Raw genomic sequence first — 64,928 nt, 5'->3', positions numbered from 1 at the left:
TCCCTAAAAATATTATATGTTTTTTTTTTTTTTTTTTTTTTTTTGCAGTACACGGGCCTCTCACTGTTGTGGTCTCTCCCGTTGCGGAGCACAGGCTCGGCGGCCATGGCTCATGGGCCCAGCCGCTCTGCGGCATGTGGGATCTTCCCAGACCGGGGCACGAACCCGTGTCCCCTGCATCGGCAGGCGGATTCTCAACCCCTGCGCCACCAGGGAAGCCCAGAATTCTAAACTTTTTAATGATTACTTGCTTGTCTTATTTGAGTTGAAAAGAATCTTTAGTTATACCTCTTAATTCAGCTCAGGTACAAGGTTTAAATTCTAAAATTTTCTGCATGCCTGACTCATGGCTGGGGTGGATATTTAGAGGTAACTGGCATTTGGGGTTTATGAGAGTTGGGAAAAGGTGATGAAACTGAGTCCCCCTAAAACCGAGTTCCCCTGCTGAGTTTATGATTAACCTCTCTATCCAAAACTCTCTTCCCTTTCTTGTCCCTTTCTACCTCAGTCCTGTGCTAACTGAACCCTAATCAACCAGAGTCAGATGACTAAAATTGCCGTTGTTGATAACATCGTTAATGTACAGACCGGGGTGTTTCTCCAGGGCAAGATGAGCTAACAGAACTTCCAGGTCATGGACCACCAGACCATAGACTCGTAAACAATAGGCATTCTTATTCCTGAAACTATGATTAAGAAACGTCACAAGACGACGATTAACCCCAGCTTTTTTTTCCTCCCCTCTAAAACCCCCCAACTCAAAGACCCAGTTGCAGTGGGTGTCAGACTTGTCTCCCACTGCCTTGATTGGTGCCCTGCAACAAACCCTTACTTTGCTGCAAACACCCAATGTCAGTTTGGCTTTTGCTCAGTTACAGTAGGGGGTCTGAACAAGGGAGAGAGTAGGGGGAGACGTGCTAAGGAGAGAGATCAGAAGGATAAGGGGGTGGGAGCGCTGGATGTGGGAGGCTACTGCAGGACAAGGAGAGGGTGGCTTTACAGGGGAATGAGTCTCCTTTGTTCCTGCTGAGTTTGTCGACTTGCTTATTAGTTTTTGGCAAAGAATCTTTTAGTGATGTAACTTTTATTTCAGAATTTAATTTGGAGTCCTCTGCATACTAAGAAAAAATACTATCCATTGGGCCTGAGAACTCTTATTTCCTTTATTTTCAAAGATGTCTTACAAATTAACCCTTTTGTTCAAATCAAGTGTCCCCCAGAGTGGCCACTGAAGGCTCAAATCATCTTTGGTACAGTTATGCTATTCGGAAAGGCACAAGGGACTTCCCTGGTGGTCCAGTGGCTAAGACTCGGTGCTCCTGGGCTTCCCAGGTGGTGCAGTGGTTAAGAATCTGCCTGCTAATGCAAGGGACACGGGTTTGAGCCCTGGTCCAGGAAGATCCCACATGCCACGGAGCAACTAAGTCCGTGCGCCACATCTTCTGTGCTTTTGCTCTTGACCCTGAAAGCCACAACTACTGAGCCACGTGCCACAACTACTGAAGCCTGTGCACCTAGAGCCCATGCTCTGCAACAAGAGAAGCCACCACAATGAGAAGCCCGTGCACTGCAACAAAGAGTAGCCCCCGCTCGCTGCAACTAGAGGAAACCCACGTGCAACAACGAAGACCCAACACAGCCAAAAATAAATAAATAAATAAATTTATTTTAAAAAAAGACTCCGCGCTTCCAATGCAGGGGGCCCGGTTTTGATCCTGGTGCTGCAACTAAGAGTTTGCATGCCGCAACTAAAAAGATCATGCATGCTGCAAGTAAGACCTGGCGCAGCCAAACAAAGAAAGAAAGAAAGAAAAAGAAACACAGGCACAAGAATTAGGATTGTAACAAGAATATGAAGATTTAAACTTAGACCACCCCAGGGGGCAGGCAGTGATCAGTAGGTATGGAATGCTTGTGGACCTCAAGTCCCTAACCTGATGGTTGGCTCCTCACCACACAGATCCACTGTGTTCCCCTGGCATGCGGATACCAGAGAGAATGCGCTCTCTAGCTTATAGCCCAGCTCTCAATACAACAGTTTTAAGATGGAAGGAGACCTCATTTGGTTTATTGGTAACCTGCAAGAAAGTTTGTCCATGTAGCCTCCAGTACTATGAGAACTGCAAACCCACTGGTCTGTGAGGCTGGCCTGAACAACAGGCTTATAGGGCAGTGCCTGTGTTCTACCCTGTGATTCATATTCTCATGAGAAACTACATTTTTAGACAGCACAGGAAAAACAAAAACAACCAGTAACTCAAAGGACATCAAAAAAGGTATGAAAAGGAATAGCCTGAGTCACCCAAGTATCTCAACAGGGAACTATCAACAAAGTCCACGTGTCAAACTGAGAACGAAAAGCCAAGAAAATCAACACAGAGCAGAGTTTAGACCTACTGCTGATTTACCACGTCGTCATATACTCAAGTTGCCCTTGAGCAGCAAGGCACATGGACATCTGTGGGTACTGCATCTGGTGGAAGGCTAGGGTCTGCGGTGACAGCATAAACCATATTTCAGTGGGACTTCCACAGTAAACATAATAGGTTGTAACATAGCTTCTACAGTGGATACATCCAATTTTATCTTGTTCCTTTTGTCCATTGAACGTTGATTAGTGAGACACAGGCTCAACAGTAGTGTGAGCTGGAGGACTGATTATATACAGTGTGGAAGCTCCTTACAACTTCTCCTGTTACTATTTTCCCTTCTTAATCTGAATTTCTCGTAACAATTACTTTTTCACTTGCTTTAATACTAGTTGAGGAAATCATATAACTCTCATGCTTAACTTTAGTAATGTTGATTTACATCTGTCCATCATTTTCAATATTGAATGAACAATTGTATATCATTCAGAGACCTCAAAGAGGACTTTTACCACATTTAATAAATAACCACTCTTAAGAAAATTCACAAAATTTTTTTTTCTTTTTTTTTTTGCGGTATGCGGGCCTCTCCCTGTTGTGGCCTCTCCCGCTGCGGAGCACAGGCTCCGGACGCGCAGGCCCAGCGGCCATGGCTCACGGGCCCAGCTGCTCCGCGGCATGTGGGATCTTTCTGGACTGGGGCACGAACCCGTGTCCTCTGCATCGGCAGGCGGACTCTCAACCACTGTGCCACCAGGGAAGCCCCATCACAAAATTTATATTTGCATTTTGCATTTTTATATTCAGTATATACAAAAAATAGATAATAGCAATTCAGCAAGAATAGAAAACATTGCCTTTGAAATCTCACGTGTGTGTCAATTTGTCTATTACAAGTCCAAACTCATAACTGCTAACAGGTTGAACCGTTGAAAGGTTTTCAAACTTGTGAACTAACAGTGAATTGAACTTGGTATCTGATACAAAAAAAAAAAAAGGAGGGGAAACATTCTGTTTGCCTGCCTGCTCTAATTGTCAGGCAGTCACCTCAAAAAAAGCCAGAGCGTTCTCATAGGAGCGTTTTGGGAAGTCTGGCATTCAGGAATTGGCAGACTTTCAGAAATGGGCATGTTTAATGATTGATGGACTTCCATGTGTGTTACTTTGCTCACTACTGTTGACTAGGACTTTCAGAAACAAGGTTGCTATAGTGAGGCACTTACTGATTGGTGTTACCTAGGGGCTGGGGCTGTCACTGATTGGCTGTCTTTCAGGACTGGGACCTGAACACTGATAGGCTGAATTCTAGAAGGTTGGGACTATCAATTATTTGCGAATTTTCAGAAGCTTCAGTTTACTGGGGTGAGGCTGTTGCTGACTGGCTGGCTTTCACAGGTTATCTGAAGTTATCTCTAAAAAACCATGTTTTCTCGTTCAAGATTTTGGAATTGGGCTAAAGAACAGTCTTTGCCTTCCTGTTATGAAAAATAAACACTTTAACTATTAGTCCCCTCTTTTGTTCTTCCTTAGCCAGGCCCTAAGGAGAGACCAGAAGGCATTGTCCAGAAGGTTATTTCTGGGGCTATGTTTATGAGCTAATGTTACCACTAAGTGATTTAACTGCCAATTACAGTGAGAGAAAAATAGCTCTAACTGCTGAGTTTTTGTAATATATTGTAAAAAGCTAAATACAGGATATTTAGGGCATTCTGACAGTATCAATACAGGATACAGGATGTGTGCTCTATATGCAGAACAGCTGGCAGTCCTATTCCTGATGTCTGTCATGCACCTACTCTTGGACCTGAATCCTTGTTAGTGCTCATTGAACAGTTGTAGATCAGTAAATACACAACAGCACAACTTCTTTATTCATTTTAACCTCTCTGGCAACTCTTTTTAAATATTGTCTTTACCTCTCCCTCTAAGCTGTTAATGCATCATGTTTTCAAGTATTTAAAAAAATAATCACATTTTGGAACCAAACTCTGAGTGTGGCTAAGGTTTCAGCAAGCCTTGAAGTCTCAGCTTCATTCTCTGACTTCTCAGACTCAGTGACTCTTTTTCAGACTTCATTGATTTCTTACCTTTTTTTCCTCCACTCTCACAGATAAATTTCTCTAGAACCATTTCTGCCACTTTCCTTGAAAACCTATAAAATTATTATTAATAACATTTAGTAATATCCATTTAACAACTGTTTTCCCAGAGATTATCTCAACTCCCTGTGTATACTGTTGCTGCAATTACAGTTGAAATGTCAAACCATTTTCCAGCAAGGAAATGAGATCACAGAATCCCAAACCTTTATGTCAGGCATAAGATGGCCCCTTTGCACACGTGGTCAAATTCTCAGGAGAGACATATTCTGTCCTGGCAGAAGATGGCATGTGATAAGTCCCTGTTCTTTTAGAGAGGTTTCACATTTCTTAAAAGAAATGGAGTAACCTCAGAGTTAATTAATTAATTTATTTAGGCCCTGCTGTGCAGCATGCAAGATCTTAGTTCCCCAACCAGCGATCGAACCCATGCCCCCTGCATTGGGAGCACGGAATCTTAACGACTGGACTGCCAGGGAAGTCCCAAAATGGTGTATATCTCAGACATGAAGTAATATTATCTTAAATAGCAATGTTGTTGAAACACCATCACTGACTATTCAGGCAGGAAGGATGTTTTCTGTGGGAATCAGGTGCACATCATCACCCTTTCTGGTGCCTCCAGACATCCCTTCTCCAAGTTCACCATCCTAAGCCCTGTCTGGGGGCTTTTTATATTGCGCTTGAGCGAAGCTACTGAAACTCATGAAAAGCGGGAGTGTACGTGTTTTTGACAAGCAGCAAGATAGCCGACAGCTATGAAAGGACGACAAGTAACATTATGGTATGGTGGATCCCTTTCTATGTGCAGTCTTTGGAAATTTGCTGCGATTCATGCAGTCTCAAATAATATGTCTCTAAACATTTCTGTGACTTGCCGTAGACTACACTCCAAGGAAATCTGGGTAAAACGCCTTAAAGAGGCAGAGAAGCCCTGCCGGGTTTACAGCCTAAGAACCGCATTTCCCAGAGCCCTTCACGCCCTCGCTCGGCCTTTAGCCACAATCTGGAACTACCAACATTGAGAAAGCACAGGTAACACCCGTAGTGGAAACTACTCTACCCACAAGGCTGTGCAGCGGCGACCGCGCACCGGAGAGACTTCTGGGTAATGTAGTTTCCGCTGCTAACACCACCTACTATCTCTCACAGAATGAGTTACTTCCTACCTGGCTTATTAAAAGCCAAGAGGCACCCTCAGGGACACTGGGAAAAGGAGTTCCCTGCTCCAACCATGGGACAGGCCTTGCTTACTCTTAAATCGCACCCAGATTTGGAGAGCTGTGTTGGAAAAGCCCACAAAGATTAGGGACCTGTAATTTCAGACTCTATGAACTACAGCAAGTTCCCAAATCTACACACTGAAACAGACACACTATATCATGACACTCCATGTCCACACATAGTTGTCAGCTGTCTTGTTGACTGTCAAATAGACTGAAATTTTAGAGGCTGTTTCATGATATTGAATATGAAAGAAAAGATCCCAGACAGGGCATGAGGAAGAATTGGAGACAGGTAACTTTCCTGCCTTGATAATCAGTGATCGCGTTCCAACCTAGCAAACAACACTATTATTGAAATGATATTTATTACTCTCTAAGATTTCTTTCAAAATCTGAAGCCTAGCTCTAAAGGACAGCAAAATATCACATGCCATCTCCTGCCAAGATACATCACTGAACATTTAAAGATGGTAGATAAATTTTATGTGTATTTTACAACAAAATGATTAATGATTAAAAAATGCACTAAGAACTTTTATGACACAAAGACATAGCTGAAAGACACTACAAGAAAAAAGAAGTCAAATAAGAAAAATCTAGAAAGATGTGTCAGTGGAAGCTTGTTTACGAGGCACATGGTTCAAAAATTTTAAAGATATTAATTTCCTATGAAATTGAATTTAAATTTACTTAAACTTCACTTTCCCACTTTAAACAACTTTTTCTCAAAGTGCCTGTCAGAACACACAGCTTTACTACATATCAGAGGCTTGTTTATTCTTATATGATGCCATGCTTTTGTGCACACAAAAGGGATAACACTAAATATATATTTATACACTTAGTGAAAGCAGCCATACAAGAGTAACTATAGGATTCCATTTATATAAAATTCTAGAAAACAAAAACTATATTAGGAATTCCCTGGAGGTCCAGGGGTTAGGACTCCACACTTTCCCTGCTGAGGGCCCGGGTTCAATCCCTGGTCAGGGAACAAGATCCTGCAAGATGTGTGGCACAGCCAAAAAAAAAAAGATCAAGAAAAAAAACTATAATGTCTCCCTAGAGATGGCAGGTTGGCTAGGGCTGACAGAGAGAATACAAAGGGGCCAACGTAAACTCTACGACAGATATGTTCATTATCATGACTTTGGTGATGGTCCCATTATGCACACATGTGAAAATACATCTTACATTTTTAATAAATGCCGTTTATTGTATGTCAGTACCACAATAAAGGGGTTAATAAAATCTAAATCTCTTCCTCTACAAAAATCATATCTGGTAAGGTAGTATTGACTCCATCAGCACCCTTCCCCATGTCTTGGGTGGGTCAATTCTGATTCCTTCTCAAAACAGAAGGAAGTGCTGACAAATGCTTCAACATGGGGAAGTTATGCTAAGCTAAATAAGCCAGTTACAAAGAGGTGAAAAATGTATGATTACACTTATATAAAGTATCCAGAGTAATCAAATTCATAGAGACAGGTCCAATAGAGAGGGCATAGGAAGAGATGTTGTTTAATGGGTATAGAGTTTCACTTTTGCAAGATGAAAAGAATTCTGGAGATTAGTTGCACAAATACTTGAATTTTTAAACACACTAAACTGTACAATTTAAAAGGTAGAGGGTAGGGCTTCCCTGGTGGTGCAGTGGTTGAGAGTCCGCCTGCTGATGCAGGGGACACGGGTTCGTGCCCTGGTCCGGGAAGATCCCACATGCTGCGGAGCGGCTCGGCCCGTGAGCCATGGCCGCTGAGCCTGCGCGTCCAGAGCCTGTGCTCCGCAACGGGAGAGGCCACACAGTGAGAGGCCTGTGTACCGCAAAAAAAACAAAAACAGAAACGTAGAGGGTAAACTTTGTTACATGTATTTTGCCACAATCAAAAATGTAAAATGTAAAAAAAAAAAAATACTGTATTAGGATACTATTAAGGATAGATTACAGCAGATATTTTGCTGAAGTCTTTCCCCATTTGCAACACTCTCCCTGTTGTGAAATTTTTGGTGCTGAATGAGGTAGAAATTTTGGCTGAACGTATGTATGCCCATATTCACTGTACTTGCAAGGTCTTTCTGCATTGTGAAATCTGTGATGTGCAATGGGCCTGACGTTTCACCTAAAGACTTATCCACATTCACTGCACTCAGAAGGCCTTCCTCCAATGTGAACTCTTGATGTCTAATGAGTGGGGAGCTGTACCAATTTCCCATATTTTCTGTACTCATAAAGGCCCATTCCAACATCAACTCATAAGGTGCTCCTCCAGTGTAAGGAGTTTGGAGTAGTACCTAAAGAATTTACCATATTCTCTGAACTCATAAGTTTTTGACCACTGTGAATTCTCTGCTGAATGAGGTTGGAGTTGTATCTAAAGAGTTTGCCACATTAAGGGCACTCATATCGTTTTCACTGTGGATTTTCTGGTGATGTATGAGGTAGGACTTCCTAATGAAGGCCTTCTGACATTTTCTGCACTCATAAGGCCTTTCTCCAGTATGGGTTTTCTGATGCTGAAGAAGTACATTCTTATGGCTAAAGGCTTTCCCACATTTGCTGCACTCATAAGGCCTCTCTCCACTGTGAACTCTCTTATGTCTAATGAGTCTACAGTGGTACCTGAAGCCTTTCCCACATTCACTGCACTCGTAAGACCTTTCTCCAGTGTGATTTTGCCAATGTTTAATAAGCTTGGACTTGTAGTTAAAGAATTCCCCACATTCACTGAACTCATAAGGCCTTTCTACAGTATGAATTCTTTGATGTCTAGTGAGTGTGGAGGTGTACCTAAAGAATTTCCCACATTCACTGCACCCATAACGCCTTTCTCCACTGTAGACTCTCTGATGTTTAATGAATGCAGAGTTGTACCTAAAGAATTTTCCACATTCACTGCACTTATAAATAAAGCCTTTCTCCAGTGTGAACTCTCTGATGTTTAATGAGTGTGGAGTTATACTGAAAGAATTTCCCACATTCACTGCACTTATAAGGCCTTCCTACAATGTGACCTCTCTGATGTCTAATGAATGTGGAGCTGTACATGAAAGATTTCCCACATTCACTGCACTCATATGGCCTTTCTCCGGTGTGAATTCTCTCATGTCTTACCAGTCTGTAGTTTATCTAAAGAATTTTCCATATTCTCTGCACTCATAAGGGCTTTCTCCATTGTGAATTCTCTGATGTTTTATGAAGTTAGCGTTGTACTTGAAGAATTCCCCGCATTTGCTGCACTCATAAAGCCTTACTCCAGTGTGGATTTTCTGGTGCTCAACAAGCATCTTTTCTTGGCTGAAGGCTCTCCCACACTGAGTACACCTGTAATCACTCTGTCCACTACCAAAGGCCTCCCTGCACTCAGTGTCCCTGTGTGGCTTCCCCACACTGTGAGGGGCCGGCTGCTGCAGAAGGCCTGCACTGCCTGAGAAGTCCTTTCTGTCTCTGTTGCATGTCAAGGTCCTCTCTGCCATGTGAACGCTGCTGTTGGTCAGAAATGAAGGCTGCTCCTCACCCCTTCTGGAAAGGTTGTCTCTAATCTGCTCCTTCTGGTGTGGAAAAGGTTTGCCCCACCAAAGTATAGTCTGGGATCAGAGAACATTCTGTCATGCTCAAGCAGCTGCAAAAAGTCTTTCAAGAGTGGGCCATATATCTCACAGGGCTGGGCCTTCCTGGAGGATGGATCTGGCTTTGGAGTCCTGACCAGTGACACTCCTACAGAAACATCTTGCTCAGAAGGTGTCTCCTCATCCTGGACTCCATGCCAACAACCTGTAAGCAGAGAAATGCTGGTGAAGTTCATGATTTTGGTAGGAGGGGCAGCCCCATCAGAAATGACACACCGAAGGCTAGAGCCAGAGAGGAAGGTCTGCTGTGCAGAGATGGACCTGCGTAGCTCCCATGAGAGAGCCCTGACAATAGGTAAGGACTGAAGGAAAAGTTACTGTCTCAGTCCTATTTTGCTATGACAAAATACCACAGACTGGCTGGCTTATAAAGAACAGAAATTTATTTCTCACACTTCTGGAGACTGGAACCCATAGATCAGTCTGCACTCTCCTGTGTCACAGACTTCTCATAGTGTCCTCACGTGGTGGAAGGAGCTAGGAAGCTCTGTGGGGTCCCTTTTATAAGGGCACAAATCTCATTCATGAGGGCTCTTCCCGCATGACCAAATCACCCCAAAGGCCCAATCTCCTAATACTGTCACCTTAGACATGATGTTTTCAACATACGGAACATGGTGGGGACACAAACATTCAGACCAGAGCAGGGAGGAGAGACAGGCCTCCGAGTCAACATGGCCATGCCTACTGGTGACAGGTGAGCACTGTGTCAAAGGTTGTACCCAGACCTAGAAATACTTGATACAGAAGAAATGCTAAAGTTCAAGGACTATTTAAGGATACATGCAGACCTCACAACATCTTACATATAGGTCAAATGTTGAACACTGCAAAGGGAGCAATGAAACAGAACATGTGACAAGTCACATGTGAGAGTCACAAAAGTGTGGCTGGAGTGTGACAGAAGAAATAAAAATGAAAAGTAAGAAATGAGGCGTGGCACTGGTCCAAACATCAATCAATGGTGAACACAGGACAGGTTCCCAGCTCTGACATGTGACCTTTCCCAGGACCTCACACCAAGCCCAAGTACTTCTGAGTGTCTCCTGCCATTGATGTAGTAATGGCCACACTAGCAGATACCCCGAGTCCTCCCCATTGTTCCAGGTGAGCATTGATATAGCACCTGAAAGAGGCTAGTCCTACATGAAAGACAGAAAAAGAAGGGGCCAGCACACGTAGATAGAGATCCAACGCAGGGCTTCCAGCATTCTAAAATTATAAGAACTCCACAGGGGAGACTAGTGACAATCAGTGGTTCCCCAAATTAGTAACTAGGTTGGTGCTAAAATTCTTGGCACAGGAGGCCCTAAGAAATGTCAGCAAGAGGAATGGGTTAAGCCTGGCACAACAAGAGTCCAAGCATCTAGACTGAGGACTCAACCAAGAACAGGCCAAGTCTGAAGGGGTCTCAGACAAAATCTAGATTTCTGACTCCTGAGCCCTATCTTGGAAGGACTCGGAGTATTAGGGATGGGGCTCCCTGCGAAGAAAAATGACACTGTACACACAGTCCAGCCCCGGCACCAACAACACATATGCCAGGAAACCAGGAAAGGAAGCAGTACCAGTGGTCTCAAGTGTGGGGAGTACAGAGCTGCCCCCTGGGAAAAGGGAAAGCACAGAGCACAGCTCAGGGCACTGGCTGAGCTTGTGGACCTTACCTAGGGAGGTCACAAGTGCAAAGTTCTCCGTCATCACAGCATGGTACAAGTGTCTCTGAGCTTCATCAAGGAGGCCCCACTCCTGGGAGAAATACACAGCCACATCCTCAAAGACCATACGGTCCTGCCAAAATTGGAAGAGTTTGGTTCATGGACAGCTTCTTGTTTTAACTATATTTTTGTGGATTCTGTATTTATCTATTTGCCATCCATTAATTACAGGGCTAAACTAATGGCCAAATTTGTTTACATCTCCCTTGCAATCCAGAGCCCATACTCTCAACCAACTCCTTAACTAACTCTCACGAACCAGGTCAGTATTTCCCCTGCCCTAAAGCAGCCCAGGGCCAGGTAACAGACAGCTAGGGACAGTTCCCATACCCCAGGTACACAGAATTATACAAACTAGTCACCCATAAACTTTTCATCCAATCCTCCCTGCATTTCCCTCAAAAGTCTAATAAAGGCGCTGACCTTTGGTGTCCCTTAGCTTGTGCTCACGCCTCCTGACCGAATCTGGTGCTTCTAGAGGTAGCCCTGTTACATAGTGTACCTCCTCCTCTTGGGAAATATAAGTAATAAAACTGTCTTTTAATGTCATTGGCCTCTCTGTATCACGACTCACTCGTCTCCACTAGTTAAAATCCTGTGGGTGCAATCACTGATGCACTTCCCTTTCCAGGACCTTCAGCCCTCCCCCTACACATCCATCCCTGCTCATCCATCCCTCCTCCCACACGTCCCAGCAATGGAAGATATACCAGGTCCCAGTGGCACCAGTGCCTGCTCTCTCCTTATTACCATTGATCACTGTGTCCGGCACACAGCATAAAACACATGGGGGAGGGGATCCACCATCTAAGTGGAGTCCACCATATAAGGTGTGGACCTGCATGCAGGGCCCTACCCCTCTCCTGCCACACAGTTTCCCTGGGGTTCCCCAGGTGTTGACCCTCAGACACATTCAGACTCGTCCCTGTCCTCAGGCACCCAGTGCCAGGGCCCAGGGCCAACCATTCACACTCCTTACCTGCATCTCACTCATTGGACTGCACCTTCCTCATGACTCTGACCCTTCCACAGTGACAGTTCCACAGACAGTCCCAGCCCACACCATAGGCACTTCCTTCACCTCCTTACAGGGTACTCTGCACATGGAATCCAGGCAGTGAATGGAAATGCATCCAGCATTCATCTCAGCCCAGTCCTGCCCCTGAACACCAAAGTCCCCTGGGGCCAGGGCCTGCCCCAAGCCCTTCTTAGAAGGTCTCACCACCTGGCCCTGTTTTTTCCTTCCTCCCCAGCCACCCTTTTTATGTGAGACCTCATGTCCCCTTAGCCCTCTCCCTCTCTTCCGTGTTGCACGAACTGTCCCATAAGCAGTCAGCACCTTCTCTCCTCACATGAAGCCCAGGTACACCGACCTCCCCACCCACACTGTCACTGCACCCTAAGTCTAGCGACTTTCCTAGCTGATCCCATTTCCTCCCTCAACATCCATCTCATGTCCGCTCTGGCCTCAGAAGACTCTCACACCTACATCCCGCTGTCATGCACAGACAAGGACACTCTGCTCCCTCATCTGTCTTCGTGATGTGCATCACCACCAGCCAGGTACCCAACCCACAGACTTAGTCCTGAGGCCCTTCACTCTCACTCCTTGTCCTCTAATGGCATCACCACCATAAACTAGAAATGATGCCGCCTAAATCTTACCTTCGGCTTCATCTTAGTCCACACAGCCACTCTGTTGTGGCTGTCTCCATCCTGAATCCGTCCTCTGAACTCCAGCCCTCTGTGTAAAAGTGCCCACTCAACACCTCCCCTTCGGAGTCTCTGGAACATTTGTGACGTGGACAAAAACGGACTCTCCTTATTCCACCTGCAAATTCCTCCTAAAGCTGACTTTGCCCATTTTAGTTGATGAGGCATCCATCCTTCCTAACAAGCCCAGAAACCTGAAGTCATCCCCAATTCTTCCTATCGGCCCACTTTCTTGAGTCCCTCACTCTCCATTACATAAAACATGGGCAGCTCTAGTTCAAAATGCATCCAGAAACCAACCGATCCTCCATCTCAACAACTAGCATTCTTGTGTAACACCACCAACACTCATCTGGATTGCTGCAGGAAATCCCCCCTCCAAATATTCCTGCCTTCACTCATCCATACCCCCAGCCCCATCTTTCTTCCAATTTGCAGCCAGAGGAAGCCTGTTAGGCTAGGTCATAGCACCTTTCTCCTCTGATTCAAACTTTCCCTACCACCCACCTTCCTCAGTAGAGGCTCAGGACCCCAGGCTATCATTCAAGGCCTCATACCTGTGTAATCCTCACTCCGCTCCCCATTTCCACTAGATATAACAGAGACATGCAGTTCCCTGACCTTCCCAGCTAAGTCTCACCTGCAACTGTCTGAATATTCTGCATCCTGTAGTCAGGACTCTCTGCCACACCTTACCCCATCAGTTGTCAGAAATAGAACTGTTCCATGTAACCTGGTACTAAATATAGGATCCTGGGCCTGGTGAAAGCACATGATCTATAGATGCGAGAGAGGGAGAATGGATAGAAGTCTTGGGAGCTACCATTCCCTGAGGGTATATATATCAGAGTGAAAAAAACATCAGGGTGATAATTGGGATGGATGAAAGGTAGGACCCCTCCACTCACCTGTACAGGGTCCATAACCATTTCTGCCACTGCCATGGGACCCTGAGGAAGAAAGAAGCCTTGAGAAATGGGTAGCATTGTAGGATCCTACAGCTGAGCTGGACCACCACCCCCCAGCCTTGCCCTGCCCTGATATAACGGGATCTCAGCCTGACAGTCTGTGGTCAGTTCTTCAGAAAACAGTACTGCCTCTTACTAGCTGAGTGACACTGGAGAAGGACTAAGCCTCCCTCAGCCTCAGGGAAAAGAAAATGCTTATGAAGATAAGAATGCTTCCAAACTCATAGGGATCTAATGTAAGGAGGACATACCATGTATCAGCTATGATTGTACATAGGATCAATAGTTTTGTACATATTTTCGGTGCAAGTGAAGCAGCAGAGTTTTGAAACTTAGGGTCTTCATTTTTACTGCTTTTTAAGATTTCAGAGGATGTCATATATAGAACTTTGCATTGTAAGCAAATACCTAGAGGTAAATCAATGCCAAGCCATTTAAAAAGTGTTTACATAAATTTAACTGAGTGAACAGGCTCATTTCTAATTGCCTGTATGTATTTAGAGGAATGTTGATTAATTAGTGTTTAAATTAGTTTTCATACATTCTTAAGTTAATGAGTCATGGGGAGGGGCTGGGCAGGCAAGTCAGCTATTAGTCCATTCAGTACCAGGCCTATCACTAAATAATCCTCAAAACAGAGCTTGTTGGGGACCCTTGACCGAAGCAGTGGATCATCCCTCTTGCCTTGAGAGGTGGAGGTGAGTTGGCAGTGCCCTTGTCTGGGACCCACTGGCTGCACTAGCCTGGCTGAGTGGCCCTGAGGGTTGGCAGAGCCTGCAAGTGGAGAATCCGCACCAGCACACACTGCAGGCTCTACAGAAGGAAAGCTCCTTACTCCATCCAGGCCTCCCTTTCTACAGACATATCCCAGAATCCCTCCTATGTCAGGTCTGCTCTTTTCTGGAGGGAGCATCAGGGATGCCAGCACCAGCCCTCATGCCCTGCCCTCCAACTCTCAGCCCTCCCCTCCCTCACCACAGGGCCCATCTCAAGTAACACTCTTAAGACTCCCTTCTCAATCTGATCCCCAGGCCATGCCCTGGTCCAATCCACACTCTCCATGCCTTTGATATTTCCAACCCTGTCCCCTTCCTCTGCTTCCACACTTTATGTTCACCTCCACATATGGTATCTCCATTTGGTGACATCTCCAACGTGATACATGTCAGGATCAACATGTCCAAGTACAACTCATGATCTTCCCCCGGAACCTGCTTCTCACGCTGACTTCCTCATCTCCCCACTATCAGATGTTCAGGCAAAAAACTTGGATGGTACTTCATTCCCTACTTTTGCTTACAACCGTATTTTATGCAGCAGGAAATCCCGTTTCCTCCAAGTTTGAGATTTTTCCAGAATCTCATCCCATCTCCCAATGTCGCACTACCTTCCTGGCCCAGCCCCTGCCATAATTCTCCGGGGGTCTATCGCGGTCTCATCAGCAGTCTCCCTGCCTCCATTCTCATCCCGTTCTCCCAATTTTTAACTTCTAACTCTGAACACGGTTCTCCCATCCCCATTCCCTTCACAACCTTCCATGGATTCCACCTGCTCAGGTTGCCGTTTCAGGTGAGACAACTCCTCCCCCTCTGTCCACGACACAAGAGACTCCAGGTTTCCCCAATGCTGCCGACTCCGTAGCACCTGCAAGCCGTGCACCGGGGGCCCCCCGGGGAACTCTCTCCCTCACCCCAGTCTACGGGCTGAAAGGGGACCCCTCCCAAGGCCGCCTTCTGTTCTGGGCGCTGGGGCTGACCGGCAGGGAATTGAACGGGCGCACCACCGGGTGGGGCCCTGGGAGACAGATCACCCACCTGAGCTGGGCTCATCCCTAAGCCTCTCCGCCTGCGTTTTCGCTCGGTCACCCCCATGCCCACCAAGCGGCGTTTAAGCCCGGAACTCCTAAACGTCCAGAGAGACCCCGCCAAAGACAGGAAGGAACTCCGGAAGTCCCGCCCCAGATGATGCGCACGCAACCATCCGTCCCTCCTCTAAGCTTTCATTGGCCCAGTTACCGCCGCCGCCGCCGCCGGTCACCGAGCTAATGAAGGCTCAGCAGACAAACGTTTTCGTCAGCACGCATTTGGGGGCGGGACTTCCATAGGCTTCATGTAGGGTCCGGTTTCCGTGTTTTTTCACCTTTTTCAGGGCAGTGAGTCCTGAGTCGGGACCGAAGAGAATGGAACAGGCGAGGAGAGGCGTTGGCCCCGGTGCCCAGAGGCGGCTGTGAGGCCCCCCCGAGCCCGTAGTTGACGACAGTGCCCTCGTTCCCGCCCCGCCCGCCGCCTCTTCCGGCTCCGTTCTTCCCACCGACCGGTGACCCCGGTGATCGAGGCTGCGCCGATGAGGTCCGCTCAGGTGGGTGCTGCGTCTCCCGGGCCCCCACCCGGCCCGACTGCCGCCTCCGAGTCCTAAATATGGACGGAGGGGTACCCGCTCGGTTCCCTGACGGTCAGCTCCAGAGTCCAGAACAGAGGGCGGCCTTGGGAGGGTGTCCCCTTTCAGCCTGTGGACTGGGGTGAGGGAGAGAGTTCCCTTGGGGGCCGACGGTGCATGGCTTGCAGGTGCTACGGAGTCGGCAGCATTGGGGAAACCTGGGGTAGCTTTTGTCGTGGACAGAGGGGGAGGAGTTGCCTCACCTGAAACGGCAACCTGAGCAGGTGCAATCCGTGGAACGTTGTGAAGGGATTGGGGATGGGAGAACCGTATCCAGAATTAGAAGTTAAAAATTGGGAGAATGGGATGAGAATGGAGGCAGGGAGACTGCTGAGGAGACCACCGCGATAGACCCCAGGAGAATTATGGCGGGCTGGCCCAGGAAGGTAGCGCGACATGGGAGATGGGATGAGATTCTGCATAGATTTCATTAATAGAGCCTACGGGACTTTCTGATGTGCCATGTATAGCTGTGAGCAGAAGTAGGGAGTGAAGGACCATCTCAAGGTTTTTTTTGTTTTTGTTTTGTTTTTGCGTTTTTGGCAGGAAGCAACCACAAGGAGCAGGTTTCAGAAGATAATGAGTTAAATTGTGGATGTGTGACCCTAAGATACCTCAAGGTGGAGACGGCACATAGGTATGTGGACAAGAAGGTCTGGATGCGGGGGAAGAGGGCTGGACTGAAGCCGTCAAACGAGTGGAGGGTGTGGACTGAACCAGGGCATGGCCTGGGGATCAGATTGAGGAGAGAGATTTTTTTTTTTTTAAGAAGATGTTGGGGGTAGGAGTTTATTAATTAATTAATTAATTTTTGCTGTGTTGGGTCTTCGTTTCTGTGCGAGGGCTTTCTCTAGTTGTGGCAAGCGGGGGCTACTCTTAATCGCGGTGCGCGGGCCTCTCACTATCGCGGCCTCTCTTGTTGCGGATCACAGGCTTCAGACGCACAGGCTCAGTAGTTGTGGCTCACGGGCCTAGTTGCTCCACGACATGTGGGATCCTCCCAGACCAGGGCTCGAACCCGTGTCCCCTGCATTAGCAGGCGGTTTCTCAACCACTGCGCCACCAGGGAAGCCCGAGGAGGGAGATTTTTCAGGTCGTTATTTCTGATGGGCCCTGTAGTGAGTGTCCGGAGAGCTGAGACTTTGGGGCATTAGAGGGTTCATCATCCCTGATGTTCTCTCCATAAAGGAGCATATCTGGCATAGGAGCTACTCTGGCCTGTGTCTGTAGAAAAGGATACCTGGATGTGATGAATTGCCGGCCTGGATGGAGATGAAGGTGTAAGGTCGTGTAGAATGAGCCCTGCAGGTCAGCTCTTCTCCTAGAGGAGAATCCCTGTGGAACAAAGAAATAGCCAGGTTTGTGGAGCAGATTGGTTCCAGACAAGCACACTTCTGACACACCTCTTCCACCACTCAGGGCAAGAGGAATGAGAGCACTATAGTCAAGGGACTCCTGCAGTGCACTTGAGCGGATCCTTTGCAAACAGGAAACAGTCTTGTTTGCAAAAAGGAAAAGTACCCGACCTGTCTGTTCAGACTCTCCCTACAACTCATTAAATTTAAAATGTATGAAACATACTTACTGATCAAAACATCTGTTAACCAGTATCCTTCTAAATATGTACACGTAGAGGGGCAGTTAGAAATGAAGACATTCAATAGATTAAACATAGGAACACTTTATAAAAAATTGCTTGAAATTTAATTTACCTGTAGTATTGGTAATACTTTAGGTGTTAGCAAATTTAGTGGAATGTTATATATCTCATTTTCTGAAAACCTTAAAAAGCAGAAACAGGAGGGGTGGGTTGAGTTGGGAGATTGGGATTGACATATATATACTCTATGTATAAAATAGATAACTGATGAGAACTTACTGTATAGCACAGGGAGCTCTACTCAATGCTCTGTGTGACCTAAATGGGAAGGAAATCTAAAAAAGAGAGGATATATGTATACGTATAACTGACTCACTTTGCTGTACATCAGAAACTAACACAACACTGTAAAGCAACTATACTCCAATAAAACTACTTTTTTAAAAAAAGCAGAAACAATGCAAACCCACATTTTGAAAACCCAGTCCCTTCATTTGAACTGAAAACATGAAAAATTGTGAATCTTATGTATAGTTACAGCTGATAGGTAGTGTGTCCTCTTATGTTTAATACTACTGTCAGCCTTATGAGGTAGAAACCATTGTTATCCCTATTTTACAGTAAAGGAATTGAGGCTCAGGGAGGTTCAGTCATTAAAGAAGAGTCACACAGCTGATAATAGTGACACTGAGGTCAGAGAAACAGCATAGACCATCAGGCTGAGACCATTTTGCTCCAGGGCAGGCCAGAGGTGATAGTCTAGCCCAGCCTGTAGAATTCTAACGTGGTTGCCCATTTCTCATGGCCTCCCTCTTCCCACAGGTTCCCATGGCATTTGCAGAAATGCTTATGGACCTGTACAGGTGAATGGAGGATGTGCCAGACCTTCATCCACCCCAGTTATCACCCTGATGGTTCTGCCACTCCCATATAAAGAATTCTGGTGGCCTGAGATTGTTCACCCATCCTCCCTTCCTTGGGTCTGAAGTCCCTGTGGTTTCACCAAGGCCTAGGGTCTTGAACTCAGTCCCAGATTATATGGAGCTGTTCCCATTTCCAACAACTGATGGAGTAAGATGTGGAAGGATGTTGTGGGCACAGGATCCAGAATGTCCAGATGACTGGAAGTGAGACTGAGCTGGAATATTCAGGGAACTGCAAGTCTGTTACATGTGATAGGATTATGGTTGGGGGGAGTGAGTGGAGGGTAGGGGCACACAGTTATCAGGTCTCAATTACAGCCTGAGGTTTTGGGCCTCTAATCCGAGGGAAGTAGGAGCTAGGGAAGGTTTGAAGTAGAGGAGCCAGGTATTTGACCCAGGTTGTAACTGGCTGTGTCTAGCCACAGGAGATGCTGTGTGAGAGGGAAGGTAGAGGTAGAGTGACATGGGGGAAGTGACTGTGGTGGACGTTGGTGGTCGCTGGACAAGAGTCACTGCCGTGGAGGTAGCGAACTGGTTGCCTTCTGTTTGTGTTCTGAACAGACCTGGCCACATTGAGTGATGTGGAGAGCGTGGGACTGGGAGATGAGATGGAAGGGCGAGTCAGAGGTGACCCCAAGTTTCTAGCTTTCTCTGGAAAGATGTGTTCTGGACACAGTGATCAGTAGAAATAAGGAGAGAGGGGCACTGGTGTCACTGGACCTTGTATCTCTTCCACATTTGGGAAGTGGGGGTGGAGGTTGAGGAGGGAATGGACTTGTCGGGGGAAAGAGTAAAGATCCTGGAGAAATGAGCTGCGCGTTGATTGAACCCTCCCCATTTTGGCGGGGACTTGTGGTTTTTACAGACGTGGCCATACATTTCTCTCAAGAGGAGTGGGGGCTCCTTGATGAGGCTCAGAGACAGCTGTACCACCATGTGATGCTGGAGAACTTTGCACTTCTCTCATGACTAGGTAAGGCCCTCATGACCCCTCCCCCACCCCAGTGTCCTGGGCTGGGCTGTTATTTCCGACCAAACCATGAGTAATCCTTCCTTCCTTGGTTTCCTAGCGTATGTGTGTGGGAGCCATTCCCAGGCGGTGTGCACCGTACTGCCTGCCTCTCCCCAAGCAGCCCCATCCCATGTTGCTCTGAAACCTTGCCTGGCCCTGGTCAAGTTACTCTGTTCAGATGCATGGCGGCCTTCCCCCTTCTTGCTGACGTTTTGGGGGGCCTGCCTGTGGCAGAAACACATGCTTACTACTTGTAGAGACCACTGACTCTGTGAGACCCTCCACTGTAGTTCTTGCGATTTTTGAATGGGGGCCGTCATGTGTTGGCTCGCTCTGGGGGCATGCTGTCCACTCCCTTTTCTTGTGTTTCACGTGGGTTGGTCTGTGACAGGTCCCATAGAAGTGCTCACCGTGAGGCAGAGAGAGGGGCCTGAGTGTCTTGAAAGGATGGACATTACTCCATCAGTGCCAACAAGAGGTGGCTCTGGAGCTTAGGAGCTGGGAGAGGGTGTGTTGTCAAAGCTGGCTTCAAATCACACTGGAAGCCAGGCCTTTGTCCACCACTGGGTGATGCCAGGAACAATGGTCAAACTTCATTTCTACATTTTCTTTCCTATTGTCATTTCTAATCTTCCAGTCCTCGGCTTCCCTGACTTTTGTAGTCTCCACTTCCTATTTGTTCCTTTGCCGTGCTGTCAACATTTGACCCACACTTAAGCTATTGTGACATTTGCACATATCTTTTTTATCTAAGTTACAAGTTCCTATATTTTTTTTAATTGAAGTATAATTGATTTACAATGTTGTGTTAATCTCTACTGTACAGCAAAGTGATTCAGTTATACATAGATACACATCCTTTTATTTTTTAATATTCTTTTCCATTATGGTTTATCACAGGATATTGAATATAGTCCCCTGTACTATACAGTAGGACCTTGTTGTTTATCCATCCTATGTATAGTAGCTTACATCTGTTAACCCCAACCTCTCACTCCATCCCTCCTCCAACACCCTCCCCTTGGCAACCACCAGTCTGTTTTCTATGTCCATGAGTCTGTTTCATAGATATGTTCATTTGTGTCATATTTTGGATTCCACATATAAGTGAAATCATATGGTATTTGTCTTTCTCTTTCTGACTTAATTCACTTAGCATGATAATCTATGGCTGCATCCATGTTGCTGCAAATGGTATTATTTCGTTCTTTTTTATGGTTGAGCAGTATTCTATTGTATATATGTAGCACATCTTCTTTATGCATTTGTCTGGCGATGGACATTTAGGTTGCTTCTATGTCCTGGCTATTGTGAATAGTGCTGCTGTGGACATACGGGTGCATTTAGCTTTTTGAATTAGAGCTTTATCTGGATATATGCCCAGGAGTGGGATTGCAGGATCATATGGTACTTCTCTTCTTAGTTTTCTGAGGAAGCTCCATAGTATTTTCCAGTGACAGCACCAACTAACATTCCCACCAACAGTGTAGGAGGGTTCCCTTTTCTCCACACTCTCTCCAGCATTTGTTATTTGTAGAGTTTTTAATGAATGGCCATTCTATTTGCACATATCTTTAAACAGTCCTTGGATACCAACTACTGGGTCACAATCAGACATCTCTGGCTCTGGATACAGCCTTCTACCCAGTACTCACTTCTCACCAGCAGCCATGGCCTTGTGGAAACCCATTTTCAGAGGAGTGAGCTGGGGACCCTTCTCCTCCCTGCATTGTACCCCTTTCTTTTGTCCTTACCTACTGTCAGGGCTCTCCCACCATCTGAGCTTCCCAGGCGCAGCTCTGCACAGCAGGCCTTCTCACTGGCTCTGGCCCCTGTTGTTATCATCAGTCCTATGTATTTATTCGTAGGTGTGGGTGACACACATTTGTGGTGGGACTGCTCCTCCCACCAGTGTCAATATGCTTCACCAGCATTTCTCTGGTTGCAGGTTGTTGGCATGGAGCCCAGGATGAGGAGCCAGCCTCAGAGCAAGGTGTTTCTATAGAAGTGTCACTGGCCAGGACGCCAGAGCCAGGTCCCTCCATCGGGAACACCCAGCCCTGTGGGACATGCAGCTCACTCTTGAAAGACATTCTGTCCCTGGCTGAGCAGGGTGGAACGCACCCTGGGCAAGGACTATACACTTGTGAGGCAAAGCTTTGCCAGCACCAAAAACGTCACATTAGAGAGAAACTTTCCTGAAAGGACAAGGGGAGGCCTTCATTTGTGAAAAACTGTACTGTCCACATGACACAGAGGACCTTCACATGCAGGGAAGGTGGGAAGGACTTCCCAGCCAGCACAGGCCCTCTCCAGCACCAGCCTCTTCATGGTGTGGGAAAGCCACATGGGGACATTGCAGATAGAGAGGACTTTCAAAATGGGCAAAGTGCTTACAAGTGCACTCAGTGTGGGAAAGCCTTCAGCCATAACCATACACTTGTTGACCAAGAGAAGATCCACACTGGAGAATAGTTTTATGAGCATAGGGAATGTGGGAAGGCCTTTCTTTAGAAAGTCCCACCACGAGCAGCATCAGAAAGTCCACACTGAGCCTGGGCTTTATGAGCACTCAGAATGTGGGGTATTCGTTACAGAAATATCTGGCCTCAGTGACCACCAGAGAATTCACACAAGGCCAAGGCCTTTTGAGTGCAGCCTTCTTTAGACCGTCGCAACTGGTTGGTCACCAGAAAATCCATACTGAAGAAAGAACTTACGGTTGTAGTGAGTGTGGAAAATTCTTTAGAAACTGTTCCACACTCATTAGACACCAGAGAGTTCACACTGGAGAAAGGCCTTTTGAGTGCACTGAATGCGGGAGAGCCTTCACCTGCAAACATAGGCTTGTTGAGTACCAGAAAATCCACAGTGGTGAAAAGACTTTTGAGTGTAGAGCATGTGGGAAAGCTTTCAGCCACAAAGGCACAGTTGTTGAGCACCAGAAAATCCACACTGGAGAAAGGCCTTACAAGTGCAGCAAATGTGGGAAATTCCTTATGGACAGCTCCTCACTCATTATTCATTAGAAAGTTCACACTGGACAAAGACCTTATGAGTACGGCAAATGTGGAAAAAAATTTTTTTTAATTTATTTTAATTTATTTATTTTTGGCTGCGTTGGGTCTTTTTTGATGCACGCAGGCCTTCTCTAGTTGTGGGGAACGGGGGCTACTCTTTGTTGTGGTGCACGGTCTCGTCTTCTCGTTGTTGAACACGGGCTCTAGGGCACGTGGGCTTCAATAGTTGCAGCGCATGGGCTCAGTAGTTGTGGCTCGTGGGCTCTAGAGCTCAGGCTCAGTAGCTGTGGCACACAGGCTTAGTTGCTCCACGGCATGTGGGATCTTCCTGGACCAGGGCTCGAACCCGTGTCCCCTGCATTGGCAGGAGGATTCTTAACCACTGCGCCACCAGGGAAGCCCCAAATGTGGAAAATTCTTTAGGTACCGCTACACCCTTATTAGACATCAGAGAAATCATACTGGAGAAAGGCCTTATGAGTGCATCGATGTACGAAATCCTTTTGTTGCAGCTCCACACTCGTTAGACATTGGACAAATCCCACTGGAGAAAGGCCTTATTAGTGCAGCTAATGTGGGAAATTTTTGTAGTAAAACTCCAGAGTCAGTACACACTAGCGAGTTCACATTGATGTGAGGCCTTATAAGAACAGCAAATAAGGGAACATCTTTACATACAACTCTGGTCTTGTTAAACACTGTTGAATTTACACCGGAGAAATGCCTTCTGAGTGCAGTGAGTGCTGGAAAGTCTGTAGCCAAAACTTCCATTCATTTGGCTCCAAAAAGTTCGCACCAGAGAAAGAACTTATGAAGGAAGCAAATGGGGAAAGGACTTCAGCCGAAAGTCTGCTCTGACTGGCACGGTGAAGTACATATTATGTACTTTTGGGGTTTTTTTTTCCCCTTCTTATTGTGTTAAAATACACACACATAAAACTTGCCATCTTTTAAGTATTTTAGTGTGCCGTTCAGTACCGTGACGTACATTCACACTGTGGTGAAACCTAATCTCCAGAGCTCCTCTTGTTTTGCAAAAATGAAACCCTGTACTCATTAAGTAACAACTCGTACTCCGCTCCTTCTCCAGCCGCTGGAAACCACTATTCTCTGTCTCCTTGATTTGAGTGCCCCAGCTGCCTCATGTAAGAAGAATCATACAGTTTTTGTGAAGACTTTATTTACCAGAATCTCACATTTCACGTATCACGTGTTCTGTTTCAGAAGTCCTTTCCTTTTTAAGCCTGAATTATACTCCATTGTATGCATATACACATCTTTATCCATTCATCTGGTGATGAAGACTTCCCTTGTTTCCATATTTTAGCTGTGGTAAAGAGTGCAGCTGTGAGAACGACTGCACAAATATCTCCTTGAGATCCTGTTTTCAGTTATTTTCAGTGTATAGCCAGAAGTGGAATTCCTGGATCATATGGTCAATTTTTAAAAAAAATTTATTTTTGGCTGCATTGGGTCTTCATTGCTGCACGCGGCCTTTCTCTAGTTGTGGAGTGCGGGCTTCTCATTGCAGTGGCTTCTCGTTGTGGAACACCAGCTCTAGGCGCGTGGGCTTCAGTAGCTGTGGCGCACGGGCTTATTTGCTCCGTGGCATGTGGGATCTTCCCAGACCAGGGCTCGAACCCGTGTCCCCTGCATTGGCAGGCAGATTCTTAACCACTGCACCACCAGGGAAGTCCCCAATCTATTTTTAACATTTTGAACTGTTTCTTTTATTGGCTGCTCCCATCCTTTATTTTATGCTCCCATCAAACGTCCACAGAGTTCCAGTATCTCCACATCCTCATTGACATAATTCTATTTTCCGTTTCATGTTTAATAGTAGCTATCCTAATGGATGTGAGATAATATCTCACTGTAGTTTTGTTTATTTTATTTTATATTATTTTTTCTTTTTCATGGCTGCGTCGGGTCTTAGTTGCAGCATGCGGGCTCTTTGTTGTGGCGCACGGGCTTCTCTAGTGTGGCACGCAGATTTTCTCTTCTCTAATTGTGGCCCGTGGGCTTCTCTCTAGGTGTGGTGTGCAGGTTTTCTGTTCTTTAGTTGTGGCGCGTGGGCTCCAGAGCATGTGGGCTGTATAGTTGTGGCATGCAGGCTCCAGAGCGTGTGGGCTCTGTAGTTTGCAGCATGCGGGCTCTCTAGTTGAGGAGCGCAAGCTCAGTAGTTGTGATGCGTGGGCTTAGTTGCCCTGTGGCATTTGGGATCTTAGTTCCCCAACTAGGGATCGAACCCACATCCCCTGCATTGCAAGGTGGATTCTTTACCACTGGACCACCAGGGAAGTCCCCTCACTGTAGTTTTGTTTAGTATTTCCCTAATGATTAATGATCATGTCTTCTTGGCCAGTTGTGTATATTCTTTGTAAAAATCTCTATGTTTACCCCTTTAAAATTTTTCTTATTGGTGAGTTTTAGCAGTTCTTTATATAATCTGGATACTGACCACTTATCAAATATATGATTTGCAAATGCTTTTCTTCCATTCAGTAGCTTGCCATTTCACTCTGTTGATTGTGTCCTTTGCACAGAAGTTTGTACCCTTATTTTTGCTTTTGTTTCCTATGCTTTTCATGTCAATGCCAAGAAGTTATAAATCCAATGTCATGAAGCTTTTCCCCTATGTCTTCATCTAAGAGTTTTTGAGCTTACATCATACTGTCAGGTCTTTGTTTATTTTGAGCTCATTTTTGGGTGTGGTGTAAGGTAAAGGTCCAACTTCATTCATTTGAATGCAGATATCCACTGTAATTTGTTGGAGAGACTGTCCTCCTCCCATTGAATTGCGTTGGCACTCTTGTTGATTATTTGATCAAATATACTGGCTTCCAGTTCTGGGCACTCTGTTCTGTTTCATTGGCCTAAAGTTTTGTGTTTATGGCAGTACCAGTGTTTTGTTTTTGCTTTTTTAAAATTTTTATTACAATGTAGTTAATTTACAATGTTGTGTTAGTTTCAGGTGTACAGCAAAGTGAATCAGTTATTCGTATACATATATCCACTCTTTTTTAGATTCTTTTCCCATATAGACCATTACAGAGTTTTGAGTAGAGTTCCCTGTGTTAGACAGTAGCTCCTTATTAGTTATATTTCAGTTTTGAGTCCCTGGCATGATGTTAGTCATTTCCTCTTTTAGAGCAGCAGCTGATTAAGACCACAACCAATCACTGTCTATATCAGGCACTCACACTCTGGACACCATCCCTTATGTCCCAGGGCCAGGATACCAGGCAACTGGAGACAGCCTGTATGCCCCTGACCCCATGAAATTATTCCAGCTAGGTCATCCATGGGGAGCCTGGGAAACCTAGGTAGCCCCAGACCACCTGCTATGTATAGGGTGCTCCCTACAGCCCCAGGTTACTTACTGTGTCCCTGTACAGCCTGTTGTGTGCCCTGCCTGATGCCCTTGTCTCATCCTAAGCCCTAGGTAACAGAATTCTTTTTATCTACCCAAGTGTCATCAAGAACATTTAAATCTTACAAAACAACTACAAACCCAGAAGAGTGTTAGGAATGCAGTGAATGTTGAAAGTTATTCAGCTATTAGTCTAAACTCAAACAGCACTGGTAAATTTAAATCGGAGAAACATCTTCGGAGTGCAGGCAACATGCTGTTTCCTTGTTCTACGTAATTACAGAGCGACATTTGGAGATTAGTCTTTGTGAAAGAGAACTCAGCCATAAATTGAACTTCATGCCTCCAGACATGCCAGGAAGATTCTCTTAAGTACCAAGTATATTGGAAGCTTTCATGATAACACCTTGCACTTCCGGACCTGCCTGGAGTCCTTGCCAGAAATAAGTTGTTACCAGTATCTGTTACGTTAGCCTTCCCTCCTCTGCCACACAGCAGGGTGCCGCGGTGTGTATGAATCATCCTTACAGTGCTCGGGAGGCAGGAAGCTATGCTTCCTCCCTTCATCTGGAGGACTCACCCGTCTCTTGACTTTTGGGGTATCTCATTCACTTCCCACTGATTGTTTTGGGTGGGATATTACCCAGTTCTGGAAAAGAGGACTCCAGCTGGCTTCTGCAGGCAGCTTGTGGAGATTGCCCTTCTTAGTGAGTATATTTGATTGACTTGTAATGGTTGGGTTGATTTTTCCACCCTCAGAGTCACCCGACCCAGGACCATCAGCAGAGCTTAGAAGGGTTTGAATTCCGCTCTATCCCCAGAATCAAAGCTCTCAGACACCAGGGAACACTACCCTGCTCACCTGTCCCATGACTCCAAGATTCAACCCTTCTCTCACTCATGAACTCAGGATACATTTCTGTCATAGCAGTAGAATTGTTTCACTGCATGCACCTGCTTTCACATGTGTGTACCATACTTAATGACGAGCTCCTTCCCTGCTCAAGGGCAGGACCCATATCTCTGTCATCCATGTCATCCCACTACTCAGAACACAGTGCTCGGTGGGTGGAGCAGCAAGGCCACAGCCAGACCCTCTGAGTGGCCACAGATATGAAGACAAGGCAGAGAAAACTGGATGGTGAGAGAATGAACCCTAGTGGGTCCTTCACCCACTGGGATGCATCTCATATGTCTTGCAGTTTGGGGCCCAGGTCCCTTTATGGGCCACCTTGTCCCAGGGAGCTCCCAGTTATGGAAAGAATAACCCTCTGCTTTGAACCAAGAATTGTTTCCTGAGAGTGGATTCTCCGACTCTCATGGATCCCAAGGCTCAGATTCATGTACAGCTACAGCTACAACCCAGACAATTATCTTGAGAGGAGATATAGGAGGGTAGTGTCTTCAAAACGCAACTTACTTTCCTACAGAATACAGGAACCACAAAGCTATTCTCAAAACATTATAAATTTAGCGGAAAAAATGATGTTTTTTCTCACTGAGAGCTGTGTGTGCAATAACAATATTGGATAAAACAAAACATAAAGGGTTCGTGTCCACCTTGGCAACACAAAAGTATGTATTTGATTATACAAAAGGCTCCAAGGAGGGCTCAACTGGACAGTACATTTTTTTAAACCAAAGGTCATATTGATTATTTCATGCAGCTTTGAAATTAGCCCCAAAGACAGTCCCAAGGGAGGAATTTCAACACAACCTGACTGATAAGAGCATCCTGAGAATAAGACCACAGTAGTAACGGTGAAACCCATGCGTGGCTACCTGTATGCATCCTGGTTTGCCTGTTAAAGTTCCAGTCACTTTACAATACTTCACAGAAACTTTTTTTCCCCTGCAAAAAGCGCTATTTTTTCCATTTGGCCCAAGGCTTGGAGAGGGCTCCAGGGTGGTTAACAATCTGCCCAGTGGCTTCAGGGAGAGGCTTCAGGGAGAAGCCCTGACCCCAGAAGGGCTCACAGGCCGCTGGGCTCCAGGGGCTCCTAGTGGTGCTTGAGGCTGAGCCTTTGGAAGAGACACTCGCCCAGCCCAGCCTGGGGGCCGAGCAGCCTGCGGAGGTTGGTCAGGCGGTCGCCCATCTTCTTGATGAGTTTCACCTGCTCATCCAGGAAGTGGCTCCAGGAAGTCCAGAGGTGGAGTCTGCGCGGGCAGAGCCCAGGGCCTGCGGACCCACAGGGCCTGGCGCAGGTTCTTCTCCGTCAGCCGGGCGGCTTCCACGGCGTCCTGGGCTTTACCCACTGCTCTTGGAACGGCTTCAGCACGTCCTGGAAGAGGGCGTGGCCACGGCGCTGCTTTTGCCTTTTCCACTGAGCTCGGGCCCTCCGGCTTCTCCTCGGCCAGTTCGCGAAACGATGTCTCTGGCCCTCGCGAGCTGCTGCGTCGGGTCGGAAGAGAAGCGCAGAGACAGGTAGGTGTGGGAGAGCGGCAGATGCACGTTACCAGGTGGGTGACTGCGGCCTCCACCTGGCGGAGTAATCGTGACGAATCTGGGAGCTCATGCTTGGTCGGCAGTAAGGAGCTAAGCTCAGAAAATGGTGTTGGCTGGTCCCGGAGGGCGAGGAGAGCTGAGTGGGTGATTCCAAGGTTGTGACTGGAAAAAAGCTTGGAGGGTGGTCAGAGTCTGGAGGAAGGGGCCCCCCTGGGTCTGTTCAGTCCAAGTGCTGTTGAAATGAGAGATCTGCCGGACAGCCAAGAAACTTTTATAAAATTAAGCAATGAGCTTTCTTTTCCATGTTCGTTTTTCTGAATTTCACTTAGCTAGTGTTTTATTGTCTTTGTTGTAGTTGCAGTTCAGCACATAGAAAATTAGAAACGCCTGTCTACTCAGGAGTAAAGACTTCAAGAAACACCAGGAAGAGGAAAGACTTAGGACTCACCTGGGATGACAACACAGCTACATGATCGTCCTCACCCCTCCGGGTAAAATACAAACTTCCCAAACAATGGCTAACAATCCAGGGAAATAATTCCTCCCTTCGCCAAACCATCCTTGATCCGCTGTCCCTGAAACTTCCTCAACGCATACTGACCCTCCAGTAGAGACCATAACCTCCCCCAACTCTATCCCCTTCAGACTGTGATTCCTGGGCCTTGTTAGCAGGCATTTCGGATATAGGTTTCTGCTACCAGAGCTTGGGCTGATTTGCTTCCATTACTTGACCTTTAGTGTTTACATTCGGTCTTCAAACGTGTGAGACTGCAGGTTGTGGCAAGATGAGCACCCGGCTCCTGTTCTGGCTGCCATCGGCACATCATCAAACCTGCAGGGATGGTGCTAGGATGGGGAAGAGCAGGGGTTATCTCCCAGCCAGGTTGAAACCACCTGTCACACTCGGTCCACGTGCATGATTGTGTGATCCTGTGTGTATATCCACACACTGGGCTTTTGGGCCTCCCTGTCCCATGCTTGTCTCACAAGTCTCCCTGGAGCATTTGTGCATTTGTGTCCTCATACCTGGTGTGGTAGTTCAGCGCCTCTCTCTATTCCCACAAGCCTCTAATGTGTGTCACATACACTGGTTGCGTGTCTCATGACTATCACGTCTTTTCTCTTGTGGACGTGGTGTAATGCATGTGTGTGCGTAGGCTTGTTGAGGGGTGTCAGCATGCAGACCTCATCACAGTGTCCCCAGGATGCCTGTGCACGGGCCTCCAAGTTGTGCTGAGGTGTATCATTATTGTTACCGGACTCAGTGGGTCCTTCCCTTGGGGTGCATAGCCAGTGAACACACCAAGTACTTTCAGTTAAAGCAGAAGCATTTATTACTTGTGACAAGTAAGGAGACAGGGAGATAGCTCTCAAAGCACTGGACTGAAATATTAAGCCTGGGGGGCATGCATATTCAAGAAAGGACCGGCTTGGAAAATGTTACTGTAGGTTGCCAAAATCTGCAAGCAAGCAGGCACTGGGTTGTTTGCTCACAGTGTGTTATCTTGTTCACTGGGATTCACCGTAACCTTTTCGGAATGTTGGGTATTTGGAGCTTTGTGCCATGAATCTCCTCCAATCTCTTTTCTTAGAGCATTAACGTTAGCAAACTTCTAATTCTGAATTCTTTCTCTGTCCCTTTGAGACATACATAAAGCTTTCGAAAAGCTAAATAATCCTCGTCAGTTTTACAACTGTGTAAAAATGTGCTCCCGGGATTTTAATTTACGGAGGTGACTGAGTGAGGACAGGAGAGGCTACTGCCATTGAAAGTTCCCCAAGGAAACGACAGGCACAGCAGGCCACGTAAGGCCACATGAAGACTGTCACATGCAGGTGTCAGGAAGCAGAGAGGAACTGGGGCTGTGCCTTTATGACCACGGTGGCGGGAAGAACTAGGTAGTGACCTCCACTAGTGGGCAGGAAGCAAAAACACACATGCTATAGCTGGGAGTTTGTAACACGTGGCCATGAGACCAGCTCGGAGGTGGGCCGGGACTTAACGAGGTCGGGCATCCGGGCGGCCGGCAGTGCGCCCTCGCCGGCCAGCGATCCAGATCCGTCCCTCTAATGTTCCCGCCGGTTGTCGGGCGCCACCTGGCGGCCACGTTTATTTTGTCCCTTCCCGGCCGGAGCTCGGGCGACGTCTGCAGGGGAAGGGATTCGGCCGCGATGCCCGAGGCAGAGTTCCGGGAGGTCGGCGGGGCTGGCGGGATCATTCCGGTCTTGCCGGGCGGGCGCGCTTAGTGCTCTCTCCGGAGGTTGTACCTGCAGACTTACAGGGAAGAGGCTGGGTCCCCTCCGGTTGCCGAAGGGAGCAGGAAGGGGGTCTCCCGGGTCCGGAGGTGGGAACCGGGCCGGGTGGGGAGGCCCGAGGAGGGCGTGAGCCGTTCGGCCGCGGGCTCGCGTGGCCCGGTCTGCAAAGGTTCCCCCGTGGGGTTTTCCTGGGTCCTGATTCAGAGGCCGGCCGGCCCTGCCGGCCCCGCACTGCCTGCGGGCGAACCAGGTAGGGCAAGCCGGGCCGCCTCTGCCCCCGGGGTCGGGGGTAGAAGGGGGGCCGTCAGCAGGTTCTGTCGTTTTCTTCACAAGGGAATTAGTGATGCAGCCCTGCTCTCCAGCTCTGAAGGCCTTCCTCTACTCCTCAAGAAGTAAAGCAAACATTTCAATCACAGCCAAGGAGTTTATTTTTTTATTTTTTTAAGGTCTGGAGCCACCTCTTTGGAAAGAAAATATCAAGGAAGATCTCAGTTGCTGCGGTAGGCGTCGGGTCCTACGTTTCCGGTTATAAAGACACGGATGGGGAAGTTCTAGGATTGCTTCGAATAAAGGTGAAGAGCTCCTGCAGAGCATCACTCGAATTCCCAGGCACATTTAGGATAAAACTAACAAATGGGGCAGTCAAGTCCTCTCACCTGAAGGCAAGTGAGTGTTTAACTTGGTGCTTGCGTTGAATGGGCTGTGTCTGCTTGGTGTATCATGAAGGGGTGCGGTTTGTCTTTATAATGTCTTCAGTGGGTTGTCTGTGAGGTGCATCACAGTTTAGTTTCGCGCTCATAGAGCGAAGTATGTTTTTTCTCTACTTTGTGGAGAAGGTCTTGTTTTATTATCTCCCCCAACATTGGTCACCGTGTCAAACAGTATCAGATCCAATACAGGTGAATTGAGAAACGTTGGGAGATCCTAAAACAACGGCTATTGCAAGACGGAAGAGTATTTTCTAGTATCAATTCTGTAGGCTCTTAAAGGGGGGATTAATTACAAATGGCTAGGACAAAACCTTTGGTTTCAGAAGTGTAACCGTGTGCCAATGTTTTTCAAACCCTGCACTTAAAATGCGTTTTATTTTTAAGTTGATTATAGGTAACGAAGCTTTTTAAAAAGCACAATTACGTTCTGGAATGTGGGAGACCACATTCAGGTTAAGCTATTATAAATTAAGGGCTAATGATCTGTTACAGTGAAAGGATACAGATGAAAACCAGGAAAGATGGCACAGAGGGACCACATTGCCAGTTTCCTGGGCCCTGTCACTTAGGCCTCACAGCATCCTGGGTGACAATATGAAGTGTACTGTTAAGGGGGGACTTCACACAAGACCAGGTATTATACAGGCTTTTTTTAGTATGTCACGCACAAGGGACACCTGTGTGGCTGAACTTTCTAGCTTCTCTGAATGTCAAACAGCTACAGAGAGACCCTAAGGCTCCCCTACCCACTGGCATGTCAAATTATTAATATAAATTAGCTAGCATGGCGCAAGGCGCTGGCTAAACACACACTCTTATTAGTCCAAATGTTTCAAGGGCTTAGAGATTATCTCCCAAGAGTCGGGCCACTCTGCCAAACGTTTCTTTCAAATGAATGAATACACATTGGACAACACAGGCCTGTGATGTAATCCTTTATGCAGGTCAAGTAAAAATACTCAAAACTCGTACCCTTGTTTTAACACATGTTGGTATTTATTATCTATGTCCTCAACCTTATTTATGGGCATCTGTATAAGGGAATAGTAGAAAGGAGTGCTATTGCATGTGTTCCCCAGTCCGCAGTGGGTGACCTTGAAACTGTGCCCCATAGGGTTAACAGAAGCTGATGACTAACAACTTCTTGAGCTAGGATTATTTTAAAAAGGGAATATCATCCTCGCTGGTGAATTGCCTTAATTGGTTAAGCTCACTTGGGTGGGGTTTTTTTTCTCCTACGTGCATGTGCTCCAAGCTTCCTCCCTAGTTGGGCCATGTAGGTTTTCTCTTCTCTAGTTGTGGAGTGGGCTCAGTTTGTGGCATGTAGGCTTAGTTGCCACTGCATGTGGGATCGTAGTTCCCTGACCAAGGATTGTATCACCCTCATCCCCTATATTGGAAGGTGGATTCTTTAGCACTGGACCAGCAGGGAACCCCCACTGTAGAAAACATCTCTGACAGGGTGGGGGCACTGTAGGGAAGGGAGCCTCAGTTGTTTTTTAGGAAATTGGAGTCAGCTCTTGTCCAGCTATGTGTGAAGAACAGAAGCCTGTAATGCAGATACAGCTGTACACACTGACTACTGCCTCACCTTTTCTCTGATTGCCGTCCCCACAGCACCTCACCTCCAGGAAGGTGGCTGTGAGACTTTTGTCTCCTGGCTTGCTGCCTTGTGATGAAATTCCTCTCCGGCAAGCTTTGACATCCCACTGTTTGGCTTCTTGCACCTCTGGTTCAGTAAAATAACCTGTTCAGTGTGAAACGCCCCACAGTTGGAGTATTCATACCAGTGAAATTGGCAAACACAAAATAGGTGCTAGATGGCAAACACAAAATAGGTGCTAGACTTACAGTAATGGAGACTATGTTAATAAGGACTACATGTGGGGCACTAAACATTTATTCCATCCAGCAAAGTCACTGAGAAAACTCAAGTTGCAACACATTTCTTTTTATTCTCTCCACAGTTACTAATAAAAAGACATTTAATCAAAGAAGACAATACACCTGGCAGATGAACACAGGAATGTTCAACATCATGAATCACTAGGGAAATGCATCAGACCACAGTGAGGTATGTATCCACACTTTAAAAACAGCTAATATTCAGGGGCTTCTCTAGTGGTGCAATGGTTGAGTGTCTGCCGATGCAGGAGACACGGGTTTGTGCCCCAGTCCGGGAAGATCTGCAGAGTGGCTGGGCCCATGAGCCATGGCAGCTGAGCCTGCACGTCCAGAGCCTGTGCTCCACAACGGGAGAGAAGCCACAACACTGAGAGGCCCCGTGTACCACAAAAAAAAAAAAAAAGGTATATTCAAAACAGTAACCATACCAACCCACTACTCGTGAGGAACACAGGGGATGGAAGGTTCCCATACTGTGTTAGAAGGCAAAAAGGATACAACCCTATTCATTCGTTTTGAAATATGAAACCAGGGGTTTCCCTGGTCCAGGGGTGTAAAGACTCTGTACTTCCACTGCAGGGGCCACAGGTTCAATCCCTGGTTGGGGTAGATGCCCCATGGTGTGTGATGTGGCAAAAAAAAAAATATGAAACATAAAAGACCCCAATGATATTAAAAGTCTAGAAAACACTAACTGAAGGGGAAAAAATAGTAGTTGCCTGGGAGTTGTGAGGGGGTGTTCAAAGGTGGGTGTGGCAGTGATGGTGGATGTTTGTAATTATGACAGTTATTGACACTGGTTCTGGGGGTTTACATGTATCAAAATTTAATCAAGCTGTTATGAGGTATGTTCAAATTCAATACATGCCCATATACAGCTCAATTAAATTTGGGCTCCACATAAAAATCTGAAATTGGGGTGTGTGTGTGCCATGTGCCTTGCAGGAGCCAAGGATCCCCCTGAATCTTACTCTGAATCTCCTTTTCAGTAGAACTCCTCTGGCAAACCACAACCCCATCCTTGAAGACTAGTGAGCAATGAAAGGTTTTTTAAATTTTATTTTATTTTCGGTTGTGTTGGGCCGTTGTTGCTGTGCCTGGGCTTTCTCTAGCTGTGGTGAGCAGAGGCTACTCTTTGTTGTGGTGTGGTGGCCTCTCGTTGCAGAGCACAGGCTCTGGTAGTTGTGGCACACAGGCCTAGTTGCTCTGAGGCATGTGGGATCTTCCCAGGCCAGGGCTTGAACCCCTGTGCCCTGCAGCAGGTGGATTCTTAACCACCGTGCCATCAGGGGAGTCCTTGAAAAGTGTTTCCACTTAAGTTATCCAAGAACTCTGCCTGGGAAATCATATGCCTGTACTACACGATTTCCACACTCATTCCCCATTGTTTTCACTATGCATCAAATGGCCTTGAGATAAGCTGAGGGAATCCTAAAACCTTATGTTACTCAGTCTGACACTGACTGAGGCTCAGGAGGTTTCTGCAAAAACCTTAATGCAAAACAGCCACAGTGGTGGGAACATACATGAATGCAATTTTATATTTTATTCCTTCTTCTTTGGTACTCTCTCCCTATAATTCCCTGTTAAATTTAGTCCCACAGAGAGCCCTGCACTCTACCCCAGAAGGCCTTGGACAACGATCAAAATGGGCCAGAACTGGAGTGAAAACTATTCTCTGCCATGATACTACCCCCAGTGAGGTATACTAAGTTTGGAACACCCACAAAACCTGTTCCTCTGTCCCTGTCCTAGCCAGTTGATGGAAGAGAATGACAAACCCACGTGCTCAGGGAATCCATGCTTTTCTACAGAGGATACGAGAGCACAAAAGGCTACCTACCCTGATCACACTTAGATGACTGAGTCCCAGTATGGGGATCTGCCACTTGGAAAAGGTAAGAAACTCACAGTGACAGTAAGTCAGAAAGTAGAGCATAGCTCCTGAAAAGCTTCCTACAAACCTCGTACTGACAGGTAATCTGCACCCTAGGGTTCAGTTATGGCATTCAACTTCTGTTGATGAGTCCCTCACAAAGCCTATTCAGTATGATGTATTAACTAAGGAGACAGCTCATTTGCTACTCTCCTCATCTCATCTCAAGGTCTTTCTCCAGTATGAACTCTGGTGGATGAGGTTATTAGACCTTTGGCCGAAAGCTTTCTTACATGTGCTGCACTCATGGTCTTTTTCTGTGGTGTGACCTGTTTGGTGTTCAGTAAGCTGGGTGTTTTGGCTGAAGAATTCTCCATATTTAGTGCATGCATGTGTTTTTTTCCTCTAGTGTGACTGTATTCTTAAGGCCTCTCTCCTGTGTGGACTCTCTCATGCTCTGCAAGCCTATACATCCACAGGTAGGCTTTCCCACACTCATGGCACTTATAGAGACTTTGACCATTGTGAAACACTGCTGTGCAGTCAGCATCCTTTTGTGGAGTGACCTGGTGCTGGAGAAGGCCAGAGGTACCAGGGAAATCCTTCCCAGCCTCCTGGCACATGAAGGAGTTCTTGGATGCATGGACTATGTGGCTCCTCATAAAGGCCTTACCCTGTCTCTTCTAAAGAGATTCCCTCCACTATGCTGGTGAAATTTTTCACACCTGACACACACAGTTTCTGGCCAGGAGTTGTTCCCAGGTCTTCACCTAGAGGCAAACTTACTGTTTAAGGCCAGGCTACACATCTTGCAGGGACAGGACTTTGGATGGACAGGTCTCTGAAGTATATTCATGGCACTTCTACAGAAACATTCTTCTCAAAAGTTATCTCCTTGTGCTCTGCTCCATACCAACAAACTGAAAGCAGAGAAATGACACAGTGTTGGGGGGAGTGCACACAGAAATGAGGTACATAGTCACTGGCTTTGGCACCAAAACACTGTGGGGCACAGGACATGATCCTGATATAATTTGAACCCCTGATGCCAAATCAATGGAGCCAAGCCCACTTTGAACCCCTCATGCTGGGGCTTGGAGTCATGTCCATTCTGTCATGTCCCAGGGTTCACCTCCCAGCTCCAGTTGGACAACAACATGGAACCTAGAAAAGCAAGTTCTAAGGGAAAGACAGGACAGGTGAACAGTCAGTACTAGCCCAGGAGAACAACCAATCCCCCAAAAAACCTGAGGAAAGAAAAACAGTGTCACAAAATGAACCAGTGACCCTGCTGGATCCCCAACAATTCCTGGTACAGTCAGGGCCCAGGAAATATCAGCTGGAAGGGGGCAGAACCTAGAGCACAGAGGTGTGTGGGTCTACAGACTCAACTTAGCAGGGAGTGGCTGAGACTAATGGAACCCACTGAACTAATTCCAAGTCTTATGACCCAGAAAAACTTCACTGAAAAAACTTCAGAGCTGCTGGTACTGGGGGATACTTCTGAAAGGAGGTCATACTCATTCAGCCTTGGCACCAACAACACAGATGAGAGGGAAGCAGTAATAGAGATGTGGTCACTGTCTAGCTGTGAAAAAACAGACTTGCCTTTGGAAAAGGGAAAGGCAGAGACCTGCCCAGGATGCTGGGATAGGGGGGAAGGCCTTACCCAATGATGCAACAAGTGCAAAGGGCTCCAGGATCACATCACGGTACAGGAATCTCTGGGCCTCATCAAGAAGCTTTCTTCCTCCTGGGAAAAGTACACAGCCACGTCCTCAAAGGTCACAGGGCCCTGTGATGATGCGACAGATTTGTACATAAGCAGCCTCTCTCCCCAGGACCCCATAAGTACTTTTAACCCCAGCCTGTACTCACTCTGGGTTCACCATCCACCCCAGCTCTGTGACTTAGAGGGCAGTGGGGCCCAATAACTCTTCATGCTTCCTTGATCAGTATGTACAACCCTGAGCAACAACAGGCAGGTGGACAGATAGATACCATGTAATCTGTGAGCCTGGTATGCAGGGCCCTTTCCCTTTCCTCCAAGACAACAGCCTGAGTGTACCCACGTGTCTCCCAAACACAAGCAAACTTAGCCCCATCTTCTCTCTTATACTTCTAGTACTAGGGCCTGGGGCAATTACTTCACACACTTTCCTCACATGTATATTATTGAACCTCCTCATACATTACATGTCTACCATCATTCTCACAACAGAAACCTAGTGCTACCATTCTAACTCTGCCTCCCTTGCTCTCTGTCCTTATCAGTTGTTAACAGACCTACAAGTCCTAGAACACTCCCATCACAATCACATCCTCAAGCATTTGTATATACTAGCCCCATTCCTAAGACAACCTTTCATGTCTCAGTCCGCTGGCTGCCAAAAATTGGAATCTGTCCATAAAACCTAGGGTCTACAGACACCAAGTCCATGAAGACACCTGACACCAGTGCAGGGGCCATAAATGGTTCTGCTGAGTGAACCATTTAATATTTCAGGCAAAGACAAATACTCAAGAGAAAAATAAAGCATGTAAAAGAGGGCAGAAAATGTTATAGAGTTGTGCCATAAGGTCACGTGGATACCTTGAGAAAAGGCTGTCCAGAAGTGGGACAAAAAAGTGCAAAGCCTCTCTATCAAGAGTCATGTCTGGTGTGTATGAGCAGCATCCACGAGGCTAGTGTGACTGGAGCCCAGTGAGCCAGAAGAATAAAGGATTGTGTTGGGGAGGAAATGGTTCTTTTCAAATTTTACTTTGGTTATATTAAAAATTATTACTTTATAAAAATCTCCACCTTACATAATCCATAGATTAAATTCTGATTTGGAATTATGCTAACATTACATAATAGGATTCAAGAATGCATACTTTTTATACTTATCCACCACCATATTCTTTGATAATATCCATTTTTTCCCCCCATAGCTGTTCAGAGAGACTATCTGTAATTTTCTACTAGATTTCTTCTCCAGGGGTAGAGATCATGAAGCACAATTTACTGAATTCACACTGAAAATGACTCTCTGGAAAAGGGGTTCTTGCCAGAATCAAAGTGCTGGGCCTCCAGCAGTTGGGGATAACTGGGCATCATTGCTGACTCTTTAAATTTAAGAGAACTGCAACAAGCTATAGGACTTGACCTCTAGTCCATCTGCATTGTAGAAACACAGAAATACCTTATTGAGTTCTTAACATCTTGCTAGGGATTCACAAAGCATTATAACTTTTTACACTTACAATGATTCATTTTATCACCCTTAAAACAAGTATTTTAACAAGATAGCTTAATCATTTATGATTTTCCACTAAAATAAGTATTATTCAGGACTTCCCTGGTGGTCAAGTGGTTAAAAATCTGCCTTCCAATGCAGGGGATGCAGGTTTGATCCCACATACTGTGGTGGGGCAACTGAGCCCGTGTGCTTCAATGAAAGATCCTGTGTGCTGCAACTAAGACCTGACACAGCCAAAAATAAATAAAACAATACATAAGCATTATTTGAAGAGTACAATCACATTGTACCTGAAAAAGAATTCAGAGTAATGAGATGATTCAAAATCTCAGAAAAAAAATGGAAACAGATGGAGAAGATACAAGAAATGTTTAAAAGAAAGGTAGATTTGATGAACAATACAATAACTGAAATTAAAAATACACTGGAGGGATTCAATAGCAGATAACTAAGGTAGAAGAAAGACTAAGTGAGCTGGATGACAGAGTGGTGGAAATAACAACATTTAATAAACCAACATTTGCATTATAAGGGTCGAAGAAGAGAAAGGGAAAGGGCCTGAGAAAATATTTGAGGAGATTACAGCCGAAAACATCCCTAACATGGGAAAGGAAACACCCGAGTCCAAGAAGTGCAGAGTCCCATACAGGATAAACCCAAGGAGAAACACACCAAAACACATATTAATCAAACTGATATAAATTAAACACAAAGGAAAAATATTAAAAGCAGCAAGGGAAAAGCAACAAATAACATACAAAGGAATGATAACCATAAGGCTATATATCAGCTGATTTTTGAACAGAAACTCTGCAGGCCAAAGTGGCACAATATATATTTAAAGTGGTGAAAGGGAAAAAACCTACAACCAGCAATACTCTGCTCAGCAAGGCTTTCATTCAGATTAGATGGAGAAATTAAAAGCTTTACAGACAGACAAGCAAAAGCAAAGAGAATTCAGCACCACCAGACCAACTTTGCAAAAAGTGCTAAAAGAACTTCTCTAGGCAGAAAAGAAAAGGCCACAACTAGAAACAAGAAAAATCACAAAAGGAAAGCTCATCAGTAAAGGCAAACACAGACAGTAAAAGAAGGAAACCATCCACACACGAAATATATCAAAACAGCAACCATGAGGAGTACAAATGCAGGAAATGGGAATTGCATTTGAAATTAAGACACCAGCACCTCAAAACAATCCTGTACGTACATACACTGCTATATAAAAACCACATAGATGCAGGGGACACGGGTTCAAGTCCTGGTCAGGGAATATCGCACATGCCATGGAGCAAGTAAGCCTGTGTGCCACAACTACCGACTGTGCACTCTAGAGCCCCCAAGCCACAATTACTGAGCTCACGTGCCTAGAGCCAATGCTCTGCAATGAGAAGCCATGTAAATGAGAAGCCTGCACACTGTAATGAAGAGTAGCTCCCAATTGCCACAACTAGAGAAAGCCCGCACACAGCAACAAACACCCAACTCAGCCAAAAAGAAAAAAAAAAAACACAGGCAGACTGCAAACCAAAAAATTACAATAGGTTCAAAAAGAGAAAAAAAAACAACCCCAAACACAACACTAAAGATAATCATCAAACCACAAGAGATGAAATCAAAAGGAAAGGAAGACAGAACACCAGACAAAAACAAATCCAAAGTTGGGGAACTATGATCCCTCAAGCCATGGGAAGAAGAAAAAATAAAAGAAATTGCCTATATGAAATCCAAAGAAAGCTGAAGTAGCAATACTCATATCACACAAAATAGACTTTAAGACTGTTACAAGAGACAAAGAAGTTCTGCAGAATGATCAAGGGATCAATCTATAATGCAAAAAAGGCTAACAGCCGTAAGAAGAGAAACTGACAGCAACACAATGATGGGGGGACTTTAACACCCCACTTACACCAATAGACAGATCATCCACAGAATATGGAAAAACAAGCCTTAAATGACACATTAGACAAGATGGCTTTAATTGATATTTAAACCACATTGCATCCAAAAGCAACTGAATACACATTCTTTTCAAGTATACCTAGAACATTCTCCAGGATAGAACACATCCTGGGCCACAAAGAAAACCTTGGCAAATTTAAGTGAAATCATATCAAGCACCATGTCCATATGAGATTAGAAATAAATTACACAACGAACTATTAAAAACCCACACATGGATGCTGAACATGTACTAAAAAACAATGGATCACTGAAGACATGAAAGAAAATCAAAAACTACCTAGAGGGTTTCCCTGGTGGTGCAGTGGTTGAGAGTCCGCCTGCCGATGCAGGGGACACAGTTTTGTGCCCCAGTATGGGAAGATCCCACATGATGCGGAGCAGCTGGGCCTGTGAGCCATGGCCCCTGAGCCTGCGCGTCCGGAGCCTGTGCTGCACAACGGGAGAGGCCACAACAGTGAGAGGCCCGTGTACCGCAAAAACAAAAAAACTACCTAGAGACAAAGGATGATGAAAACACACTGATCCAAAACTATGGGACGTAGCAAAAACAGTTCTAAGAGCGAAGTTTATAACAATACAATCTTTCCTCAGGAAACAAAAAAATCTTCAATAAACCTAATCTTACTTACACCTAAAGCAAATAATAGCAAAGATCAATGAAACTAAAAGCTGTTTTTTTGAAAACATAAACCTTGCCAGAGTCATCAAGAACAACAGGGGAGGGCTCAAATCAATAAAAACGGACACAACAAAAATACAAAAGCTCCTAAGAGACTACTGCAAGCAACTATATACAATAAAATGGACAACCTAGAAGAAATAGGCAAATTCCTAGAAAAATACAACTTACCAAGACTGAGCCAGGAAGAAAAAGAAAATATGAACAAACCACTGACCAGTACTGAAATTAAAACTGATTTAGAAAAAAACTTCCAACAAACAGAAAGGCCAGGACCAGATGGCCTCATAGAAGAACTTATCAAACATTTAAAAAGAAAACACCTATAAAAAACTGCAGAAGAGGAGACATTCCCAAGCTCATTCTGTGAGGTCATCACCCTGATAGCAAAACCAAACATACCACCCATACACAAGAAAATTACAGGCCAATATTACTGATGAACATACATGCAAAAATTCCTCAATAAAATACTAGCAAACTGACAACACATTAAAAGGATCATACACCATGATCAAGTAGGATTTACCCAGGGATGCAAGGATTCTTCAATATATGCAAATCAATCAATGTGATACACCGTATTAACAAATTAAAGAATAAAACCCATATGATCATCTCAATAGATGCAGAAAAAGCTTTTGACAAAATTCAAAGCTCATTTATGATAAAAACTCTCCAGAAAGTTGGCATGGGGGAACCTACCTCAACATAATAAAGGCCATATACAACAAACCCAGAGTTAACATCATTCTCAATGGTGAAACACTGAAAGCATTTCCTCAAAGATCAGGTACAAGACAAGGATGTCCACTCCTGCCAATAGTTTCGGAAGTTCTAGCCACGGCAATCAGAGAACAAAAAGAAAAGAAATGCAAATTGGAAGTAGTAAAACTATCACTGTTTGCAGATGACATGATACTACTCAGAGAAAATCCTAAAGATGCTATCAGAAAACTATGCTCATCAGTGAATTTGGTAAAGCTGCAGATTACAAAATGAATGCACAAAAATCTCTTGCATTCCTATACACTAACAATGAAAGATCAGAAAGAGAAATTAAGGAAATAATCCCATTCGCCACTGCAACAAAAAGAATAAACTACCTAGGAATAAACCTACCTAAGGGGCTTCCCTGGTGGCGCAGTGGTTAAGAATCCACCTGCCAATGCAGGGGATGTGGGTTCGAGCCTTCGTCCGAGAAGATCCCACATGCCGCAGAACAGCTGAGCCCCCGTACCATAACTACTGAAGCCTGCATGCCTAGAGCCTGTGCTCTGCAACAAGAAAAAAACGCCACTGCAATAAGAAGCCTACGCACCACCACGAGGAAGTAGCCCCTGCTCGGCACGACTAGAGAAAGCCTGCGTGGAGCAACAAAGACCTAATGCAGCCCAAGGTAAATACATAAATAAATTTATTAAAATAATAAAAATAAACGTACCTAAGGAGGCCAAAGACCTGTACTCAGAAAACTGTAAGATGCTGATGAAAGCAATCAAACATGACATAAACAGAGAGATAGACCATGTTCTTGAATTGGAAGAATCTATATTGTGAAAATGACTATACTACCCAAAGCAGTCTACAGATTCAGTGCAGTCCCTAACAAATTACCAATGGCATTTTTCACAGAACTAGAACAAATAATTTTACCATTTGTATGGAAACAGAAAGACCTCGAATAGGCAAAGCAACCTTGAGAAAGAAAAACGGAGCTGGAAGAATCAGGCTCCCTGACTGCAGACTATACTACAAAGAGTAACCAAAAGTTTGGTACTGGCACAAAAACAGAAATACAGATTGATGGAACAGGATAGATAAAAAGTCAAGAGATAAACCCACACACCTATGGTCACCTAATCTATGACAAAAGAGGCAAGAATGTAAAGTGGAGAAAGGACAGTGTCTTCAATAAGTGGTGTTAGGAAAACTAGACAGCTACATGTAAAAGAATGAAATGAGAACACCCCCTAACACCATACACAAAAATAAAGTCAAAATTGATTAAAGACCTAAGTGAAGGCCAGACACTATAAAACTCTTAGAGGAAAACATAGGCAGAACACTTTCGACATAAAGCGCAGCAAGATCTTTTTTGACCCACCTCCTAGAGTAATGAGAATAAAAACAAAAACAAATGGAACCTAATTAACCTTACGAGGTTGTGCGCAGCAAAGGAAACCATAAAAAAGACGAAAAGACAACCCGCAAAATGGGAGAAAATATTTGCAAACGAAGCAACTGACAAGGGATTAATTTCCAAAATAATCAAATAGTTCATGCAGATCAGTATCGAAAAAAACACAAACAACCCAATTAATAAATTGGCAGAAGACCTAAATAGACATTTCTCCAAAGACATTCAGATGGGCAAATGCACATGAAAAGATGCTCAGCATCACTACTATTAGAGAAATGTAAAAAAAACTACAGTGGGAACCACCTCACACTGGTCAGAATGGCCATCATCAAAAAGTCTACAAATAATAAATGCTGGAGAGGATGTGGAAAAATGGGAACCCTCCTACACTGCTGGTGGGAATGTAAATTGGTACAGCCACTATGGAGAACAGTATAGAGGTTCCTTAAACTAAATATAGAAGTACCATATAATCCAGCAATCCGACTCCTGTGCATATATCCATAGAAAACCACAATCTGAAAAGAACCAAGCAGCACAATGTTTACTGTAGCACTATTTACAACAGCCAAGACATGGAAGCAACCTAAGTGTTCACCACTTAAGTGTTCACCAATGGAGGAGTGGATAAAGATGTGGTACGTATACACACTGGATAAAAAAGCCATAAAAAAGAACAAAATAATGCCATCGGTAGCAACATGGATGGACCTAGAGACTGACTGAAGTAAGTCAAACAGAAAAAGACATGATTATATTGCTAAAAAACAAAAAATAGAAATAAACTTTTACAAAGCAGAAACAGAGCCACAGGTGTAGAAACAAACTTCTTGTTACCGGGGGGAAGTGGGGAGGGGGGGATAATTTGGGAGACTGGGATTGATATATACACACTACTATATATAAAACAGATAACTAATTAGGACTTACTTTATAGCACAGGGAACGCTACTCAGTACTCTGTAATGACCTATATGGGAGAAGACTCTAGAAAAGAATGAATATATGTATATTTATAAGCGATTTACTTTGCTGTACACTTGAAACTAACACAACATTGTAAATCAACTATACTCCAATAAAAATTATTTTAAAAACCCCAAAACCCTCTAAGTGTATGTACGCTGTAAAACTGAGTTTATGTAATGTATAATAAGTCTGTATCAAAATCTAACAATGGGGTAGTTGAAAAATATGTATAATTTCATTCAAAGAACTAAGTTAAAATTAGTAAGAACAAAATTAAAAGGGGAAATGTTCATTTAAATAAAAATTTTAACATATATGCTAGATAAATACATATGTACACAAGAACAGATGGCAGGTATGGCTATAAATACAGAAAGTAGACCAAAAACCAAAAAAGAAGAAAAAAGAAACACGTAAACAAAGAAGAGCCTTCAACAGGGGAACTTATAAAGACATTTTACTCATATATTCATATCTACAGAATACAGCACAAGAAAGGAAAATGAATGTGTTAGGGAACTGAAACCGCCCACCTTGGCCAGGCACAATGATAACCACTTGCCTGAATTGTCTCACAACAGGAAGTTCCGATAAAGAAAGGGGTGCTGCCTCTGAAAGCTAACTGGGAGAATGTGGGAGGGTCCGAAAGGAAGAGGGAAGAGATGATATGTCCTGCCTACCTCCCAGAACCCCCCTCACGATGGAATCCACCTTGGCTGAGAGGTGAGTGCACCACCAGGAAGGACCCTGAGTCAGAACAACTGGCCATAGACAACCCGGAAACTAACCCTATTACCATAAAAGCTGAGATTGCGAGCATCATGGCAGAGCAATTCTCCTGGGTTCCCTACTGTGTTGCTCTTCGCCTAGGCACCCCTTTCCAATAAAGTCTCTTGCTTTGTCAGCATGTGTGTCTCCTTGGACAATTAATTTACGAGTGTTACACAAGTGCCCACTCTCAGACCCTGCAAGGGGTCCCCCTGAAACCATGCAACTCAGATTGGGACTTTACTTGATATCACACACCTGGTCTCAGGACTTAATGAACCTCAGGTTCTTGAAGTCTCCTCACAGAAAGAGTTCAGTGAGACAACGTGATAGGTAAGAATTGGATTTATTTAGCGAGGAACACACTCCACAGAGTGTGGGCCATCTCAGAAGGCGAGAGGCCTCAAAATATGACGTGGTTACTTTTTATGTTCTACGTAATTTCACAGGCTGAGTGTGGGATTATTCCAACTACTTCCCGGGAAGGGGCAGGTATTTCCAGGAATTGGGCCACTACTCACTTTTTGGCCTTTTAGAGTTAGCCTTAGAACTGGCAGGTCGCTGGTGGGTGTGTTATTTACATGCTCATGTATTACAATGGGAGTATAATGAGCCTCAAGATCCACTGGAAATCAAATCTTCCGCCATCTTGGACCTAATTGGTTCAAACCTGTTTGTTTTAGTCAAGTCCTATGGATATGTCATTCCTTTAAAGGCTGTGCCCTGCCCCTTCCCTCCTGTTTCACCTCTTTCTTCCACAAAGTGATAGCCATGAAAAACATGGGTAAAGTCACACCACATTGCGCAAAAGAAGAAAAACACATCATAAAACATATTACATTCATAAAAACTTTTAAAACAACCGAAACTAAACAAGACATGTCAAATAGTTTCCACATAGTTGGCAAAACTATCAAGAAAAGAAAGGAAATGCTTACTTCAAACAGCAGCCAATACATTAACTTGCTGGGGATGGGGATAATTATTTGGAAGAACCCCACAGGCTGCTTCTGAGGTCCTATTTATACAGCAATTTTGGCCTGAGCGGTGAACGGATATTAATCTCAGAGCTTCTTCAACCGCACATTGAAGTCCTCTGCAATTTTTTTTTTCCCAGGCAGGGAAAAAAAAACTTCGGAAAGCCAAGTTTTGGGGGTACAAATAATAACTATAGGACACTAGTAAAAGAACACAGATAAAACACTGCTGAATGAGAAGAGTTGGGGGAGGGCCCGGATGACGCAGCATTTACCTGAATCAGACACATCTGCGCCGGCGCCAGCGGAGTTTGTGGGTGAAGGTGGGGCCCGGACACTGCGGCACCAACCGCCCAAGACAGAGTCAGGCCGGATAGTGCCCACGCCGAGCCTCAGACGAAGCTCAGAGAAGCGGGCACCGCGCCTTCCTGGCTCCCTGACCTCTGGCCTTCACAGCGTTGCGAAGTTCCCCGCCTGTGAACACAGCCGAGTTTACAAAATGACCTCAGTCGACGCCGGAAAAGCCGCCCAGACTCCGTCCTCTAGAACGGAAGTGACTCTTTCCTGAGCCTTCATTGGCCCAGGGGCGCCCACGAACTGGCGTAGTTTTTTTCTGGGTAATGCAGTTCACAGGCCTCTAGAACCTGTCAAGGGGTGGTGCTCCCCGCCTACAGGAAAAGCCCCGCCTCACTGCCCGGGCTCTTGGGAAAGAGTGTCCTGGAGGCTCTGAGGACGGGGGCGGAGTTTCACGCTTCTTAAAGGAGACGAACCCAGATTTCCATGGAATGTAGTCTTCGCTGGTCCCAGACAGCCATAATATTTCAGACGTTTCCGAAACCTACAAAACCAAACGGGCACATGATACCAGGTTGTCACTATGACACAAAGTTCATGCATCCATAGCTGGGGTCTATTTAACATTGTCTTATTGCTCTTCCAAAGGATGTAGGCTAAATAAAGCTTTAGACCTCACTGTGTTAGGTCAGAGTCAAGAGAACATACACTCCAGACAGGGGTCCATAGTGAACAAGACAGAGGAGGAATGTGGGGTGGCCATAAGCAGGTGGACCATGTGTTGCTTCTCTGTTTCCCTCATTAAAGAGTAGAGCCAGTGATGTCCCATTCAGGGACACCATTTTTGAACATGCATCTGTGAAGAAGCATGTAATGAAATACACCTGCACACAGCAATTACCTCACCTTTTCTCTAACTCTGATGGCCTTTCCTCACACCTAAGACCACACTGCCTCTTCATACCTTAAATATCTCAAGCACATCGCCTCCAGGAAGGTGGAGCTGAGACTTCTAACTCCTGGCTTGGCTGCCTTCTCCCCTGCAAACATTGGCATCTCAGCGTTTGGCTTCTTGCGCCTCTGGTGCAGTAAAAACTTCATATTCACTGCTTGGAATTGCTCACAGTTGGAGTATTCATACCAGGGAAATTGGCAAACACAACAATCAAGGTTCGGTTAGTTGTTTTATACGTGTCTAGACTTAAAGTAACGGAGACTATGTTAATAATGAGGAACATACGTGATGAATAACGATGTGAGCACATTTATTCCACCCAGCGAAGTCATTGAAGAAAAGTCAAGCTCCAACAGATTTTTGCCTTCTCAGTTACTAATAAAAGACAGACATTTTATCAAAGAAGACATACACCTGGCAAATAAACACAAAAATGTTCAACATCATGAATCATTAGGGAAATGCAATCAGACCATAGTGAGACACCTCTACACATTTAAACAGGTAATACTGAAACACTAGCCATATCAACCAAGTACTAGAGAGGAATACAGGAAAACTGGAATGCTCCCATACTGTGAATGGCACACAAAAGGGTATAGTCATTGAATTTTGAATATGAAACCATACGTACATATAATTTATTAAGCTTATCTGTCATAGACAAAAAGGATACAATCCACAAAAACCCATCCTTTAACAGATGTATGGATAAACAGTCAGTGGGTGGTATATCCAAACAGTATATTTTTCAGGAAAAAAATGAATTATATTTATCAGCAACTTAAACGATTCTCAAAATAATTATGCATCATGAAAAAGAGACAAATATAAAAGTAAACATTAAGACCCCAATGATATTAAGTGTAGAAAACACTAATTGAATGGGAAAAAATAAATCAATACTAGTTGCCTGGGAGTCCTGGGAGAGACGTCACAAGGTGGATATGGCATGAGTGATGGATGTTTGTAATTATGATGGTTCTGTGGGTTTACACATATTAAAACTTAACCAAGCTGTACATTTTAGGTATGTTCAGTTCAGCACATACCAACTATACAGCTCAATTAAATTTAATAAAAATTGGATTCACATAAAAAATCTGAATCTTTTCTGAATCTCTTCAGTAGAACTCTGGTAACCACATGTTAACCCCATCACATCTCCTTGTCTAATGGGAGGGATTCTGTTGTGGTAGCAATGAAGACTGGTGAGCAATGAAAGGTGTTTCCACGTGAGTTATCCAGGAACTGCTTGCATCCTAAAAACCACATGCCTGGACTACACGATTTCCACTTTTATTACCCATTATCTTTGCTATGCACCAATGGCCTTGAGATAAACAATCTGCAGATGCTATGGGATCCCAAAACCTTTACATTATTTAGCCTGACGCTGACTGGGACCTCAGGAGAGAAACCGCTCTGTAGCTCCTGAGAATTTTTGCAAAAACATTATCCTAAACAGCCAGTCAAGGGAACATTCATGGATGCAATTTTAGAATAGGTTCATCTCTTTTTGTTTGCTAGTCACTCACTCCCTATTAATTCCCTGTTTCTGTACGAAATATGGTTCCCACCTGATGTCTGTAATCTAACGCTCAGCAAAACCAGCCTACCATGTTATGGACATTATGGCACATGGCTCTTTTCCAGCTGGACCTAGAGAACTTCTTCTCTTGAACAGTACTGGGGTCATGATGTGACATCCCATGTGAAAAAAGAGAACTTATGCAGCTCCAAAAAACACTGGTGGTTCATACAACTGTCCTCATCTCAGGGTGACCTCGGCACCCACCAAAAATTCTAACATCCAGGTCACATTAGTCCCAGAGCCCTGAAGTCTACCCCAGCAGGCTTTAGACAACAATTCAAATTAGATCAAAACTGGAGTGAAAACCATTCTCCGCCATGATACTATCCTTATTGAAGAATACAAAGATTGGAACACCCACAAAAGACGTGGCTTAAACTATAGTCTTTATTTTTTCACAGAGTAGAGCAAATGGAGGCAGATAGTTCCCAAACAGGGTGATCTGGAGCTAGAAACATCCATCGTGAGCATGACATGAGACAATATCACCAAGGAAAGTAAACTGTAAGCTGCCAAGGGAACCCACATTGGGTCACAGTGGTCAAAGCTGCTTAGGTTCTGTCCTTGACAGAAGAGCATGACAACACCCAAGTGCTCAGGTTATTCATGCTTCCCTCCAGGGGACAGGACAGCACAAAGGTCTACCTACCCTGATCACAATGCGATGACTAATGCCCAGTACTGGGATCTGCCACTTGGGAGAGGTAAAAAACTTACAGTGACATTGAGTCCAGCAAGGGGCTTGCACAGGTTAGAAAGTAGAGTATAGCTCCTGAAAAGCTTCCTATGAAGCCAGTACTCATAGGCAATCTGCACACAAGAGCTGTTCAGATGTATGGCATTCAAATTCCAGTTGATGACTTCCTCAGAGAGTCTATTCAGTATGATGTATTAACTAAGGAGACAGCTCGTTCACTGCTCTCATCTCATTTGAAGTCCCTTCTCTAGATGAACTTTCTGGTATCAAATAAGGTAAGACCTTTGGCTGAAAGCTTTCCTACATTTGCTGTACTCATAGGGTCTATCTGAGCTGTGAAGTTTCTAGTGCTCAGTTAGAGCAGACCCTTGACAGAAAACTTTTCCACATCTGCACTGATGAGGCCTTTCTGGGGTGTGAGCTTTTCGGTGTTGAGTAAGCTGGATGCTTTGGCTAAAGAATTCTCCTCATATGGTTTTTCTCCAGTGTGAACTCTGGTGCTTAATAAGAGTAGAGCTTTGGCTAAAACACTTTCCACATTCACTGCACTTATAAGGCCTTTCGCCAGTGTGAACTCTCTGGTGCGTAGTGAGAATAGAGTTTTGGCTAAAACATTTCCCACATTCACTGCACTTGTAAGTCTTTGCTCCAGTGTGAATTCTCTGGTGGACCTGAAGGTGGGCCCTTTGCCTAAAGGACTTCCCACATTCACTACACTCATAAGGCCTTTCCCCAGTGTGAATTCTTCTATGTTTAATGAGGCTGGAGATGTACCTAAAGACTTTCCCACATTCACTGCACTCATAAGGCCTCTCTCCAGTGTGGACTCTCTGATGCTGAACAAGCATGCGTTTATAGGTGAAGGCTTTTCTGCATTCTCCACATTCATAAGGTCTCTCTCCAGTGTGGACTCTCTGGTGCTGAATAAGTTTGCTTTTAGTAATGAAGGTTTTCCCACATTCACTGCACTTGTAAGGCTTGGCTCCAGTGTGAATTCTCTGGTGCACAATAAGTTGGGCGTTTTGTCTAAAGAACTTCCCACATTCTCTACACTCATAAGGCCTTTCCCCAGTGTGAATTCTTCTATGTATAACAAGGTTGGAGTTGCATCTAAAGACTTTCCCACATTCACTGCATTCATAAGGTCTTTCTCCAGTGTGGACTCTCTGGTGCTGAGCAAGCCTGTATTTACGGCAGAAGGCTTTCCCACATTCACTGCACTTGTAACGCTTTTCTCCATTGTGAAAGGCCTCTACAAACTCGGTGTCCTTTTGTGGAGTGACCTGGTGCTGGAGAAGGCCAGAGCTACAAGGGAAATCCTTCCCAGACTCCTGGAATGTGAAAGACTTCTTGGATGCAGGGACTGTGTGGCTCTTCATAAAGGTCTTACCCACGTCTCTTCTAAAGAGTTCCTCTCCAGTGTGCTGGTGAAACTGCACACCTGCCCCACAGAGTTTCTGGCCAGGGTTTGTGCCAAGGTCCTCAGCTAGATGCAAACCACCTTCTAAGTACAGGCAGCACGTCTCCCAGGGATAGGACTTCAGGGTGAACAGGTCTGCCTCTGAAGTATTTATTTGTGGCACTTCTACAGAAACATTCTGCTCAGAAGGTGTCTGCTTTTTCTCTGCTATATACCAACACCCTGAAAGCAGAGAAATACAGGTAAACTTGACATAGGATTTTGGTATAAGGAGGCAGCCCCATCACAAATGTTTGTCTGACATAGAAAGGAATAAATCTATGGGACTGTTTTCAAGACAAGAAGTTGCAGGGAGGCTAGACAAGCCTTGCTGTACAGTACTGACCCTCTACACATCACAGGACAGGGAGCACTCACCAGGCAAATGACAGAAGGACGGGGTGGAATGCATAAAGGAGCTAGGGGTCCACAACTCATTCCTCCAGGAACAGTTTTCACTAGGACCTTGGCTGCTGGTGACATGTGTGTGCTATGTGGAAAGCTGTGTCCAGGTCCAGGAAAATCTGATTTTCATTGAGTAGCTGGCGTTCAAGGACTATTTTGAGGAGAGGTGCAGACCTCATGAAACATTAAGTGTAGGTGAATAGTGGAAAGCACAGCAGAGGGAGGATGGAGAGGAACAATTAGGAGTGGAAGACAAAGAGGTAAGGGATAATTCTGGGTTGGAAGTCAGAGGAAAAATCACAGGAGGCAAGTGTCAAGGATGGAGGAGAAACAGAAATGAGGTACACAGTCACTGGCCTTGACACCAAAACAGTGTTGGGTACGGGACATGTTCCTGATATGATGTGAATCGAACCATGATGTCACTTCCTCCCCCAATGCTAATTACCAGGGTCAGGCCATATTTGAGCCCCTCTTGCTCTGTCTGGAGTCATGTCCACTCTGTCATGTACCCAGGGTTCTCCTCTCAGCTCCAGCTGGACAACATGGTACCTAGAAGATGAAAGTCCTAAGAGAAAGACATGACAGGTGAACAGTCAGTACTGACCCAGGGGACAACCAATCCCAAAACAACCTCAGGAAAAAAATATGTAACAAAAAGAATCTTTGAGATGAGGGTCTCATAGAAACAGCCAAGAAGACCCCACAAATACTGACCACATTAAGTCCCAACAATTCCTGGAATGGTAAGGCCCCAAGAAATGTCAGCTGGAAGATGGCAGAGCCTGGAGCACAGAGGTACATGGGTCTACGGAGTCAACTTAGCAGGGAGTGGCTGAGACTAATGGAACCCACTGAACTAATTCCAAGTCTTATGACCCAGAAAAACTTCACTGAAAAAACTTCAGAGCTGCTGGTATTTGGGATACTCCTGAAAGGAGATCGTATACACGTTCACTCAGCCTTGGCACCAACAACACAGATGAGAGGGAAGCAGTAATATAGATGTACCCACTGTCTAGCTGTGAAAAAACAGACTTGCTTTTGGAAAAACAGGGAAAGGCAGAGACCTGCCTGGGATGCTGGGATAGGTGTGAGGGCCTTACCCAATGACGCAGCAAGTGCAAAGGTCTCCAGCATGACATCGTGGTACAGGAATCTCTGGGCCTCATCAAGAAGCTTCCATTCCTCCTGGGAAAAGTATACAGCCACGTCCTCAAAGGTCACAGAGCCCTGTGATGACAGGGACGATGTCTCCATAAGCAGCCTCTCTCCCCAGGACCCCATAAGTGCCCCTAACCCATACTCACTCGGTTCATCTTCCTCCCCAGCTCCCTAACTTAGAGGGCACTGGTACCTAATAACTCTTCATACTTCCTTGAGCACTAGGTACAACTCTCAGCAACAACAGGTAGGTAGGTGGGCAGATAGATGCCATCTAAGCTGTGGGCCTGGTATGCATGGCTCCCTCCCTCTCCAGCAAGACAACAGCCTGAGAGTCCCCAGGATCATGTCTCCCAGACACAAACAAACTTGCACTCATCATTCTCTCTTAAACTCCTGGTATGAGGGCTCTGGGGCAATTTTGTCACACACCTTCCCCACATGCATACTCACTGGCTAACTCCTCATACATCTGATCCCCATCACCACCACCCAGCCCACAAAACTGGCATGTCTCCTGCCTCCTCACATACCCTCCTGCACACAGCATCAGAAAGTTCCTGCCAATGCAACAGGATCCCACCGTACCCCAACTCTCCACCGGTCTGTTCTGAAGGCTTCCCCACCAGGCCTTGTTCCTGACTTTAACCTCAGTCAAAACATGCACATCTAAATACGCCTGTTCATGTTCCACCTCTGTATTGCACATTATGTCTCCTCACCAGTTGCAATCTCTGTCCATATAACACCCATTCAAAATCCACACCCACTTGACACACCTTAGGTAAACTCATCTGACATTCTGTCAGAAACTACCGAAGTTCCACCACAAAAGCCTAGTGAGTGCACAGGAAGAAAAATAACCACCAGCCTGACTTTACTTTCACTTCACTTACATTCTGCTTTCCCTCTGCATCAATTAATCAATTTCATAGGCACTCCCCCATAAAAACCTGAGCCACCTGATGGACTTTCCCTCCCACCCCCCACCTTCCCACTGATGACCACTCTTCTTATCTTTGTGACAGCCCCCTTATCTTCCCTTGTCTCCTAATGGCATCCTGAAGCCTCCCCCAGCACTCTAGATCTGCACGTTCAGCCGTCCCCTTGTCTCCTATTATTGGAGTCACTGGAACATCTGAGAATCAAAACAGCCAAAACCCAATTCTTAATATTCTCACGGAAAAGGACTGCTACCACTGACTTCCCCATCTCAGTTGGTGGCACTGCCACCCTTCCAGATGCAAAGGGAAAAGAAACTTGGAGTTACCTGTTAGCCCTCCACATTAGAAAATCTGATCAGCCCCTACTTTAAAAGCAAATCCAGAAACCAAGTATTTCTCCTACCTCCTCATGCACCACTTTGGTCCAGCAAGAACTAATGTGCGTCTGGATGACTGCAATAGCCTCCTTCATTATCTCCTTTTCTTTCTCTCCCCCAGTCTCTTGTGCACTCTGCAGCCAGGAGTAGCCTCTTAAAACCTAAGTCACATCACTTTCCCTCTCTCTGTTCCAAAAATTCCATGTCTTCCATCATTCTCAGAACAGAAACCTCTTCTCAGTCTACCATTCTAGGTCTAACTCTGGCCCCCTTGCTCTCTGTTCTTACCAGCTGTTAACAAAGACCTACAAGTCCTAAAACACTCCCATCTCAATCTCATCCTCAAACATTTATACATATTACCCGCTACACCTAAGACAGCCTTTCACATCTCAGTCCACTGGCTGCCAAAAATGGGAATCTGTCCATATAACCTCTGGCCTGGACTTGGAAACCTGGGCTTAGGGTCCCCAGACACCAAGTCCAGGAAGAGTGGCAGCAAAAGACTTCTAGGACACCTGACACTCACCAGTGCAGGGTCCATAAGTGGTTCTGCTGAATGTGGAACCTGTGGGAAGAGTAGGGCCATGTAATATTAATTCCCATCAGCAACATAGACAAAAAAGGTTAATGAGTGAACCATTTAATATTTCAGATGAAGACAAATGCTCAAGAGGAAACTAAAGCATAAAAGAGGGCAGAAAATGTTACAGTTGTACCATAAGGTCATGTGGATATCTTGAGAAAAGGCCTTCCAAAAGTGGGACAAACAAGTACAAAGCCTCTCTATCAGAGTCATGCCTGGTGTCTTTGAGCAGCATTTACAAAGCTAGTATGACTGGAGCCCAGTGAGCCCAGAAGAATAAGGGATCGTGTTGGCAAGGAAATGGTGTTGGCATGTCATAAAGCACTATTATAGTCCTAAGTCACAAATATCAAAATTAAGTCTCATTTTACATACAGGTCTGTTTCTGACACTTCCATTTGATTCCCTCTTCTATTTCTCCCTTGCTAATAATACATTTTTATCTTCTTGTAGCTTGTAGTTGGCCCTCACATCTGATCACAAGTTCGTATATTATACTTCCTTTTCCAATTTTACTTGGTTATCTTTTTGTTTTGTTGTTGTTGTGTTTTTTTTGCAGTATGCGGGCCTCTCACTGTTGTGGCCTCTCCCGTTGTGGAACACAGGTTCCAGACACGCAGGCTCAGCGGCCATAGCTCACGTGCCCAGCCACTCTGTGGCATGTGGGGTCTTCCCGGACCAGGACATGAACCCGTGTCCCCTGCATTGGCAGGCGGACTCTCAACTGTGCCACCAGGGAGGCCCCTTGGTTATCTTATAAATTATTGCTTTATATAAAATTTCAGCTTATATAATCCATATACTAAGTTCTGATTAGAAATTATTAACATTATGGAGACTGGTTCAAGATGGCAGAGTAGAAGGATGTGTGTTCACTGCCTTTTGTGAGTGCACTGGAATTACAACTTACTACTGAACGATCATTGACAGGAAGACATTGGAACTCAGGATAAAAGATACCCCACATCCAAAGACAAAGCAGAAACTGCAATGAGAGAGTAGGAGGGGCGCAATCACAATAAAATCAAATTCCATAACTGCTGGATGGGTGACTCACAAACTGGAGAACACTTATAGCACAGAAGTCCACCCACTGGAGTGAAGGTTCTGAGCCCCAAGTCAGGGTTCCAACCTCGGGGTCTGGCAACAGGAGGAGAAATTCCCAGAGAAACAGACTTTGAAGGCTAGCAGGATTTGACTAAAGGACTTCGACAGGACGGGGGAAACATATACTCCAAGCTTGGAGGGCACACACAAAGTAGTGTGCACATCAGGACCCAAGGGGAAGGAGCAGTGACTCCATAGGAGACTGAACCAGACCTACCTGCTAGTGTTGGAAGGTATCCTGCAGATGCAGGATATGGCTGTGGCTCACCACAGGGACAAGAACAGCAGCAGCAGCAGCTCTGGGAAGTACTCCTTGGCATGAGCCCTCCCAGAGTCCACCATTAGCCCCATCAAAGAGGCTGTAGCCTCCAGTGCTGCGTCACCTCAGGCCAAACAACCAACTGGGAGGGAACTCAGCCCCACCCATCAGCGGACAAAACAAAGTTTTACTGAGCTATGCCCACCAGAGCAACACCCAGCTCTACCCACCACCAGTCCCTCCCATCAAGAAGCTTGCAAAAGCCTCTTAGATAGCCTCATCCACCAGAAGCAAGAAAAACTACAATGCTGCAGCCTGTGGAATGAAAACCACGTTCACAGAAAAACAAACAAAATGAAAAGGCAGATGACTATGTACCAGATGAAGAAACAAGATAAAATCCCAGAAAAACTACTAAATGAAGTGGAGATAGGCAAACCTCGGAAAAAGAATGGAGGCAAAGATCAAGAAGATGCAAAAAATGTTTTAAAAGACCTAGAATAATTAAAGAACAAACAAACAGAGACGAACAATACAATAACCAAAATGAAAAATATACTAGAAGGAATCAATACCAGAATAACTGAGGCAGAACTCACCTGGAAGACAGAATGGTGGAATTCACTGCTGCGGAACAAAGAAAAAAGAATGAAAAGAAAAGAAGACAGCCTAAGAGACCTCTGGGACAAAGTTAAATGCAGCAGCGTTTGTATTATACAGGTCCCAGAAGCAGAAGAGAGAGACAACCGGACCTGAGAAACTATTTGAAGAGATTATAGTCGAAAACTTCCCTAACATGGGAAAGGAAATAGCCACCCAAGTCCGGGAATCACAGAGAGTCCAGGCAGGACAAACCCAAGGAGTAACATGCTGAGACACATAGTAATCAAACTAAAATGAAAGACAAAGAAAAATTATTGAAAGCAACAAGGGAAAAATGACAAATAACATACAAGGGAACTCCCATAAGGTTAACAGCTGATTTCTCAGCAGAAGCTCTACAAGCCAGAAGGGAGTGGCATGATATATTTAAAGTGATGAAAAGAACCTACACGAAGATTAATCTCATTCAGGATCTCATTCAGATTTGACGGAGAAATCAAAACCTTTACAGACCAGCAAAAGCTAAGAGAATTCAGCACCACCAAACCAGCTCTATAACAAATGCTAAAGGAACTTCTCTAAGTGGGAAACACAAGAGAAGAAAAGGACCTACAAAAACAAACCCAAAACAATTAAGAAAATCGTGGCAGGAACATCCATATCGGTAATTACCTTAAACGTGAATGGATTAAATGCTCCAACCAAAAGACACAGGCTCGCTGAATGGATACAAAAACAAGACCCATATACATGCTGTCTACAAGAGACCCACTTAAGGGGTAAGACTTAGGGACACATAAGACTGAAAGTGAGGGGATGGAAAAAGATATTCCATGCAAATGGAAATCAAAAGACAGCTGGAGTAGCAATACTCATATCAGATAAAATAGACTTTAAGATAAAGAATGTTACAAGAGACTAGGAAAGACACTACATAATAACAAAGGGATCAATCCAAGAAGCGATAGCAATTATAAATATATATGCACCCAACATAGGAGCACCTCAATACATAAAGCAAATGCGAACAGCTATAAAAGAGAAAATTGACAGTAACACAATAATGATGGGGGACTTTAAGACCTCACTTACATCAATGGACAGATTATCCAGACAGAAAATTAATAAAGAAACACAAGCTTTAAATGACGCAGTAGGCCAGATAGATTTAATTGATATTTATAGAACATTCCACCCAAAAACAGCAGATTACACTTTCTTCTCAAGTGCACACAGAACATTCTCCAGGACAGATCACATCTTGGGTCACAAATCAAGCCTCAGTAAATTTAAGAAAATTGAAATCATATTAAGAACCTTTTCCAACTGCAATGCTATGAGATTAGAAATCAATTACAGGGGAAAAAGGTAAAAAACACAACAGAGGCTAAACAGTATGTTACTAAATAACCAAGAGATCACTGAAGGAATCAAAAAATATCTAGAGACAAATGACAATGAAAACACGATGATCCAAAACCTATGGGATACAGCAAAAGCAGTTTTAAGAGGGAAGTTTATAGCAACACAAGCCTACCTCAAGAAACAAGAAAAATCTCAAATAAACAATCTAAACTTAGACCTAAAGGAACTAGAGAAAGAAGAACAAACAAAACTCAAAGTTAGTAGAAAGAAAGAAATCATAAAGATAAGAGCAGAAATAAATGAAATAGAAACAAAGAAAACAATAGCAAAGATCAATAAAACTTCTTTGAGAAGATAAACAAAACTGATAAATCTTTAGCCAGACTCATCAAGAAAAAGAGGGAGAGGACTCAAATCAATAAAATTAGAAATGAAAAATGAGAAGTTACAACAGACACCACAGAAACACAAAGCATTGTAAGAGACTACTAAGGGACTTCCCTGGTGGTACAGTGGTTAAGAATCCACCTGCCAATGCAGGGGACACAGGTTTGGGCCCTGCTCTGGGATAATCCCACATGCTGCGGAGCAACTAAGCTGGTGCACCACAACTACTGAGCCCAGGTGCCACAACTAATGAAGCCTGCATGCCTAGAGCTTGTGCTCCACAACAAGAGAAGCTGCCACAATGAGGAGTCCACACACCGCAACAAAGACGCAATGCAGCCAAAAATAAATAAAATAAATAAATAAAATTTTAAATTGAAGAATAAAAGCCATATGATCATCTCAATAGATGCAGAAAAAGCTTCTGACAAAATTCAACACTCATTTACATGATAAAAACTCTCCAGAAAGTGGGCATCGAGGGAACCTACCTCAACATAATAAAGGTCATATACAATAAACCCACAGCAAACATCATTCTCAATGGTGGAAAACTGAAAGCATTTCCTGTAAGATCAGGAACAAGAAGAGGATGTCCATTCTTGCCACTATTATTCAACATAGTTCTCGAAGTAGTAGCCATGGCAATCAGAGAAGAAAAAATAAAAGGAATACAAATTGGAGAAGAAGAAGTAAAAGTGTCACTGTTTGCAGATGACATGATACTATACATAGAGAATCCTAAAGATGCCACCAGAAAACTACTAGAGCCCATCAATGAATTTGGTAAAGTTGCAGGATACAAAATTAATGCATAGAAGTCTCTTGTGTTCCTATACACTAACAATGAAAGATCAGAAAGAGAAATTAAGGAAACAATCCCATTCACCATTGCAACAAAAAAGAATAAAATACCTAGGAATAAATGTACAAAGGAGGTAAAAGACCTGTACTCAGAAACTGTAAGACACTGATGAAAGAAATCAAAGATGACACAGATGGAGAGATATACCATGTTCTTGGATTGGAAGAATCAATATTGTGAAAATGACTATACTACCCAAAGCAATCTACAGATTCAATGCAATCTCTATCAAATTACCAGTGGCATTTTTTACAGAACTAGTACAAAAAATCTTAAAATCTGTATGGAGACACAAAAGACCCCGAATAGCCAAAGCAGTGTTGAGGGAATAAAATGGAGCTGGAGGAATCAGACTCCCTGTCTTTAGACTATACTACAAAGCTACAGTAATCAAAACAATATGGTACTGACACAAGAACAGAAATATAGATCAATGGAACAGGACAGAAAGCCCAGAGAAAAACTCAAGCACCTATGGTCAACTAATCTATGACAAAAGAGGCAAAGATATACAATGGAGAAAAGACAGTCTCTTCAATAAGTGGTGCTGGGAAAACTGGACAGCTACATGTACAGAATGAAATTAGAACACTCCCTAACACCATAAACAAAAATAAACTCAAAATGGATTAGAGACCTAAATGTAAGACTGGACACTATAAAACTCTTAGAGGAAAATATAGGAAGAACACTCTTTGACATAAATCACAGCAAGATCTTTTTTGATCCACCTCCTAGAGTAATGGAAATAAAAACAAAAATAAACAAATGGGACCTAATAAAGGTTAAAAACTTTTGCAAAGCAAAGGAAACCACAAACAAGACGAAAAGACAGCCCTCAGAATGGGAGAAAATACTTGCAAATGAATCAATGGACAAAGGATTAATCTCTAAAATATGTAAACAGATCATGCAGCTCAATATTAAAAAAACATACAACCCAATCCAAAAATGGGCAGAAGACCTAATTAGACATTTCTCCAAAGACATACAGATGGCCAAGAAGCACATGAAAAGTCACTCAACATCACTACTTATTAGAGAAATGCAAATCAAAACTGCAATGAGGTGTCATCTCACACCAGTTAGAATGGGCATCATAAGAAAATCTGCAAACAACAAATGCTAGAGAGGGTGTGGAGAAAAGGGAACTGTCTTTCACTGTTGGTGGGAATGTAAATTGATACAGCCATATGATGAAGAGTATGGAGGTTCCTTAAAAAGCTAAAAATAGAATTACCATATGACCCAGCAATCCACTACTGGGCATATACCCAGAGAAAATTGTAATTCGAAAAGACTCATGCAGGGACTTCCCTGGTGGCACAGTGGTTAAGAATCTGCCTGCCAATGCAGGGGACAAGTGTTCAAGCCCGGGTCCGGGAAGATTCCACATGCTGCAGAGCAACAAAGCCTGTGCGTCACAACTACTAAGCCTGCACTGTAGAGCCCACAAGCCACAACTACTGAGCCCAAGAGCCACAACTACTGAAGCCCACATGCCTAAAGCCCATGCTCTGCAACAAGGAACTGCAACAAGAAGCTCACGCACTGCAATGAAGAGTAGCCCCTGCTTGCCACAACCAGAGAAAGCCACACACAGCAACGAAGACCCAACATAGCCATAAATAAATAAATAAATGATGCATGCACCCCAATGTTCACTGCAGCACTATTTACAAGAGCCAGGTCATGGAAACAACCTAAATGCCCATTGACAGACGACTGGATAAAAAAGATGTGGTGCATATATACAATGGAATATTACTCAGCCATAAAAAGGAACGAAATTGGGTCATTTGTAGAGACATGGATGGATCTAGAGACTCTTATACAGAGTGAAGCAAGTCAGAAAGAGAAAAACAAATATTGTATGTTAACACATATATGTGGAACCTAGAAAAATAGTACAGATGAACTGGTCTGCAGGGCAGAAATAGACACACAGATAGATGTAGAGAACAAACGTATGGACACCAAGGGGGGATGTTGGGGTGGGAGGAATGAATTGGGAGATTGGGATTGACATATACACACTAGTATGTATAAAATAAATAACTAATAAGAACCTGCTATATATAAAAAAATAATAAAACTCAAGAAAATTATTATAACATTATATAATAGAATTCAAAAATACAAATTTTAAATTTTTATCCATGTTATTTATATATTTTTTTCTTTCATAAATATTCAGACAGATTTTCTGTAATTTCCTACCTGCTTTTTTCTCCTGCAGTAGAGAAGGGAACCACCATTTGTTGACTTCACAGTGAAAATTAATCTCAGAATTCCCTCGTGGTTCAGTGGCTAAATCTTGGTGCTTTCACTGCCATGGGTTCGATTTCAATCCCTGGTCTGGGAACTAAGATCCTGCTAGCTGCATAGTGTGGCCTAAAAAAAAAAAAGAGAGAGAGAGAGAGAGAGAGAGAGAGAGAGAGTTAAAAGAAGAAAATGGCACCAGAAAATTAATCTGTGATAAAGGGGTTGTTGCTGGCATCAGAGTAAAAGTGCTTGGCCTCCAGCAGTTTGAGATAAGTGGCTGTCAAAGATGACTCCTTAAACTTAAGACAAAGGAAACATGAGACCTGACCTCTATTCCAACCTCATTATAAAAACATGGAAATTTCTTTGGTTCTAAACATCTTGATAAGGATTCCCAGCATTATAACTTTTTATCCTTACAAGGATTCATTTTGTCCCCCTTAAAACAAGTATTTTAACAAGATGTCTTAATCATTTTCTCTTCCAATACCAGCAGAGGACGATGACGTAACAGTAAAATAAATACTATTAACAGAGTACAATCACTGCAAAAGCAGAAACCCTCTAAGTGGCTGCATACTGTAAAACTGTAAGTTTACCTAATGCATGATGTGTATAAAAATACAACTACGGCATCACTAATCATTAGAGAAATGCAAATCAAAAGTACAATAAGGTATCACCTCACACCAGTCAGAATGGCCATCATCAAAAAATCTACGAACAATAAATTGTAGAGAGAGTGTGAAGAAAAGGGAAGCCTCTTGCACTGTTGGTGGGGATGTAAATTGATACAGCCACTATGGAGAACAGTATGGAGGTTCTTTAAAAAACTAAAAATAGAACTACCATACGACCCAGCAATCCCACTACTGGGCATATACCCTGAGAAAACCATAATTCAAAAAGTGTCATATACCACAATGTTCACTGCAGTGTTATTGACAATAGCCAGGACATGGAAGCAACCTAAGTGTCCATCAACAGATGACTGGATAAAGAAGATGTGGCACATATATACAATGGAATATTACTCAGCCATAAAAAGAAACAAAACTGAGTTATTTGTAGTGAGGTGGATGGACCTAGAGTCTGTCATACAGAGTGAAGTCAGAAAGAGAAAAACAAATACCGTATGCTAACACATGTATATGGAATCTAAAAAAAATAGGTTATGAAGAACCTAGGGGCAGGACAGGAATAAAGACGCAGATGTAGAAAATAGACTTGAGGACACGGGGAGAGGGAAGGGTAAGCTGGGACGAAGTGAGAGAGTGGCACTGACAGATATACACTACCAAATGTAAAATAGATAGCTAGTGGGAAGCAGCCGCATAGCACAGGGAGATCAGCTAGATCAGCTCAGTGCTTTGTGACCACCTAGAGGGATGGGATAGGGAGGGTGGGAGGGAGACGCAAGAGGGAGAGGATATGGGGATATATGTATACATATAGCTGATTCACTTTGTTATAAAGCAGAAACTAACACACCATTGTAAAGCAATTATACTCCAATAAAGATGTTAAAATAAATACAACTAACTACGGGATAGATTAAGACTAAGTATAACAATCTCATTCAAAGCACTAAATTAAAATTAGTAACATGGAGCAAAACAAGATCAAAAAGTGGAAATGGCCATTTAAATACAATAATAATTTTAACATATACGCTAAACAAATGTGTGCTTTATATACCCCAGAAAGCAAGGAAGGTATGGCCAGCATAGCAATGTTTATAATTACAGAAAGGAGACCAAAAACAAACAAGCCAAAAGAAAAAAACAAAGAAAGCCTTCAACAGCAGGATTTATAAAGGTATTTTACTCATATACTGTATTCACACTATTAGAACACTGCAAAAGAAGGAAAATTAACGGATAGCCATGAAAAAAATGGGTAAAGTCACACCATATTGGGTGTGACACATCATAATACTTATATGATTCCAGTCATAAGAGAGTTTTAAGATAACTGAGCGAAGGTAAACTACAGTCGTCGAATATTTTCCACACAGCTTAAACTATCAGGAAAAGCAACAAAATGCTTACTTGAAACATCAGACAATACCTTAACTTTGGGGGGATGGGGATAACTGTTATGAAAGGAACCCACAGGCGGCTTCTGGGGTCCTACTTATATCTCATATCTTGACTTGAGCAAAGAACGGGTATTAGTAAGAGCTGCTTATTCAACTGAACATGGAAGTTCCCTGCAATTTTTTTTTCCCCACGCACGTCTTATTTCAATATTCGGAAAACCAAGGTTTTGGGAAACAAAAAAACATAAACATAGGATGCTCGTTATAGAACATTGATAAGAACGAAAATACTGCAGAATGAGAAGAGTTGTCTGAGGGTCCGGAGGGAGCAGCATTTACCTGAATCGCACCCATCCGCTTGGCCGTCCCAGCGGAGTCTGTGGGCAATGGTGAGGCCCAGGCACGGAGGCCCGTCCCGGCCCCGAGACAGAGTCAGGCCGGATGGCGCCCACGCGGAGCCTCAGCCTTTCCTCAGAGCAGCGGACACAGCGCCTTCCTGGCTCCCTTTACCTGGTGCCGACCCAAGGTACCGGAGCGGACACCAGCGAACAGGTCCGAGTTTAAAAATGTCGCCCGCGGTCGACGCCGGAAGGCCCGCCCAGACACCGCCCCCTAGAACGGAAGTGGCTCTCTCCTGAGCCGTCATTGGTTCAGGGGCCCTTACGCGCCGCGCTTTGCCTTCAGGGTAATGTGGTTCACAGCATTCTACGACCTGTCAAGGGGCGGTGCTCCCCACCTCCGGGAAAGTTCCTCCTCACCCTGAGGGTAGCTGGGAAAGAGTGTCCCAAGGCTCTGAGTACTGGCGGGGTTCACGCTTCTTAAAGGGGACGCACCCAGATATCCGCAGAACCACGCTTCTTAAAGGGGACGCACCCAGATTTCCGTGGAATGTAGTCTGTGCTGTTAAGATTATATATATAAAAACTATAATAGAGTTATAGTTCAGATGTTCCCCAAACCTAAAAAAAAACAAATGCGCACATGATACCAAATTGTCACTCAGCAACAAAGTGCATCCATCCATAGTTGGGGTCTAATAAACACTGTTTTACTGCTCTTCCAAAGTATGTAGGCTGATGCTTTAGACTCAATTTATGAGTCTCAGTGTGTTAGGTCAGGGTCAAGAGAGCAAAGTTTCCAGACAGGGCCATGGTGGGGAAGACAGAGGAGGGATGTGGGATGGCCAGAAGCAGGTGGACAATGTGTTGTGTCTCTGGTTCCCTCAGAAGAAACGTAGAGCCAGTGACGGTGTCCCATTCAGGGGTGGACACATAGTTCTTACTCCACATTTAGATATGTATTCAGTTCTTTTCTAGAATCTAAGATCTACCTATCTCGAAAGAAGAGTGACTTACCACATGCCATTTTCTCCCTGGACAGTGACTCTACGGTCCCAGTCATAGTTTATTTACAAAGGGGGCATTTGAACCCTGAGATAAAGGATTGGTTTACATGATCCTCGTTCCTTGCTGGGTACAATATAATTTTACCAACAACTGCAGTAACAATGCATGGAGAGTTGATATCATCTCAGAAAAATATTT

At 44.5% G+C, this 64,928-nt stretch overlaps 2 protein-coding genes, 1 long non-coding RNA gene and 2 pseudogenes across 4 annotated transcripts; 2 read left to right on the top strand and 3 right to left on the bottom strand.

The window, feature by feature from the left end:
- Positions 1-7,439: 7,439 nt before the first annotated feature.
- LOC112398002 (zinc finger protein 548-like) lies at positions 7,440-15,659 on the bottom strand. The gene is given in 7 exon segments (XM_024742366.1): positions 7,440-8,604; positions 8,606-8,823; positions 8,826-9,251; positions 9,254-9,466; positions 10,986-11,109; positions 13,658-13,699; positions 15,532-15,659. Coding segments are annotated over 7 exon segments (1,671 nt in total). The 5' UTR covers positions 15,589-15,659; the 3' UTR covers positions 7,440-8,013.
- A 159-nt stretch (positions 15,660-15,818) lies between these two features.
- Positions 15,819-22,869, top strand: LOC112398005 (zinc finger protein 17-like; annotated as a pseudogene).
- Positions 22,870-26,367: 3,498 nt separating this feature from the next.
- Positions 26,368-36,446, top strand: LOC112398006 (uncharacterized). 2 transcript variants are annotated; one of them, XR_003002906.1, is made up of 5 exons: positions 26,368-28,506; positions 28,883-29,018; positions 31,230-31,449; positions 33,461-33,567; positions 35,154-36,446. It is a non-coding gene; the product is annotated as an uncharacterized LOC112398006 (long non-coding RNA). The 2 variants fall into 2 exon arrangements; XR_003002905.1 differs by lacking the exon at positions 26,368-28,506 and having other exon boundaries at positions 28,507-29,018; positions 34,995-36,446.
- LOC112398004 (zinc finger protein 548-like) lies at positions 35,663-39,096 on the bottom strand (annotated as a pseudogene).
- Positions 39,097-49,229: 10,133 nt separating this feature from the next.
- LOC112398003 (zinc finger protein 501-like) lies at positions 49,230-63,962 on the bottom strand. The gene is made up of 6 exons (XM_024742368.1): positions 63,724-63,962; positions 61,299-61,472; positions 54,436-54,474; positions 52,528-52,654; positions 51,870-51,989; positions 49,230-51,199 (listed from the first exon to the last, which is right to left on the bottom strand). Exons 3-6 carry the CDS (start codon positions 54,448-54,450, stop codon positions 50,025-50,027), a joined length of 1,437 nt encoding a protein of 478 aa, XP_024598136.1. The 5' UTR covers positions 54,451-54,474; positions 61,299-61,472; positions 63,724-63,962; the 3' UTR covers positions 49,230-50,024.
- Between the last annotated feature and the right edge of the window lie 966 nt (positions 63,963-64,928).

This window comes from Neophocaena asiaeorientalis, unplaced genomic scaffold, assembly GCF_003031525.2.
Source record: "Neophocaena asiaeorientalis asiaeorientalis breed wild unplaced genomic scaffold, Neophocaena_asiaeorientalis_V1.1 scaffold582, whole genome shotgun sequence".
In the NCBI taxonomy this organism is placed as follows: Eukaryota; Metazoa; Chordata; class Mammalia; order Artiodactyla; family Phocoenidae; genus Neophocaena; species Neophocaena asiaeorientalis.
This window is presented reverse-complemented; position numbering and strand designations above follow the sequence as displayed.

What these genes read in the sequence shown, in the direction of transcription:
- LOC112398003 (XM_024742368.1), bottom strand. An exon ending in TGCACTTGCTGCGTCATTGG is followed by an intron (nt 51,990 to 52,527) that starts GTAAGGCCCTCA and finishes TCTTTCTCTTAG; the next exon opens with GACTTTCATCTTCTAGGTAC. An exon ending in TCAAATATGGCCTGACCCTG is followed by an intron (nt 51,200 to 51,869) that starts GTAATTAGCATT and finishes CTCTGCTTTCAG; the next exon opens with GGTGTTGGTATATAGCAGAG.